The sequence below is a fragment of the Cervus elaphus genome, chromosome 5, assembly GCF_910594005.1.
Source record: "Cervus elaphus chromosome 5, mCerEla1.1, whole genome shotgun sequence".
Classification (NCBI taxonomy): Eukaryota; Metazoa; Chordata; class Mammalia; order Artiodactyla; family Cervidae; genus Cervus; species Cervus elaphus.
Window position 1 is genome coordinate 53,140,124 of NC_057819.1, and position 58,215 is coordinate 53,198,338.

Here is a 58,215-nt window from a genome sequence, read left to right on the forward strand (position 1 = left end):
GAGACTCGTGTTCAATCCCTGAGTCAGGAAGAGTCCCTGGAGGAGGGCATGGCAACCCACTCCAGTGTTCTTGCCTGGAGAATCCCATGGGCAGAGGAGCCTGGAGGGCTGTAGTCCATAGGGTTGCAAAGAGTGGGACATGACTGAAGTGACTTAGCACACGCGGATGCACATGAATCAAACTGAACATCGTAACAAATTGTTGATTAACAGTCACACCAAACAACTCTTCCCATTAAGCAGCTTCTAAATCAACAGTGCCTTGGCTGTTTAGTCTGAGAATCCAAGAAAGCAGAGATTCCTCAGTACTACTCAGAAATACAACCAAACTTCATTATATTATAGCCTTTGTTTTCCATGTGGGCCTATCTAGTAAGACCTAGTTGAAATTTAGAAGTTAGTTCAGAGACCTAAGTAGGTCCTACCTTTTTGAAGCCAGAATTCTAATCTTAGGATTTAACCATCAGTTAGCCAGCCACATGGAAAAAGAAAGCCAAACAGAATAGGAGAGAGAGAAAGCCAGTCTTCCTTGAGGCACAGGACTGGTTTAATGTATCTGCTGCTGCTGCTGCTAAGTTGCTTCAGTTGTGTCCGACTCTGTACGACCCCATAGACGGCAGCCCACCAGGCTCCGTGGTCCCTGCGATTCTCCAGGCAAGAACACTGGAGTGGGTTGCCATTTCCTTCTCCCAATGCATGAAAGTGAAAAGTGAAAGTGAAGTCACTCAGTCGTGTCCGACTCTTAGTGACCCCATGGACTGCAGCCTACCAGGCTCCTCTGTCCATGGGATTTTCCAGGCAAGAGTACTGGAGTTGGTTGCCACTGCCTTCTCCAAAGTATCGGCTAGTTATAAGCAAATGAATTTGCGGAAGACAGGGAAATCATATGCACAAGGTGTTATAATGGACAGTGATTCTACTTCCATAAATCAGTTCAATCAACTTCCTGAGTTCTGACCAAACAGGTGAGCATTCTCCTCTCCCGGAGAAAAACCTGGATAGACATGGGCTTAACAGGCAGCATGGAGACAATAAAAAGAGTTCCTCTCTGTCCCTCCCCCACTCCGTGTAGCACCTTGAAAAGGTAAAAGAATTACATAATTGTACTACAGAATTATCTCACTCTCATTATATGACTGTATTATGTAATAATAGACCCCTGAAATAGAGGTTTGATTCTAGATCTTAATTTGCCAGATTGGCTGTGTAACTTTACCTTTTGAATATTTTTTATGTACAATAAAAAAATATTCATTGAGATGATCTTTAAGTTCCTTTCAAGATCTGAGTCGATGTTTTATTATTATAGTATATGTCCAGATTTCAGTACCAAGTTGGTTGCTTCTATGGGTCAGGGATGATGACTTACGCACCCTTCACATGTCTACTGTTTTACAATTAGCACCTTTTTAAAAAACGTGGTTGAGGTGTGGAAAAGTGTGTACTGCTGCTTCAATCTGTGTTAACAATGAGATGGAAGGAGGGAATATTATATATACCTCCTCTCTCTCTCTCTATATATATATATATACACACACACATATATATACACACATTTTCATAGAATACCCCTGAAGGTATAAAAAACTAATACTGGTTGCTTTTGAGCAAGGGGCTAAGGGACCAGGAGTTGTGCATCTGTGGGTAAAAGTCATTTTTCAATATAAGTTGTCCTTTGTACTTATATTTTACTCTCCCCTTGGTCTTTCTTCTCCAACCATACTGTCCTTTTGCTATTCCTCCAACTTATGAAGTATGTTCCTGATTCAAGCCCTTCGCATTTGCTATTCTAGTGTCTAGAATACTCTTCCTCCAGATTCTCTCCCTCTCTTACTTCATTCAGATCACTACTTAAGGGGCACCTTAACACGGAGACTGCCCTCACTATATTGTATGTAAAAACACTCCTTCCTTTCCCTAATACCCCTTTTTTAGTACCACCTGACGTACTAAATATTTGCATTTATTTGGTGTATGACTCCCTTTTGGAACACTGCCTGGTGCATAACAGCCAATCAACAGATACTTGACTTAATACATTGTCTGAGGTTGGATTTTTTAAAAATAATTATGTACATAAATTACTTTTTCAAGAAAAAACAAACACCAGTTAAGGGATAAATGTCCTATGAATTAACGATTAGATGTTTTATCATGAAAGGACAAGGTCTAAACTTCTTTACTCAGCGTACAGGGCTCTCCTTATCTTCCTGCTAGTGGCCATGGGCAAGTCATTCAACATACATTCCGTTTCCTCATCCAGAAAGTGCTAATTACTTCACAGAGTTAAGACTAAATGTAGGTGAAAGTGCTTTCGTAACCTTGACTCTATGAAAGTTAAACAAAACACATCGCTTCTCCAGTGCTTGGAATGTAGGAGTAGTACACGGTTTGAACTTGCGCAACTGACCTGAAGCTGTAGGAGAGCGAAGTCTTCACAGCCGCTCTGACAAAGACCTATCTTTGATGGGAGACACGTCGCGAGGTAGCCGTTGTCAGGGCAACTGTCGGGCGTCTCCAGCATCCGAGCACGCGCGACGGGGCCCCTCAGCTCTTCATTCTTTCAGAGATCGCGATTGGTGGGCCTCGGGCCAATCGGAGAAGCCGGTGGGGGCGGGGCGGGGACGGCAGTGTCCGCGGGAAGGCGTTCCCACCTCCTAGCTCCTTGACTTCCGGGTCGCGGTGCTCGCAGGGAGCGCACGGCTCGTAGCGTCGTTTCCGTTGCCGGCAGTTTGCAGTTGGGGAAACCGAGGCAGCTCCCGCTCCTCCTAGTTCTTCCGCTCCCGTGAGGTGGCTGCTGTTTGTTTTCCTCTCGCCGGGTGCTGCTTGCGTGCGGCTTCGCTGGAGGCGCGCGAGCCCCGCGGCGTCCTGTGGAAAGTCCACTGGGCGTCCGGGCCGGCGGGGCTTTGTGCGAGCCGTTCCCTCCCACTCGCGGGCAGGGCGCGAGCTGGGCTCGGCCAGACTCCGGGAGGGGGGCTCGATGGCGCAGCGACCCCCCGAGGTTTGGGGAGCTCAGGCGCCGCGAGGCTGGCGTTCCCTCTGCCTGGCAGTTCGGCTTCTTTTGTCCTGATGAGCGCGGACCAAATGGATTCTTTTTAAAGTCTCAGTTCAGCCCGTCTCTGCACAGATTCTGCGCTGACTTGAGGGGATTTCGAATTTGACAATCCCTAGGGAGACGATGTATCGGTGGGAATATTTAAGGCAGGAAGGAGATGAGCTTTTTCCTTCGTTTTTAAGTAATTCCTCCTGACTTGAATTTCCCCGACCCCGCTTCATTTAAGAACCGAAGATTTTTTCCTTAGGGCATAAAAATTAAGTTTTATAGAGGGTGTAGTTTATCACTCAGTATTTCTGCCCTTCACCTGTTGAATGGAAAATCGGCAGTTAGCCAGGGTGTGATCTACTTCGTGTTCAACTTCTGTACTTAAATTTGTAAGCAATATGTAGTGTTTTGTTTGCTGGGATCGCCTGACTGGGACACATGTAACTGGGATTATCCACGGGGTTAAGAAGAATTGTTCCTTATACAGACATTTCTGATATATGCTATATTTGATTTAATCGTTGCCTTAGCTGGGGTTCTTTCGTTCTTGGGCTGTTGATCCCTATTCTCAAACAATAAGAAATTAGTGAACCGAGACCTTGAATCTAAGTAAGTAGTTTGATTTTTACAGTTAATTGTTTAAAAGAGGTAAATAGACCGTTTGACCAGCATCATTTAATGTAAATGGCATATATGACATCTGTCTTTGTTTTCCTAGCTGCCTAACACTACTACAAAACAGACATGATGGATTAACAATATAATTTGGGATTCAATGAGTTGAATAAACTAATTTTTCCCTTTTTAAAAACCTAATTTAGGGTCATTAAACCTGTCATATATTTCCTTCTGCAGGGAAAAAAAATGTTTATTGCTTTGTGGGAGTTCTTCTATGGGCACTTTTTTCGATTTTGGATGAAATGGCTCTTACGACAGATGACTGGAAAATGTGAATTGCAGCGAATTTTTGATACCTATGTAGGTGCACAAAGGACGCACAGGATAGGTAATGTTTTTCAAAAAAGAATGATTAAAAACAAATAAGATTCTATTTTTCTCAGTACTGATAGTGACAAATGCTCTTGTGTATCATGATCAAATCACTTAATCTGTTTCATTATCTTTGAATCCATCTAACTCTAAAACTGATTTTATGGAAAAAGAAACAATTATTTAATTCATCAGTTGTATCTTAGATTATGGTTGCAACCTACTTTCTAGGAAAAAATACCTCTCTACTTCTATTACCCCTTTGAAATTTTCACTTAAGTAAAGGAGATCCATTTTGACATTCAGCATCCTTCAGTCTTAATCTCTCAATGTAGTTCATGAAAGAACAATCATAGGTATCTGGTAATCCCTAAGAAAGATCATTAGACTGGAAATCTGCTCTGTCATATACTGTGTAGCCAATAGCCACATGTGGCTATTGAACACTTGTAATGTGATTAGTTTGAATTGAGATGTGCAGCGGTATAAAATATATGCTGGATTTCAAAGACTATGTGAAAAAAGAATGTAAAGGTGTCTCACTAATAATTGTTTATATTCATTGTATGTTGAAGTGATGATATTTTGGATCCTTGGGTTAAAATATATTGTTACTTTTATCAGTTTCTGTTACTCTTGTATGGCTACTAGAAAATGTTAAGATGTAAATGTTAAATGTGAACATACATGGTTCACATTTGGGCTTGCATTATATTTCTGTTGAACAGTGCTGCTCTAGAACTTTCTAAAATTGATCAGCTTTCCATGCTGTATTGAAAATATCACCTTAAATTAGAACACAGATGAATGAGAAGTGCGATTGAGGTCATTTCTCTTTGACCAGAGTAAGGCAGACCAGGGGTAGACTGCACTTCATGTTCGCTGTTAAATGGGAAAATCACGACTTAACCAAAACCTCTTTTGTGTTGAACAAGTGCGCTTCAACTAAGAAATCCACCGCTGTTAGATTTGAGGAGTGGGTATTGGTAGCCAAGACAACAGGCAGAGAATGGCAGTCAGGGAGGGAACCTCAGGGCATCTGGATGACTGCAGGGTAATTACTTCCCAAGATTTTTAACAACTTTCTGGCTGACTTACATTCTTGGTTGATCTTAAGAGTTGCCTTTTTGACTGCTCTGAGGAGAGCAAAGTATTTCTTGATAAGAAAAAAAAATGTAAAAATTATTATATCATCTAGAGCTATTAAAATAATTTATTTTCTCAGTATTTATAGTATTTGTTTATAGAGTAATTCACAAACTATTTAAGTAATATTCTTTTTCTTCTTTTCAGAAAATTCCTTGACATACTCCAAGAATAAGGTAGGCTCATATCAAGGTAATAATGCTAGAAAATTAACTTGGAGATACTTTTTCTTTAAAAGAATGTCTCATTTTAGAGTTAATTATTTTTAGTGTGCTACTAGAAGAGTCTTTGCTGCAGAGTGTTGGGTGAAGTTTTCCCACTTAAGAAGTAGTATTCTTTTTTCTCTTTGTGTGTGGGGGCAGGGGAGGAGCGTGCAATACTTGTCACAAAGAAGTATTTGAATAATTTGTTCCGTTCTGAGGTTTTGCTTGTTTATTTTACCTCAAAACTTGATAACTTGTGGGAAAGGAAAGTGTTTAGGGGGAAAGCTTTCTCATAGATTGTGTCCTTAGGATAGGTTTGGATAGTTATTTGGGTTTTCTATAGAAAACCTTTTGATCTAAAATAAGTCACTTTTTATTACTCATGCTATTAGTTAGTTATTGCCGTATTGTTGTTGTTGTTTAGTCACTAAGTTGTGTCCAACTCTTTGTGACCTCATGGACTGTAGGCTCCTCAGTCCTCCACTGTCTCCACAGTTTGCTCAAATTCATGTCCATCGAGTCAGTGATGCTATCCAACCATCTCATCCTCTGCCACCCACTTCTCATTTTGTCTTCACTCTTTCGCAGCATCAGAGTCTTTTTCAGTGAGTCGCCTCTTTGCATCAGGTGGCAAAGTATTGGAGCTTCAGCTTCAGCATCACTCCTTCCAATGAATATTCAGGGCTAATTTCCTTCAGGATTGACTGCCTTGATCTCCTTGCATCCCAAGGGACTCTTTTAAGAGTCTTCTGTGTAACAGACTTATAAAATCTCAGTGACATATACCAAAGTTAGTTATTTCTTGGCTCATATATCTGTGGGCCGACTGGACAGGCTCTTCCTCAAGCTGGTGCCAAGTTCAGGTCTGTTCCAGTTATCTCATTCTGGGATCCACATTGAAAAGAATCCAGATTGATTCATAGTGAATCCGTTGGAGCTCCAACCACACAAACATATTTTAAGTTTTCTTGTGTCATGTGTCATTAATATGCCTAGAGTAAGTTACATGGCCAAGCCCAAGTCAAGGGATGGAGAAATACAATATGGCTCACCATAAACCCATGTTAGACATGTGGGTATATAATTCACTTGCATGGGAATGAAAAATGGGGACCGATTATTCAGTCTAACACATGCTATACTTCCCTATAGTAGTTCACAGTTTTTTTCCTCTGTGTATAGATTAGTTGGTTTGGCAGAGGTAGAGTATGGGCCATCTAGACTCTTGTTTGAATAACATAGTGGATCACAACAAACTGTGGAAAATTCTTAAAGAGATGGGAATACAAGACTGCCTGACCTGCCTCCTGAGAAATCTATATGCAGGTCAAGAAGCAACAGTTAGAACTGGACATGGAACAATAGACTGGTTCCACATCAGGAAAGGATGTATACGTCAAGACTGTATATTGTCACCCTGTTTATTTAACTTATATGCAGTATATCATGTGAAATGCCAGGCTGGATGAAGCACAAGCTGGAATCAATATTGCCTAAAGAAATAGCAATAACCTCAGACATGTAGATGACTTCACCCTTATGGCTGAAAGCGAAGAAGAACTAAAGAGCCTCTTGATGAAAGCAAAAGAGGAAAATGAAAAAATTGGCTTAAAACTCAACATTCAGAAAACTAAGATCATGGCATCCGGTCCCATCACTTCATGGCAAATAGATGGGGAAGCAATGGGAACAGTGAGAGACTATTTTTTTGGACTCCAAAATCACTGCAGATGGTGACTGCAGCCATGAAATTAAAAGACACTTGCTCCTTGGAAGAAAAGCTATGACCAACCTAGACAGCATATAAAAGCAGAGACATTACTTTGCCAACAAAGGTCCATCTAGTCAAAGCTATGGTTTTTTCAGTGGTCATGTATGGATGTGAGAGTTGGACTATAAAGAAAGCTGAGCACTGAAGAATTGATGCTTTTGAGCTGTGTTGTAGAAAAGACTCTTGAGAGTCCCTTGGACTGCAAGGAGATCCAACCAGTCCATCCTAAAGGAAGTCAGTCCTAAATATTCATTGGATGGACTGATGTTGAAGCTGAAGCGCCAATACTTTGGCCACTTGATATGAAGAACTGACTCATTTGAAAAGATCCTGATGCTGGGAAAGTTTGAAGGTGGGAGGAGAAGGGGATGACAGAGGATGAGATGCTTGGATGGCATCACCAACACGATGGACATGAGTTTGAGTTCAGGAGTTGGTGATGGACAGGGAAGCCTGGCATGTTGCAGTCCATGGGGTTACAGAGTCGAACACAACTGAGCGACTTCACTGTCACTATGCATCTATAACTTTTTTAGATATTCATATATGTTTGTATTTGGTCGTGATGTACAATATGGATCTAGAGTTTAGGGTCAAAAAATGTTGACTTGTTACTACTGTCTAATGATACTGATATGAGTTCCTGATTCATGCCAGAAAGAAAATGGACACTGTTGAATGTTGCAAGCTTATCAGTTAAGTTCTGGAGAGTGACCTATAAAATAGGTGCTTTACTGATTTAGTGTTTTATTTATAAATGGTCAGTATAACTCATGAATGAATATTGTGGTGGGGAGCAGTTCAGAGTCCTACCTTTTTGTTCAGAATCTTATAGAATCTTATTTTGTTCAGAATCTCTTTCTCTCCTTTTTTAATGAGACTATAGGGATCTAGAGTGATTCTAAAAATTTGTTTACACGTGTCCACTCATATAGTTCCTTTAATAACCTGGAACACAATTTCATGAAGTAACAACATCATAAATTGTAGATGAACATCTGGAGAGATTCTGGAACTAGGAACTCTCTTTCACAGATCTGTCTGTATAACTTATTACTAAAATTGATTTTAACATTTTCAGTCATGGAATTTGCTAATGGGATTTCGTGTGTTGTAAAATTATGCCCGAATTAAGTGAGACTGTATATGTTACTTTTTAAGAGCTCTAGTGCCTTAGTCAAATCCTTGAGCAAAGATTTGAGTGGTTGCTATATGTTCAACATTCCATCAGGGCCTTTGGGATATGAAACAGGAAGTAAAGAACAAAATCTAATGTAATTATAAACAGGCATCTGGAGATGTAAGAGGTAAGGTGGGCTAAGCTGAAGTGTCTGGAAGCTTTAAGGTAGTAGTTACAAGTTTAAAGAAAATAAAATGTTCATTATCTTTTATCTCCTTTATTGGCTACTAAAGTTCACTAGAGAACTAAACATTAAAATTATATTCTTATTATTTTATTATTTAAAAATTGCTAATTGTGTTTTCAAGAGCATACTAAAAAGAAATGGTCAACAAATGGGTGGTTAAATACTTACTGAATTAAATCAGAGGAGCTTTGTTTTCTTGAAGTTTTAAATCTAGCGTAAACTTGTCAATAAGCTAATGGGTGAAGTCTCATCAGTTTAGACATATAATTTATGGTGTGTGTTTCATCTCATTTGTATATTTCATTTATCAGTACTTTGTAGAGTAAAACTGATTTCTAATTTTGTGATATTTCCATTAACTTGCTGTACTTCTTTATTTCTGTGAAAAAAGTGTAAGTTCTGATTCTGTCACTTTCTTTGACTTTGTGCAAGAGTACTCATTGTAAAAGAAAGGTATTAATATCCACATGGTTGTTTTAAGACTAGAGATGTTAATATGGAATTAGTAATATATAAAAATAATAATGTTTTCAAAGTCAGTGAATGTAACTTGCCACATTAACAAAGTAAATCAGAAAAATATGGTCATTTCAGTAGATATTAAAAAAACTGTTTTGACAGAACTTAATACCCATTCATGGTCAAAAACACTCAACTAACTGAGAATAAAAGGAACTTCATTGTCATATTAAAGGCTGGCATGATATACAACACTGAAATATTGAATGCTCTGCACGTTCAGTTGGAAAAAATGATGTTTACTCTCCTTTTATCCAGTATTGTGCTGGAAGACCTAAGCAGTGTAGTAAGGCAAAGAAAATAAATCTAAGACATAATGAGTGAAAAGAAATAAACTGTCTTTATTAACAGATGGCATAGTTTGTGAGTATAGAAAATCCTAAGAAATCTAAAAATTACTAGTGCTATTAGTAAATGAATTTAGCAATGTCATAGGACATAGTATGTTTCTGTATGTTAAGATAAACTTCAGAAAAACAAAAAGAATAATTCCACTTAAAGTAGCATCCAGCAATATAAAATACCCAGGGATAAATTTAATGAAAGCTGTGTAAGACTTCCACTTTACAACTCCTTTTCCTGAGAAAACTTAAAATGGAAAGATATACTGTATTCATCAATTAGAAGAGTCAATGTTGTTATGATGCCAATGCCCAAACTGACCTGTGGATTCAATGCAATTCCAGTCAAAATCCCAGCAAGTTATTTTTGAAGGGAGTGGCAAGCTTATTTAAAGTTGATACAGAATTTTAAGGGACCTAGTATAGCCCAAATAGTCTTCTCAAAGAACAGAGTTAAAGGACATATACTATCTGACTTCCAAGACTTTCTAGGCAGAGAGATAAATATAACAGGTGAGAGAAGAGAAATAGACCACATGTAATTTTTAAAAAGAATACTAAAGCAATTCAGTGAGATCAGGAAAGTATTGGAAAACCAATAAAGTACAGGAACAGCTGGAACCAAATTGGGAGGGTAGCGGGTGGGGAGGCTCCTATCACACTCTTCTTGTGAAATTAATTTGATATGGACTTTAGACCTATATTTAAAATGTTAAGACTTCTCAAAGAAACCATAGGAGAATATACATCTTCTACCGTGGGTTAAGCAGAAGTTTCTTTTAGAGAAGACATAGCATTACCATTTAAGAAGAAAATAGAAAACTTAGACTTCATCAGAAGAAAAACTACTTATCAAAAACGCCTTTAAGAAATGAATTGGCAAGCCACAGAGAAAACATTTATAGAACATATGCCTGATTAAGGACTTATATCCAGTAAAGAACTTTTTAGAACTCAGTAATAAAAAGACAGCACAATTGCCCTGTTGAAAATACTCCTTTTTTCCCCCAGCTATAAGAGATTTTTCTCATACAGCTTTCTTTCACACAAATAGGTTTTACAGAGAGCTCCACTTGTTGTTCAGAGTGAAGTGGACAGATGTGTAGAAGATATAATGAAGGAAAAGAATATTAACCCTGAGAAGGATGACAGGTGTGTTTTTACAGTATTCTCATTTATCGTGTGCTTACATCCTGTGAGGTTAAAGATCACACAAAGTTGTGAAACATTAGAGGTGAAAGGTTTGTGAAAATCATCCAATTCAATCCTTACACTTCACTCGATGAGGAAGTGAGGTCCAGAGAGGTGAGTAGTAGGAGATCTAAAACCTGTATCTTTGAGTCCCAGGACTTCCCTGGTAGCTCAGACGGTAAAGTGTCTGCTTTTAATGTGGGCGTCCCGGGTTCGATCCCTGGGTCGGGAAGATCCCCTGGAGAAGAAAATGGTAACCCCAGTATACTCTTGCCTGGAAAATCCCATAGATGGAGGAGTCTGGTAGGCTAGAATCCATGGGATCGCAAAAAGTTGGACACGACTGAGCGACTTCACTCACTCACTGGGTCCCAATCCAGTACTATTGCCAATTTATCATCTGCCTTCTCTAAAATAGCTTACCATTACTTTCCCAAAGTTAAATGCAACTTCAGCACCTGTGTCCTTCTTTGTCTTTGAAAATTCAGTTCCTCCATCCTCCTCCAGGAAGGTCCTCTGTTACACATTTAACCCATTATCCTGTAGTTGCTAATTTACTCTTGCTCCTCCCTGAATGAGTTCTGAGTTCCATAAGAGAAAGACTTGACTTATTCCAGTTTTGTGTTCTCAGCACAAGTTTATTGAGATAGTAAATACTTAGCAATTTTTCTTTCATTTGGTATTTTCTATGTGGATATTGAGGAAGGAGTCATTATTTAGGCTGAAACAGGGAAAGGTACAGGAGAGAACTGAGATGATAATTCCACAGAAAAGGGAACGTTTGAGCTGTCCCTCATTGAGTGGGTCGGAGAGAACATTTCATGCAGAGAAAGAGGCTACAAGGCACAGGGTCTTTGAGTATCTGGAAATGGTAGGGCGCCCTTTGTAGCCAGAGCGCTGCATAGGCACGGAGCAGAGGTGGAAGAAGTGAGTGGGGGGGCGAGATCAGAGACACTGCGAGAAGGCTCACAGGTCACACTGAGAAACTTGGATTTGTCCTCTGTTTTCTTTCTTTTTTTAAAGCAAACAAGCTGCATGATCAGATATGTATTTTAGGAAGATGGAGGGTAAATTTGAGGATATAGGAGGCTGGTAGAAGGGATAAAGACAAAACAGGAAACTGAGTTGTTTGGACAAGAGACAATGAAGCCATAAATATACCAGGTTAAACAGATATGTGATGGGGCCTTTAAAGGACAGTTCAGAGCCACAAAGGATAAGGGCTCAGGGACTTTTTGATGTGTTTTTGATGGAGAGGAATGTCAGAACTCAGAGCATTCTAGCTTGGGGAACTAGCTTAGTGATTCTGTGAGTAGACTGAGAGACTGAGTTGAGAAAGAGCGTGCTTCTTCAGGGAAGATAAGCTGTTGTGTTTGGGAGAACTGGGAGAACGTGTCATGGCGATGTGCGTTGTTGCATCCTTGGAAAACCAGGTCTGCATTGAATATTGGGCAGTAAGAATTGGGAAATGTGTGAGATTGCTCAGAGAAAATGTGAGAGAAGTGAACAAATGAAGGATTTGCGCATTTTACAGTTTGCAGAGTTTGTTTTTCCTACACATCTTGCTCTCTTTCTAGGCCTTGTTCTGTCTTATCCTGTGTGATACTTTGTATAATGTTTTGTGTTTTCAGAGGCTTTTGATGCTTATTGTATTCAACTGAAAACTAGAAATTGCTTTCTAAATAGACATATGAACCACATGCTATGAAAGGTGTTGCTTTATTGTGGTAGGAAGGTATGTTTTTTAAAAATAACAATTTTTATCGTTTTCAGTTTTAAAATCAGCATGAAGGCATGCTTACTACAGATATCTGGTTATAAACAGCTCTATTTGGATGTAGAAAGTGTGAGAAAAAAGCCGTATGATTCTGATAACCTGCAACATGAAAAGCTGCTTATCAAGGTAAGTTTTTGGCATTCTGTATTTGGAGTGACACTGGAAAATAAATCAGGTTTAAGATAGTAAGGCCTTGTGCAATGTCTAGAGGCTTACACAGCTATCTGATTTCTTTGCCTTTTAGAAAATGTAATCATGCTGGTGAAAGATTTTTCATTAACTGTTTTTATAATTTTATATATTTTAATGTTTGTTTAATTCTGAAATAAATCATAAAAAGGGAGATCTTTTCAGCTGAGAAGTATGGGTCCGCAAGCTTCAGACTTTCCCCACGTCTCATAGAATCCCTCATGCAAATTAGGCATCTGTTCAGCTTCCTCTCAAACTGAACATGGAGGCCCCTTTGCAGATCATTATGTCTGAAATGATCTTTGGGGATTTATGAAACGTGCTGAATATTGCCACAATAGATTTAAAAATCAAGGGAGTAAAGAAATTTACTTAGAAACTTCCTGTTTCTTATTTCTGGAGTAGAAAGGTCGGTGCAGTAAGGTCGGTGCAATGCTGAAATGAGAGATTAGACCTGGAGCAAGCTTTCCAAATCATCTACTTTAGTACCTTTGTTTGAGGGATGAGTTTAGTTCTGGGGCCTAGAGAAGATGAAGTCATTTGCTTCAGGAAGATCTTAGAATGATCAGTTCTGAAATAGAAATGAGTCACCTGCCCGTCCACTTCACCTATTCTAATTGTATTTTTTAATGTTTAAAGTTAGGGAAGACAGCACAGAGCACCTGGTGTTTAGTTTAGTTATAAACTAAAAGTGCTGTGGAAAGAAACATCATTCCAGTAAGAGAGTATCTAAGTAACAGTGAGAGACAAGTTTAAAAACAACAAAACTTTTTCCTTGTTTTCAGAAAGAGTATAAATATACACGGCACCGAACTTTAAAAACAAAACTTGATTTTGGCAAAGAGGATAATAAAACTACTCAGAGGACTTTTGCTGTGGGTTGAGTGCCTGGCACTCACTGAGACTGGACTCCTCTTTATAACCTTCTCATCATCACTGTTGCCTTAACGTCAGACCCTCTCTACACCATCTCTTCTCTTTAGAGGAATAAGACCCAAGTCCTAGCATTTTAGTCAGGGGAATTTTCATCTTGGTGATTCATCATGGAACTTACTGAAAGGTGAAGAGCTGGTGGCTGGCAGTGAATCACCCAGCCTCACACAAACTCAGCAGGGTCAGGGGCTGAGGAGATTCATGTCTCTCTAAGTGCAGTCTAAGGGCCACCTTCACTAAAGTTAACCAGTGTTTTAACGTTTAGAATCCAGAGTTCCACGTTGGCCTGTGAAATCAGAATCTCCAGGAGTGAAACCCAGAAATTTGATATTTACACATAGTAGATTTTGAGTATTAGTGGTCTTAACTTGTCTCTCACCACATCATTGTGGGCCTCATTCCTGGCATAATCAAATGCTTGCTGAGCTCATGGAGAGACGCTAAGGTGAGCAGATGCATGTGTTAGTGATGAGAGGAGGGACCAGAGAAAACCCAGTCTCATGACTGTATTAGCTTCAGGACCAGAGTCCTGACCCTGCCTCACAGTAAGGTCACAAAGTCTTCACATTTCATTCTAGGTAACAGGATACTCCTTTCATTAGGAGTCCTTTACTCAACAATGCCTGAAATGATAGTGAAATGGAAAAAAAAAAAAGCAAGTATTTCTGTTCTGCAAGTTTTCACAAACTTTCTTATCAACTTTTGTAAGTCTGTTTTGTTTGATGACTTGTGGTGTTGAATTTGGAAAATGACTGATTTTTTTTTAAAACTTTAGTTTTCATTGATTAGTCTGTTGCTATCCAATAGTTGATAGCTGTTCTTAAATCCTCAGTCTTGGGGAATATATTTACTTACAGACAGGTCATACTTTTTTCTTTTACAGCTATGAAAATTTGTAAAAATAATGATCATATAGGTTTTAATATTACCAGTATTGTTTCTCCATGATCCCCTCCTTATCTCAGACTTGTAGTCCCTCTGACTAGGGACTAATCACCCGCCATTAGAATAAAGCCTACTTAAGAATATAGTGTTTGAGGCGAGGGGCAAGTGTCTAGCACTGTGTTCTTCTCAAGAAAGCAGTTACCAATTCTAGTGTATATATATTACTTAGTAAGTAAAGACATGTCATTGTTTTAGATTTCTGTGTATTTGTTACCTTTTCAAAATCTGTTGTTCTTTATTTATATCAATCTTTTACACTGGAATAAGTGTGCTACATATTTTAGGATAACTGAAACGTTCTCTATAGTCTTTGTTGAGCCTGTGATTTGTCTGCAAAAGTAGTTTAACTGAAAGCATTCAGCTTACCAGTATATCAGCTGTGAGAAGGAAAATGTCTTGGTAATTAAGAGCATCACTATTGTTTGTAATATGGAAGCATGTTTATACAGCTCTGGAATCTTCTCATGCCCACGAAAAAGTTGAAGGCTAGAATCTCCAAGCAGTGGGCTGACATTGGTTTCCAGGGTGATGATCCCAAAACAGACTTCAGAGGCATGGGCATACTTGGATTAATCAATCTTGTGTAAGTGAAAATAAACTTTCTTTTCTTCTCTAAATGAAATTCCATGTAATCTCCAATCTTGTTAAGTTTTAGTAAGAATTAATCTGGTTGTTTCATACTATCTCTGAATTTTAGTAGCTGCTGCACTCTTAGTAGTTACTAATATGCTGGCAAAAATTTGAAGATGTTGGCCATATGCTTTGTGTGTGTGTGTGTATATGATTTCTTTACTTACCAACTTTTCCTCTGTCTCTTCCTACGTTTCTGATACCTTTTAAGGAATTGTATATACTCTTTTCTTACTCTTTATATCCTTTTGCCTCATCTCTCTTGGCTCTCTGATTCCATTTTAGGAAATACAAGCACACAAGATGAAAATGTGCTTCACACTTATTCTTCACCATCTGTGACAACTGATCTAAATCCTTGACTTTTCAGAGTCTATATGAATTCTCTCTTGTTTTTCTTTTTTTAATATTTATGCTTGGGCGTATATGTGAAATCTCAAAATATGTAACTAAAATTAGAATTGATAACCAACTCTATTTTAGAAATTAACCTGGAAGATTAATATGGATATGAATGTGCACATGGAGATATTCTAGTATTTGGGCCTGTCCTTGAGTAGTGATTTATAGGCTTATAAAATGCCTAGGGTGGGAACCCTAATCATAACAAAGTTCATATAATTGTTACTGTGAAAGAATTAATTCCCAAACTGAGCTAATTTATGTTAATATTGAGAAAAAGTATCTAGATCAATATGGATAAGGCTATTTGGGAGGAAAATAGAAGATACAGTAGGGCTTTGATATTTACAGGTTTTTTTCCGGTAACAAAAGTATTTAATTTTCTGTAATACCTAAATTTATGAGTAGGAAGGTTCCCTATGTGTCTACTTTTCAAAAATAAAGCACAGTAGTCTGAAAAATAATGATAATAATAATTACAAAAAAATGAGATTGCTAGTTTTCCACTTTGATAAACAGAAACTTGAATTTAAGTAGAATAAATGCAGTTTGCTTTCACTTGGGAAAATTCTAAAGTATTTTAAAATTTATTATGGTTCAGAACATGTAGATCTTTTGTTTTTAGCCTTTAAAGTCCTTTTTTTCTTGGTACTTGTAAACTACACAGATAATTGTAGCTGTTAGATACACTTTCTTCTGATGTTTCCTTTCTTTTGCTGAGTAACCTTGCTTTTGGCTCATTTCGTCAGAAATCAAGATTTTCAGCACTTGTCAGAAGATAATTTAGCTTAAAACTTAAATAATTTAATAGGATTTGATTCAGTTCTGTGGTAAGGGGTTCTGATAGACCTTTAAATAATTTGCAGATATTTTTACTCTATTTAGAGCTAGTAGCTACTAATTTGAAAAATGACTGCAATCCAGATATACTGTTTGGTGGCCATTGATGTACTAGAAATGGTTGAAAATAGAAAATTAGCTCTGACTTCTCTATAAGATTTGGTCTATAAGAACTCAAAAGAGGTTGCATTAGTACACACCAATAGGATGTATGAGCCTTTATATATTTCTCTTCTGTACCTGCTAATACTTCTGTTTTATGGCCAGTATTTTAGTTATACCACTCATTAAGGAGGGTTTTGTTTTTATTTGGTTTTTAAGCAAAAGGAAGGCTATTGACTTTCTTCTGATTGCATTGACAATGGCATTAAGCAGTACAGATTTAAGTCACAACAGAAGGAATGAACTCAGGTGAAAGGAAGTGTCCCAAGAGGTAGACAGTGACTATTTTATAAGAAATGTGGAACAAACAGACAGAACTCTAGATTTTCCTTAAGATGGATTAAAAAAAAAAATCTCTTGTTGGATCATTTTTTTGTCAAAATACTTCAAAATCTAGCAAAGGACCCATATCCTATACTAGATAGGCCTGATGGCTCAGAATTAAGTTTTGATTGAGAAACATCTCAGAGTCACTAAAGGATTTGAGATGGAGATTGGGGTACTTTTGGCAATAAGACTGTCATTTTGACTGTAGCTTTTAAAATTGCTTCTGAGTATCTTCAGTTTGAATGGCATGTTAATTTTGTTATTTTTCTTAAACTTTTTCAGATATTTCAGTGAAAATTACACCAGTGAAGCTCATCAGATTCTTTCCCGTTCAAATCATCCAAAATTAGGGTAAGCTGGATATATTAAAGAAACTGTAAACTCTTGAATTTAAGTTAATTAGAAGATCTGAATTTGAAAGTATTTCAGGGATTTTTCTAATTAGATTATTTTAGTTAATAAGAACTTTATAAATAATACTGCATGACATTATTTTAATATATGTGATCATAAACTGATTTTGTATGTATTTCAGTTATTTTTATCACAAGATACAGTTTATCTATAAAATGGAAATAAGGACCTTTTAAAAATTTTCTGAGGAAGATTTGAAAATGGGAATGGGAAATGGCTTTGAAATAGGAATAGGAAATGAGATATAACTTTTAAATTTGTGAAGCAAAATGTAAATAGATATTAGCTTTGTTGTTCAGTTGCTAAGTTGTGTCAGATTCTTTGCAATTATTAGCTTTATCATTACTTATTTTTAATGTTTCAATGATACCTATCTTTGAAAAAGCATTATATTGATAACAGTATTATATCATAAAAATAAATACCCTGATAATGGAGAAACTACCAGATTACCCAGTGTATTTTAGAAATCAGTGAGGTTGTATGTAGTACTCTTCTGGATTTTTTAAAAAGGATTTTGGTTTTAGATAGTCATGTGACCAGAGCTTTATTTTCATGTTTTAGATTAGATCCAGAAAATCAGTAGGCTCTAAAGAACAAAAATTTTTAATCAATTCTGGTTTACTTTCTTAATACATAGAAATTATTTTAAAATCAATACTGGGTTAGAAATTAATCAGTAACATTTTACTAATTCCTTGCCTAGTTTAAAATTTACTTTATGAACTCTTTGACTAGCTGGGATAACTGGTAATGTTTCTGACATAGGTATTCTTATGCAATAGTTGGAATCAATCTTACAGAGATGGCTTATAGCTTACTGAAGAGTGAAGCTTTGAAGTTTCACCTCTACAACTTTGTTCCTGGTATACCAACAATGGAACACTTTCACCAGTTTTATTGTGAGTACTGAAGTGAGTTAAAAGTAGATATTTCTAGGAAAATTTTTAAATCCTTAGTAAAGTGTGTGTATATATATATACTTAATATATAATATATATATAATATTATATATGTAATATATAATATACTACCTCGATCAAATATATAATGTATGCTTGTCATTTTACTATTTAGTATCTTTGAAAAACAAGATGATGGAATATGGGTTTCCAAGAGTATTTTCTACTTCAGTTTATATATTTGCTGATGTAAAAAATTCAGTGAGGCAGTTTTTTGACATGTATGCAAATTTAGTATTTATGCAGTTTTTCTGTAGACATTCATTTTCCAGTCAACTACAGATGAATTTTTCTTCTTATGTAGTGGTTAATGAATGCTGTTGAATCAAGGACAGATAGATAATTTGGTTACTTGTGTAAGAAAGTTTAAAGGAATGTTTCACACACACACACCCCTTATTTCAAGATCAGGTTTTTTTATATTAGGTTGGGGCTATCTAGTAACTCTTCCTAAAACAGTCATGTTACAACTGTTCCTTTAACTTTTATTTTAATGATATTTGAATCTTGAAGGTTTAATGTGAATAAATGCATCTTCTGAAGATATTGCTCAGAAGCAAAGAATTCAGATTTAGCCTGGCTTCATACTCTCATTTTTCTTGATCTTTTTGTGTCTTTAGATAGGATATAGGAAAGTACTTAGATACTAAGTGTCCAGATCATATCATCTTTATCCATTCTCAAAGGAGTCATCCAGGTCTCCAGTTCCATAACCTCCCCTGCCTTTCAGTTCAGTTCAGTTCAGTTCAGTTCAGTTCAATCCAGTCTCTCAGTCGTGTCTGACTCTTTGTGACCCCATGAATCACAGCACACCAGGCCTCCCTGTCCATCACCAACTCCCGGAGTTTACTCAAACTCATGTCCATCGAGTCAGTGATGCCATCCAGCCTTCTCATCCTCTGTCATCCCCTTCTCCTCCTGCCCCCAATCCCTCCCAGCATCAGGGTCTTTTCCAATGAGTCAACTCTTCGCATGAGGTGGCCAAAGTATTGGAGTTTCAGCTTCAACATCAGTCCTTCCAGTGAACACCCAGGACCAATCTTCTTTAGGATGAACTAAGGTTGGATCTCCTTGCAGTCCAAGGGACTCTCAAGAGCCTTCTCCAATACCACAGTTCAAAAGCATCAATTCTTCAGTGCCCAGCTTTCTTCACAGCCCAACTCTCACATCCATACATGACCACTGGAAAAACCATAGCCTTGACCAGACGGACCTTTGTTGGCAAAGTAATGTCTCTGCTTTTTAATATGCTGTCTAGGTTGGTCATAACTTTCCTTCCAAGGAGTAAGCGTCTTTTAATTTCATGGCTGCAGTCACCATCTGCAGTGATTTTGGAGCCAAAAAAAAATAAAGTCTGACACTGTTTCCACTGTCTCCCCATCTATTTGCCATGAAGTGATGGGACCGGATGCCATGATCTTAGTTTTCCAAATGTTGAGCTTTAAGCCAACTTTTTCACTCTCCTCTTTCACTTTCATCAAGAGGCTTTTTAGTTCCTCTTCACTTTCTGCCATAAGGGTGGTGTTATCTGCATATCTGAGGTTATTGATATTTCTCCTGGCAATCTTGATTCCAGCTTGTGCTTCTTCCAGCCCAGCGTTTCTCATGATATACTCTGCATAGAAGTTAAATAAGCAGGGTGACAATATACAGCCTTGACGTACTCCTTTTCTTTTTTGGAACCAGTCTTTTGTTCCATGTCCAGTTCTAACTGTTGCTTCTTGACCTGCATATAAGTTTCTCAAGAGGTGGGTCAGGTGGTCTGGTATTCCCATCTCTTTCAGAATTTTCCACAGTTTATTGTGATCCACACACTCAAAGACTTTGGCATAGTCAATAAAGCAGAAATACATGTTTTTATAGAACCCTCTTGGTTTTTCAATGATCCAGTGGATGTTGGCAATTTGATCTCTGGTTCCTCTGCCTTTTCTAAAACCAGCTTGAACATCTGTAAGTTCACGGTTCACGTATTGCTGAAGCCTGGCTTGGAGAATTTTGAGCATTACTTTACTAGCGTGTGAGATGAGTGCAATTGTGTGGTAGTTTGAGCATTCTTTGGGATTGCCTTTTTTGGGGATTGGAATGAAAACTGACCTTTTCCAGTCCTGTGGCCACTGCTGAGTTTTCCAAATTTGCTGGCATATTGAGTGCAGCACTTTCACAGCATCATCTTTCAGGATTTGAAATAGCTCAACTGGAATTCCATCATCTCCACTAGCTTTGTTCATAGTGATGCTTTCTAAGGCCCACCTGACTTCACATTCCAGGATGTCTGGCTCTAGGTGAGTGATCACACCATTGTGATTATCTGGGTCGTGAAGATATTTTTTGCACAGTTCTTCTTTGTATTCTTGCCATCTCTTCTTAATATCTTCTGCTTCTCTTAGGTCCATACCATTTCTGTCCTTTATCGAACCCATCTTTGCATGGAATGTTCCCTTGGTATCTCTAATTCTCTAGTCTTTCCCATTCTGTTGTTTTCCTCTATTTCTTTGCATTGATCGCTGAGGAAGGTTTTCTTATTTCTCCTTGCTATTCTTTGGAACTCTGCATTCAAATGGGAATATCTTTCCTTTTCTCTTTACTAATCCTGAATTTCCAGGTTTGTCTCCTTCCTAAATTTCTCTTGAATTTGTCCACCTATTTCTGTCCCATTGTAACTGTAATGTTACTCTGTTACTAGGTTACTGTCATAGCTTTTTCCCTAGTCTTTCAGTCATGACCCTCTTCTAGATGTCCACATTGAAAGTATAGTTATTTAAAATGAAAATATAGTTGTTTTCTTTCATCTTGTTACTGAAAAACTGTTTTTCCCTCCTCTAGTCTTATTTGATTTCTTCTCCTAAATCTCTCATTGACTTTGTGCAAAGGGCTGAAACTCCTGGGGCTTGGCCAGCTGTCTCCAGATTATTTGTCTTCTCTATGAATATATGCTTGTATAATGCTGCTTGTTGAACACAAAAACAAATAGGAAAATAAACAACCAAAATACTATCCCCTGCTCAGCATTTTACCATATTTAAATAAATGTACTAGAGTGACAAGTGAGAATGCGGTACAAAATGAACTCTGTCCAACATTTTTCCCCCGCAGAGGGGTACCTGGAGCATCTTTGAATAGTGTTGCTTACAGTGCTTTCAATACCAGCATCTGCTTTGGCTCCTGACTAGGAACATCATCACAGTAATATGTGCGGTGGCAAAGTCATTATAGGACCTTCTCAGTTGCTTTGTTTCTATCACTCAGATCCATAAGACCTGTGGATCATCCAGGAAGCAGTGAAGCTAATGTTTTTCAAATTTCTTGAAACATTTAAAGCAAACACACACACATAAAGACACACATACACTTATCTTTTACACAAAAGTTACCCCCTCAGAATTGACTGTAATGTCTTAGTTAACATTCTGCTCTTATTCAGTTCAGTTCAGTTCAGTCCCTCAGTTGTGACCCCATGGACTGCAGCACACCATGCTTCCCTGTCCATCACCAGCTCCTGGAACTTACTCAAAACTCATGTCCATTGAGTCGGTGATGCCATCCAACCATCTAATCCTCTGTCGTCCCCTTCTCCTCCTGCTTTCAATCTTTCCCAGCATCAAGGCTATTGTTTTTCCAGTAGTCATGTATGGATGTGAGAGTTGGACTATAAAGAAAGCTGAGTGCTGAAGAATCGATGCTTTTGAACTGTGGTGTTGGAAAAGACTCTTGAGAGTCCCTTGGACTGCAGGAAGATCCAACCAGTCCATCCTAAAGGAGATCAGTCCTGGGTGTTCATTGGAAGGACTGATGTTGAAGTTGAAACTCCAATACTTTGGCCACCTGATGCGAAGAGCTGACTCATTAGAAAAGACCCTGATGCTGGGAAAGATTGAAGGCAGGAGGAGAAGGGGACGACAGAGGATAAGATGGTTGGATGGCATCACCGACTCAATGGACATGAGTTTGGGTGGACTCCAGGAGTTGCAATGGACAGGGAGGCCTGGCGTGCTGCGGTCCGTGGGGTTGCAAAGAGTCGGACAGGGGTGAGCGACTGAACTGAACTGTTGGGTTTCTCAAGGCAAGAATACTGAAGTGGTTTGCCATTGCCTTCTCCAGTGAACCATGTTTTATCAGAACTCTCCACCATGACGCGTCTGTCTTAGGTGAACCTACAGGACATGGGTCATAGTTTCATTGAGCTGGACAAGGCTGTGGTCCATGTGATCAGTGTGGTTAGTTTTCTGTGATTGTGGTTTTCACTCTTTCTGCCGTCTGATGGATAAGGATAAGAGGCTTATGGAAGCTTCCTGATGGGAGAGACTGACTGAGGGGGAAACTGGGTCTTGTTCTGGTGAGCGGGGCCATGCTCAGTAAATCTTTAGTCCAATTTTCTACTCTTATTAGAAGAAGCATATTCTAACTGGAAGATAATTTGAAAACTTATCTTTTGAACATAGTTACCTTTCTTTGTTGGGAGATTGAGCCCAATTCATTCGCACAAGTCAGTTCCAAGGTCATAGTTTCTATCTAAAAGAAAGAACTGTATAAAAAGATTAGCTTTCACATTGTCTATTTCCCTGTGATCTGTATCTGTCTCCACTCTCCTCCTTGTCTCTCATGCCATTTTGTTGTTATCATCTTCCATGGACAAGACTAGAAGCAGCAAGTGGTAATTAGCTTCTTAGTTCTGTTGTCACCCTTTGTATATCTAACATGTAAGCACATAGTCACCGTCATCCTGGGAAGTCACCAACCATTGGTGTGGAGGTTCCAAAAAATGAACTCTTAAATTTGTATAATAAAAAGGCTATGACTGTTAATAGCTTTATTGAGGTGTAATTTACATACCATAAAATTCACCTGTTTTAAGTGTGCAGTTCAGTGAGTTTCAATAAATTTACTTACTTGTACAACTGTCACCATAATCCAGTTTTAGAACATTTGTATCACCCCAGTAACATCCCTCATACCTGTTAATTCCTGTTCCTGTCGTCCTCCTGTTTTTAATCCCTGTGGGGAAACCTCAAGTGCCCCTGCAGCTTTGGTTAGGGACAGTAGAAGCATACATGGAATTGTAAGTTTAGAAATTTTGTATGGTATTTCTGTCAAGTCTGGTGTTTTAAACTCCTGGAGTCAAAGGACAATAGAGGTGCTTTATAGGAACAACCCTTTTCTATCACTTTCTAACAGGCTTTAGGAGTCTTATGCCGCTTATGGGCCTGTCAGCATCCTAGAATTTTGGTATCGTCTCTTGCAGTTTCCTCATGTCTCATCAAGTCAACTTACAGTCTCCGTTTTATTGAGTCATTCTTTTTCTGACACCAGTTTACATTATAACCACCTCACTCTGAAACAAGAAACTACTAGTGTTTTACCCTTGAGCAGTTGGTTCTAGACTGTATAGTCATTTGAATAGGCAATGAAAAGCAATTTAAAGTTATGGTAAATAGCTAAAACCTGATAGCCAGAAATACTAAAACAAGCTGTGTTCTGTAAAATTTAGTTGGATGTCTGACTTTTAATACTACCAAGAGCATTACACCTCCAAAGTTTCTGATTGTACATCCCTATTATGATATTGGGGATAGGGTGCGAGAGAACAGACTCAATTTATATATGGATGAGTAGTACGTACTGTTGTGATAATGTATACACAGAATAAATTTTAAATGAAAGAAAGATGTAAAATATTAGTTAAAGATAATTACCAGATCACCATCCTCAGCTTGTTTCTTGGGAACAGGAAGCAGATGGTGTCTGTCTGCTCAAAGAGGCCTTATTCTTTGATTCTGTCACATACCCCGGTTGACAAAGATCTGTTATCAAGGGATTAATCTGAAATCTTTCTTCAGTTGACCTTCTTATGAAATGATATTTCACTGTTGAAGTGTAGGGTGCTTGTCTGTTATTGTTTGCTTTATAACTAATATTTTAAAATGGAATTTACAGTCATTTCATACTATGCAATTTGTGATAGTGTAGTCACTCTCTGATGTAAAGTCACTGGCTATATTCCCCCATTTATCTGAAATAGGTCACTTCTGTCACTTCTTGAACAGCCTTTCAGAAGAGGGAATGAGATGCTGGTGGAAACCAAGTCTGATCTATAAAATAACAGAGACCACTTGCAGACTGTGGTTTGGGCGAGTCATTTAACTTCTCTGCACCTCTGTTTCCTCTGCAGAAGAAAGGGGCTAGCACAGCACTGGATCGTAGGACTGCTATGGGAGTCAATGAGCACATGGCCAGGGCTATAGTAGCGTTTGTTCAATAATTAAATAAATGCATCTGGTTGAATCCAAATAGGTTTAGGAGCAGTTTTAAATTCACATTTTGCTGTTGTAAATATGTCTATTTACATGTTCATCTTCATTAAATACATTTAACATTTTGAGTGTTAATTTGGCTGTTGTAATGAGGATATTGAAAAACAAAAATATTAAGCCTATTTAGTGCTCATGTATTCTTTTCAAAAAGAGAAGGTGCTTGACAGTTCGTTGAAAAAAGCAGAAGTAACTCATTTATAAATCAAGTAGAAAACACAGATTTTTTTGTACTTTATCCATGCCTGACATTTTCTTGTACTTTCATTTTTCTGTTTCAGGGATCTCTGGAGATTACTTCTCCCCCTATTCTCAGGGTATCTTTTGATAGTATCTAAATTTGAAGACTTTTGTTGATTTTTTTGAGACAAAGAATAAATGTACTCTATCTTATTAAAGTTGGTATTTATTTTGAACATACAAAAATACTTTTTAGTAAGTTCTTCAGGTTTCTCTTAAAGATGGTTTCTGCTCATTGAATCCTAATAAGGAATTTAAAAAATGGTTATACACTTTTAAAATGAGATGGTTGGGTGTGATTTCATTATTGAGCACTATATTTATGTGTTTTTTGTGTTTTTTTTCAACTGCAGGTTATCTTGTCTATGAGTTTGACAAGTTTTGGTTCGAGGAAAAGCCAGAAAGCATTATGTATTTCAACGTGTACAGAGAGAAGTTTCATGAAAAGATTAAAGGACTCTTACTGGATTGTAATGTGTCACTTACTTTAAAAATATGAGTCATCCGTAGTATCTTCTATTTCTACCACATTTTGCACACACAGCAGAATTTATATGTTGTAACAGAAATTATCTGATCAATTACACACCATATATATAATTTCCTACAAAAATATTTCAGAAATTCTATTTAAGAAAGCTAGTGGACAATCAGTGTATGTTTACACTTGTTAATACACTGTCCTCCAAAGGTACCTTATCTTCCAAAGATCCCCTCTGTAGAGTCACATGAACTGCTACAGTTTGGAGCTTGGGACTTAACCCATTCAGTGTAAAAGTACAAATCAGGTATTTTTGTTAAATTGATTGATTAAAATGTGTAAAAGTCAGTTTTCATTTTTATGTGTTGTAACTATCAAGTTGGTATCTTTTCAAAGCTCTGTTAAGAGTTTTTGGTTTTTAGTCTGGAAATGATTTTTCTTTGCCGTATTTTATTTGTAGGTTAATTAACAGAGTAGTTCGTCATGGTTCTCTTTGTTTGCATCTCAATCACCCATCATAATGTTGCCTCATAGGAGCAACAGGAGCATACAGAGAGATGCTCTTTGTCAGAGAAGACAGAATTATGGCCTTCTTTTTGGTTTGTCTGATTATTTCATGTAATAGGTAATGAGAGAATGACAGTATCAGTGATTAGCTCTTTTGTTTTTAAATAACACACTTTGAAACATCACAGTGTAATTCTAAAGCTTTAAAGACATTTTCTCATCTTCAGTATTTGCTTTTTTATCAGCTACAAAGAAGAAATTTTACTGCTTGGTGTGAGGGCTTTTATGAGGCCTCTCTGTCGGTGTACGTTTATGAAAAGAGATGCTCTGCTAAGAAAATCTTGATTATACTCAAAGAACAGGTGCTATTTCAATAAAGCTGTCTTCGAATTTTAACAAGAGAAAAGCAAAGCTTTTTAAAGATCTCAGTTAAGCAGTGTTGGTTGAGTTTACTTACTGTTAAGTCTTGCCACTCTTTGCTTTGACGCCACCATGTTTCTAGATAATGATGTATGACCTTGTGGGTGTTCTGTAATGGTCTGTGGGATTCTAAAGTAGCCTGAGGATGATGGCTGTGCATTCTGTATAGCTTTATTCTCTGAAAATCTCAGGAGAGCAGCGACTGCTGTCAAGGATTATAAAGTGATGAGATTCTAACAGGAACAGTTTCTTCCTTGTGTGTTTGACATTTGTACTCATAGCAAAACTAAAAGAGTTTAAAGATAGGTCCATCTGATTACCAAATCCTCCTTAAATCCTACAGAAAGCAGCCTATTAAATACATAATATAATCTAAAATGTGATGATAGTTAATACATCTTTAAAGTGGTACTTATCAAGCATTTAAGGACTGGCTTTTATATGATATATCAAGACCTAAAACTTTCAAGTATTTGTTTATGTCACTGACAGACTTCTCTCTTTAAACTTGCCAAAGAGGAGAGTGATATAAAATATTCAATTGGGAAATAACAGATGTGGTGTTGTATAGCACATACATTAAAAGTGCATGCCAAAAAAAAAAAAAAACATATGCATTGAAATTCTTCTTTTCTCAACAAGATAAAATGTTATAATTGGGTTCAATTTTACTATGATAGTGGTTTAGATTTTCTGTATTATAGGAATTTTAAAACAGGTTTCTTGTGGGAGACTTCTCAATCCTAGGAATACCTTGACTTCATCTCTTTAAATGTTTTCTATACTTTATCATCCAGCCAGAGTTCTATGAGATAAGAATCAGGTATTAGCCATTAAAGTTCATTTTATCAGGGTGTTTATCATTACATGGGAAGTGATTGTTAGTCTTTTAGTTTTCGCGTAGAAAATGCTTACCTTTATATTTAATCTTTTAATAGATGAGGTCTTGAACTGATATAAACCTTTGTCAGTGTGCTTTTAAAGAATGATTCAAGTATAGAACGGGAAACTTTTCAAGTAATTAAGTTTCTCCTAGGGGGAAGAAAAACCTTTTTAATAATTCTTTAATAATAATGTTTTTTAAATGTCATTTGAAATTTTGTTCAATAATATATTATTTAAGTCCACCTTTGTTTGTATAATATATTGCTCTGTTTTTGTTTAAGATTATCTGTAACCATTTCAGACAATTCTATAGTAAGTTGGTTGAAAGCCACAAATAGATTCTAAGATTTGATAGTTTGAAAGCCAAGCTAAATGTCACCAGTTGTAAATTAGAATGTAACATGAGCCTTCTGATTTTCATGTGATAGTGACATACATGAAAAGAGAAATAAGATAATTGTGTCTGCCATCCTACTTTTCCTTGCTTTCAACATATGTATGTTAGAATTTTAGGTAGCCTAAAAATCCATATTTAGAATCTTACCTGTTTCTATAGTAATAAAATACCAACGTAGTGATAGAATTGAGTAGAAGGGAAATTGTTTGCTTTAGCGTCAAAAAAGTTAATCAGTGTTGAAATGAATTTTTGTGTGTGCCAGACTGAAGAGTGAATCAGTGATAAAAGTAGTCTAAAAATATAATTACAAGTTGCAGTTTAAATACATTCTGAAAGACAATCTTTAAAGAATTGAGAGAAATCAGGGGATATCAGTGAACTTAGACCAACCCCTCTTTATATATATAAATATGGTGATATAGTTAGATACAAAAATCAGTGTCTCACTGGCACCATTTATAATTGAGAAAGCAGAATCTTTTTCTTAAAAATGCCTGTCCTGATTTTTTTTTTTCTAAAATGAGCTACTTGGATTTGTATGTATTTTTCTATGTGAAAATATATGTACTCTTCATTTTTATTCCGGTGTCCATAGTTGTTTATGTGCTATTTCTCCCCTTTGCATTCAGTGAAATAGAACTTGGTCAAAGATTTGCTAAAAGGAGAAACATTAGAGGAATGTGAAGGAGGAGTGTTCATTGCCAGAGCAGGAAAGATTACATGTTATCTTGGCACAAAGAGAAGACATTTGGCTTGAAGGGCAATAATGTTTATTATCCTTTTGAATTGGGGACCAGCAGCTATTTTCTCAGGATAAATGGTCCACCCAACTTCTGGGGAGGCTTAATTTCAATTTCATATTTATGAACCTCTCTGATTTTTTTAAATGAGGATTCCTGGAGTTGATAAAAATCTGAGAAAAATCATGAGTGAGCCTTTTTTTTCCTAGCTTCAGCTCTGGATAAGAAAAATGTTTAAATGTAGTGCAGGTAAGACCCAACTACAACATTACTCTTATAGGGCAAGGCTATGTTTCTGTTAAAGTATTCAAAAAATATTTAAGCAGTAGCTTTCCCTGGGGGAAAGAGTGCTGGTTGGCAACATAAAGAAATAGATTTCTGTCTACTTTGGATAAAGCAGTTAACTTCCTATGTAAAAGCAATAGTTGAAATGTAATGCTGTTTTGTTTGGAATGTTGTGAGCAAATAAAAACATGTTGAAATTGTCATAAGCCTTTCTATTAATACTTCTGCTCCTTCCCATCTTCCTCATCCCTTATTTATGTCATTTATGTTCATGAAATAATACTTTTTTTATTTAATCCTTTAAGCATGTTCCTGTAGAGTAAAATCAGAATATACAGAAAATTTTTTTATTTTTATGACTTTAACTCATCCACTGATTACCAATTTAAAAGGTTATTGGATAAGAACAATTGGTTATAGCGCAGATAAGAAACTACCATCACCACCCTCCATTCTTAGAAAGGCTAGGAATAAATCATACTATCCTGCAATATGTTTTTCTTAATTTCACAGTTGATCACGGATCTATTTGTATGTTAATGCATAGCTTCCATACTTTTTTTTAAAACTGCAAAGCTTTCCTCTGTGTGTGTGTGTGTGTGTGTGTGTAGCTTATCTTGAACTAAATATGGAACTGGTTTGATACACCAAATGCAGTCCTTATTAAAGTTAGTACTAATTATAGCTTTAAATGTATATGTTAGGGGAAAAGTGCTTTAAAGACAAAGCAATCATCTCAAGGAGTTTGATGAAGAAGTACCAAATAAACCTGAAGAAAATAGAGAAGGAAATATCAAAGACAAGAGCTTAGATGCATAGAAAAGAAAACATGTATATAATAGGATCAACAAATAAAGTGTTTGAGAAGACTAACAATACTGATAAACTTTAGTGAGACACATTAACAATAAAAAAGCAAGTAATAAATACTGTCAATGAAATATGAAAATCACTAGAGAGCCTATAGATATTAAAAAGTATATTGAGTAATGTCAAAATTAGGAAAATTAGATGAGATAATTTCTAGAAAAATACATTTTATCAAAGCTATCCAAGAAGACAGAGAAGCAAAAAAGTCTTGGAGCTATTAAATGGATTCAGCAATTAAAAACCTTTCCACTAAAAAACCTGCAGTTTCATATGGGTTTCACCAGTGAATTAGCATATTTAAAAAGAAAATAATTTTTCACAAACTTCCAAATAACTTAATGTTTGCACTCTGCAATTCATAAGACTGTTATGATCTATTTTTTAAATTGGGTTATAGTTGCTTTACAATGTTTGTTAGCTTCTGTACAATGACGTGAATCAGCTATATGTATATACCTTCCCTCTTGGACTGCTGGTGGGAATATAAATTGGTACAGCCACTGTAGAGAAAAGTACAGAGGTTCCTTAAACAAAAAGAGAACTACCATATGACCCAGCAAACCTACCACTGGGCCTATGATGAACTTTAATAGATACAGAAAGAGCATTCAATAAAAATTCAACATCCATTCATGTTAAAAACTTGGCAAATGAGAACTAGAAAGGGATTACCTTAATTTTACAAAATATATCTTTATAAAATGAACTATAGCAAATATACTTAATTATAAAATATTGGGATCAGAATTAAGAAAGGATGTCTTTTGTCATCTCTTGTATCTATCAGTCATTGCCACAACACAGTGTACAACAGCGAACCACAAAAATATCTCAGTGACCTACAAAACAATTTCACCCCTCACACATGGGTAGGCTAGCCAGACAGTTTGGGTAATCTCAGCTGGATTCAGCTAGCTTTAAATTGAGGCCATGATTTCAGTTCCAGTCATCTCCATGTGACCAGTTCATCTGAGGTCAGTGGGTTACCTGAGCCATGTTCTTCAGGGTGTGGCAAAAACACAAGAATAAACTCAGTTGCTCAAACACATTCAAGCCCTTGCGCACATCATGCCTACTAACATGATCTTGGTCATGGCAAATCACATGGCTAAGCCCAGCATCAATAAAGTGAGGAAATGTACTCTGTTAAGAAGGGATGAGGAGTGAATCCTTCAAATTGTTACTGAAAATAAATTCAAAATTGTACTAGAGATTTATTTAACTGGAATAAAACAAGTGGCTGGAAAGAAAAGTTATTGCTAACGAATGATAGGCATGTGTACACAGAACATCTAAAAGAACTGGTGATCAGGTATCCGGGACAAGGATGAGGAATTTGATATCAATAGTGATCATGAAGGTGAGAGATTCTGGCTAAGCCAATTTTAGAGGGGTTCTTGCTAAAACTGGGCTCTCGAGGACACCCAAGGACAGGACCAAGAGGAAAAGGCAGCTCAGAGGAGCCTGACTAAAGTTTGGTCAAGGGTAGCAACTTGTCACTACTGCCCATTGCCTGACCAGGATCCCAGCAAATGAAGTTTTATATTTCCCTTCTTGAAAGAAATATGCTACTCTGAGATGGTGGTTTGTCTTAGTTTGGACTCTCCCAGAGTCAGGCCTCAAGACAACGATTTGGAATTTTTTCGGGAAGTGATCCCTGGAGACACCAGTAAGGGGATGGGGGATGGAGAGCTGGACTTGAAGTCTTCCCATAAACAGTTTTAGAGATAAGCAAAATACCACTGAGTGTAACTGGATTCTGATCACTAGGGGGCATTCCCCCCGACCGTGAGGGACCTAAGATATTCACACGCCGGCTCCCATTGGTTATTGGTGCAGGGCTGCTCATGGGTGTGTGTTATTTTTCCCGTCCTAGTGGGCTGTGCCCAGGTGGGCTAAGATGTCTCTGGTGGCCAGAAAAAGGCCCTAAAAAGTCCAGGTGCTGACATGACGAAAGGCAGTCAGGAAAGCATCACTAAAGGTCAGAGCAGAGTGATCCATGCAGGATACGAGGGCGTCTGCGACAAGATGCTGTACAGTTAACAGCTAAGGGAAATAAACGGGAGACAACCCTCAGAGTCAAGGGGGGAGAAACGTAATAGTAAATGTAATGTGGAGCTCATGGTCCCTGGCAGCCTAGGGACTACCTGGCCATTTTATGGCCACTCCTTGTTTTTGTCTTAATTCTTTTAATCTCCTGTTTATTTTTTCCCTATTCCTTCTGCACTCATCTGGTAGATGAATAGGTTACTACAGATGCAAATGACGAATTTGGCTTTGCTGGAAAGATGCCCTGTAGATTAATTTTCATCTCAATCTGTTCCTCTATCTAACCAAAGCCACCTTCTTCTCTAAAATTCTGTGATTCTAAGATAGATGCTATGATTCTAATAAGAGCAGTGCCCCAATGAACACAGTGTCTTAGATTAGAAGTTGTTATAGATGCCATAAAATGTGGACTCTAAAAATCAAAAGCCTGTACTAATAATATTAAAAGTAAGTTGATGCCCATTGATTCTAAAAGACCTTCCCTTGTTATTTGGGAAGTTTTGTAACCCAGGTGAACCTCAACTCTTACATTAGATATAGATCCAAAAAAAGCAAACTTTAAGAGATATTAGCAATATTTTATTTAACATATCAACTGACAATGGGGTTAATAAATAAAAAAGGAAACTTTGTTTTTAAGTATTGATAAAGTGTATTTCACTCAGTTTTCCTTTTCCATCAATTAATAATTGAATTAATAATGAAAACATGTCAAAGATCTTCATATTCAATCATAAAATCCCTCCCCCCACTAAGTAGTCAGTTAAATACAGTAGCTTATCTGGATATTACATTTGCCAGGGTATATATTGAATGTTTTGCTTTCCCTTCCTTAAAATACTGAGAATAAAAGTCATAGGAAATAGTAGTTTTCCTTTGGAAAAAAAATAGTCCAAAACTCTCTACCAGAATTTCCTTATCTGGGTGAAATAAAGTGAATAGGTTTGCTTGCTTTTTAAAATTATCTGGTTAGCAAAGATCCCCACTAGTCTGTTCCATCTTCTTCCCAAGGAGGATTAGGTCGCACAGTCCATGGTCTGCCTCGACTTCATCAGTTCTCGTTTCAGCTGTTCGAAGCACAAGAACATGATGACGTTCCAGGATCCCAGTCGCAAGAAGGAAGGTACAAATCTAGAAAAGTGATGTCACCATTCTATTAGTTTGCTTAAAATTCTTATAGCTATTATAGTGTGTGCCTTCATCGACTCCGTGGACATGAGTTTGAGCAAACTCCAGGAGATGGTGAAGGACAGGGAAGCCTGGCATGCTGCAGCCCATGGGGTCACAAAGAGCTGGACATGGCTGAGCAACTGAACAACAACAAATTCTAGTCCAGGCTGTGTATGCTTCTCATTGTTTCACCCATCTCCAGTGCGGGTGCTTGAGAGTACCCACTCTTCATGTTTCCTTCCTCTGCCCCAAGTTTCATCCAGGTGCCCTACCCTGCTTCTGAACAACAAAATCCAGAGGTTCACATCTATACAACAGTCCCACTAAACCAAACCAAAGCTTGCCTCCTTCATCTCCATCATCTTTTCTTTTTTGAGGGGAGAGGAAATCTTGTTTTCCTTTGCTTTCTGAATGGAGAGTAGGAAACTTTAATAGTTTAAAAGAGGAAGTAAGTGGAGAAAGCAAAGTGATGAGTAATTAGACCATTTTCCAGGGTCGAGAAGTCAGTGCTGTCTAGATCTTGGTAATTCTGGTCCTAAGAGGGATGGTCAGAAACTGAATTGCATTTTGTTGTTTATGTTGCTCTTGCTATTTTGAAGAATTCTGCCATGCTGTACACACCAGATGATTTATTTTGCAAACCCTGTCTACAGCAATGAAATATTCCCAGAGAAAATGATGGTAAATCTGTTAAATCTGCCTTGGATAGGTATGTTAGAGATCTTGCCTATATAGATCACCCCCCAATATTTTGGGGGATCTCAACATATATCTTCTGACTCCTGAATGTGTGTGTGTATGTGTTCTATGGTAAAATATACATAACATCAATTTATAATTTTAGCCAGCCATTTATATATATACATATATGTGTGTGTGTATATATATATATGTCTCTCTTATATATATATTCAATAGTATAATTCAGTAGCATTAAATATGTTCTCATTGTGAGCAATCATTACCACTCCCCATCTCCATCCCAAACTGAATCTCTGTACCCATTAAAAAATAACTCCCCTCTCCCCTCTCCCCTCACCCAATAGATTGAGACCAAGGGACAGGCTGTCGGTTTCGAATGAGCCGCTGATCGAGCTTGAGAAGATTTTACTATCACAGCTTTAAGTTTTCTGACACAGTGGAATTGGTGTATTGGAGAGATTTATGGCAAAGAAAAGTAGACACTCAGCACACTGCCCATTCTAAGGCTGGTCAGCTGTCAACTGTTCAGATGAGACGGCTCCCCGTAGCACACAGAATCCCTGAACACAACATTATAGATACAGAAGAGCACATCCTACCCTTTGAAAAAAGCTGACGGCCCTTCCCTGGTGAGCATCATCATCGCGCAGTTGGGCACACTTGTGTACTGTCCTGGTGAAGAGTTAACAAATCGGGTTTTCACCACGTCCACCGGAGAGGACAGGACCGTTGTGCAGAATCCGGCAATGACAGCGGACACGAAGTGGCAGGGCACATCGTCTGAAACGTGTCGTGAGACAGGTCAACACTAGACTCTTGGGAGGGGCATCTAGTTTTTAGTTATCTATCAGATCGTCGAAAACCTGTTGATAACAGGAGGTCAACATGGTTGTCTTATGAATAAATAACATACAGTAAGGAATGTCATAATTTTAGAAAAAGTTGGCAAATGGTACATGGCATACTGGATTATAAGTGCTTTAGGAAAATAACCAGTTACTTACCTCTGTCCTTAGGGCATGACATAATATTCAATACATAGGCATTTATACTTTCTTAAAAAAAAATTAAAGTCATTGTCCAAGGAGAATTTCAATGCTTCTAGAACCTATTAGAATAAAATTTTTAGGAACCTATCCAATGGTTCTACTTTTTGGATGAAACCACCAAGAAGCTCCTTATCTAACTAGCTCATCTGGAAATAGTGCAGGATGACTCACTTCCTGAATTCTGCTTTATAAAGAATAAGATAGATGCCAACAAAAGTCTCATATATTAGTATTGAGTGAGAACGATGCTGATATAAAAATACAGGTGCATTTTAGTTTTGTTGCAAAAGAAAAAAACTGTTGCAACAGAACTTCTAAAGCTTAGGGTTATATCTATTATTCACAAGTATTACTTTTTTAAAAGATAAAATTATTACAATTAAGAGATTCAGTATAATACAAGATGAAATTATAAATGTGCAGACCTGCCACGTGAAAAAGAAAGTTACCTGCTAATAGTCTGCTTTTCACAAGGGCCTCCTTCATTAGGTCATATGTTACTAGCTCTGTACAGTTGATGATGACATTTCTTGTCAGATTGGGAGTAGTCCCTGGAGGGAAAGAAAGTGTTGAATAGCTCCATTGTATGTTAAGGTGCTAATTGGATATGTGTGTTTTAACAATTATAGAATCCATGTTGAAGTGAGTTACCTTTCCAAAGCCCCGTCAAGCCTTCTGTTGTTGCTATAATTCTGTAAGCATTGTAAGTCCCAGTGTATCGAGGTTTGGGACCGTGGAGATGGCTCTGTGCTTGCAGTCTGACCTTGACCACCTCTGTGGGTTGCCCAATGAACACGGCCACGCCTCCAGTTGTTAGGCCCGCCGAGATCTTGCTTCCTAAACTAGCTGTCATTATCCAGAGAGAAAAAAATGATGTGTCAAGAAAAAAGAAAAAAGTCAAGACCCAGAATGCATGTGTATGTCTTTTTAATTTTTAGTGGTTAATACTACTGTGTCATTATATCTTTAGTACTTCCCTAACGCTTGTGCACGTGTTAATCATGTGCTGTGCTTAGTCGCTGAGTCGTATCCGACTCCTTGCCACCCCGTGGACTATACTAAGAATGTATAAGTCATAGGAGGGCTAGAAGACTTCAAAGTTGACTGAGATTTTTTTTTAATAAAGACTTTCAAGGAGAAAGAAAACCCAATGCTTGTTTAAACAATGGCTTAGTTCTTTCCTATATTTGACTTAGTTCTTTCTTTACATTTGCTTTATTTTTCAGTATTTCCCAATTGGGTGGAAGCACCAGTCACCAGTGAACCTTAGTCTTCTAACCATCAATGAGACTGTTCATTATTGGACTTAGGGATCTTAGGAAAAGCCCTGAAGGACAAACTGCCCGAGTTTGGGACGTCAAGTGGTGTCAGACTTCAACAGGCTACTAAAGGGACAAAAATAAGAAGAGAGAAATGATCACATGATTTTTAATTGCAGATTTTGAAAAATTAACATGGGTTACTCAAGACATATATCATTTAATAAAATGACAAATAGTCTTGGAGCCTCACTGTTGTTATTTAGTCGCTAAGACATGTCCTACTCTTTTGTGACCCATGAATCCTCAAACCTATTCCCATAATTATAGATCAGTCACATTTACTCATCAAGGACTTTCTCAGTCTCTAATTCTGTTTCCTAAGCTGTATAAAATGGAGGTAATAATATCTACCTCACAGAGTCATTGTGTGAGTTAATAACAATAGCACTTAACATGTCTTGCATAGGGGAAATTCAGCAATTCTTTTCATTGCTCTATGGTTGTTTTCTTTTCTCAATATGCTTAGCCAGGAGCTGAGCACTGAATAATACCCATCTTTTAAGTGGCAAGATGATACTTAGATAATTCCCTTCACTTTTGGCCCCTATTTACAGTCTTATTTTGTTGTATCCATCCTGTGTTCCAATCCCCTTTTCATTTCCCAAGCTCCTTGGGAGCAGGGCCATACTCTTTGCCTTTGCGTCTCACGGCCCATCTCTGCAATCTAGCTGCCACCTCTACTGCTCTGCTCAAGATGGTTTTGCTGAGGAAACCCATGAGTTTCTGCTGTTAGGTACATTGATCTCTCCTTTCCTCACCAGATCTCTCTGTTTTGTTTGGCCCTAATGATAATTCCTCCCACAACTGGGAAATCTATCCCAGGTGTTTCTCCTAAGTTCTCGTGCAGACCAGACATTACCTATCCTTGACACATCCTAACTGAATTTCTTACCTCCCCACTTCAGATGGTTTCTATATTCCCGCCTTCAGTGAATGGGATATTCAACCGGAAACTTGTAAGTCATCTTAACATTCCTACCTTTTCTTTATGCCTCACTTCCAGCTCTCCACCAAGTTTAATCAATTACATTTCCAAAATCTTTACTGCCATTGCTTTAGCATATCCTGATCATTTCTTCCTTTCTAAATTACCCCTTTCTTACCCTTTTTCTATATAGCTTTTACAGTGCTGCCGAAGTGATCTTCTGAAAATATAAATTATGTTATTCCCTTGTTTATCATTTTTCAATGACTTCCCATCATTTTAAGGATAAAACCTGAACTCATTAGCATGGCCTGCAAGCTCTCCTGTGATCTGACCCATTCCTGCCTTTCTGGCGTCACTTTTCCCCACTCACCAGCATGCTCCCTGTTCCGTGTGTTCAAATATTGATGTTGGCTTGCCAGTGTGTTATGAAGACCACTACCCTGTATGTACCTGTTTTCTGGGCCACAGCTGAGCCTAGCACATGTCTCTCTGACTTCTTCCCCTCCCAGAAACACTGCCTGCTTACCTTCTTTCCCTGTGGTGAAGAAATCCTGGACAGTATCATAGAGGCCGATCCTAAGGGAGGCGAAGCTTATTTGTCTCTGGAGACCAGCAGGCAGCCCGCTGTAGAGTTTCACTGGCCCTTCTGTTTTTGCCAGAGTGATGATTGTTCCCAGGACACCTTTATACCTAATGGCACTGGAGGTCAGGCATTCGCCCTGGATCTGGAAGTGAGATGGAAGTGAATATTGAGAAAGGGAGTGCTACCTAGTGAGGAAAAAACAAAGATTGGCATCAAGCTGTCCTCAATGGAGAAAACTTGAGCCAAGATATTTTTTCCATTGTGTTTCTATTTTCAGTCCTTTTCGCCTTCTCAGCAACATCTCCCCTTATCTATCTATCTATCTAAATCCCTGAGTCAGGAAGATCCCCTAGAAAAGGAAATGGCAACCCACTCCTGTATTCTTGCCTGGAGAATCCCATGGACAGAGGAGCCTGTAGGCCTGCAGTCCATAGCGTTGCAGAGTCGGACTGACTGAAGCGACTTAGCACACATCCATCTATCTAGAGCTAGATATCTATCTATCGAAAGGGGGAGGGGAGAGAATCTGGCTACTAGGCATACTTTGAACATCCTCCCCATCCCACACCTCACTGTCCCACCCCCAGGAACTCTCCAGAACCCCTAGGCAGTAGGATAGGAAGATTGTGCCTGTCTAATCATGTACAGGAGAGGTTGGCAACAGTCACAGTCAACCCATCCTCCATGACCCTCCCACTTCTTTAGTTCTTTTCTGCAATGTTCCAGTTTCCCACCCTAAATCCAGTGACAGGCAAACTTTTTTTAACGTGGCCACCTGCTCTGCCTAACGTGAGAAAGGATGGTAAAACCGCAGCCAGAGTCAAAGGGGCGCACACAGTCGAGGTCCCCTCTCTGCCCGAGGCACCTCCCCTTGCCCACCGCGCTCCCCACCTGTAGGCGGACTTTGGCGGTGTCCAGCGGGAAGGTGATTATGTCAGCCACGCAGGCCGCCACCCCAGCAGAGAAGATCTTGACCGCCATGGTAGGGGGCACGTCTGACGCTGTGTGTCCCACCATCCTGACTCAACGGGGACTCCGGCGCAAGGGGAGCGGGGCTTCAGTCCCAAAGGTGGAAGTTCTGCCTGGCTCCTCACTCCTGCGCGGCCGGGCAGCAGACCAGTCCTCTCCGACTTCTGGTCAGTGGGGGCGGCAGGCAGGGGGCTGCAGTGGGCGAGGTGGCAGGTGGCGGGGTCGATGCAGCGGCGCCTGCCTGCGCTCCCTCGAGTCCCGGCCGGCCACGCCGTGCCCTCTGCCTCCGCTGATGACTTATATCGCCAGCGATCGCGATCGGGGCTGAGCCGATCCAGGTCTCTGGGGAATGGCAGGGCGTGTCCTGGGGCGCCAGGTCCCTCCCACCTCCCCATCCTGGCTCGGCACCTGGGGAGCCGCGGTCTACGCTCTACGCTCGATGCGCTGGGAAGGGCGCACAGCAGCGCGCACCCCGAGCCTGGCAAGCTAGGCATCTCTCCAGGCTTCTAGAGTCTTCAGCTGCGCACCCGTGGAGGGCGGGGAGGGGGAGTCCCTGAAACAAGCGCGAGCTCAGTGATCCTGGCACAAGTTCCTGCCCAGCCGGGGAGCTCCAAGGCAAGAGTGGGACTCTCTTATTCCTCTGACTCCCCAGGAGCCTTGCAGACACCTTCTCTGCTTGGCTTCCTTTTGCTCTCTTTCTGATTTCTCATCCTTTCACCTTTCCAGCCACATGCAGCCAAATGGGATTCCAAAAACTTCCAAGCAGAATCCGAGAACATTCTGAACTTTTAAAGTTTTCCATTTGAACACTTTTTGTAGGAGAGTGTCAAATGAAATAATAAACATTCTAGAAAGCAAACCCAGAGTAAATTGCTAGAGCGATAAAGTGCTCCTTTTAATTACATTCTGGGTGCGGGGGCGGTGTGGTGGAAAGGACAAAGACAAGGGCAGGTCACCAGGCTCCAGGTGCAGCTCTTACCTTTGAAAGTCATCTGTGACCCTTGACCCTTGACCCCTTTTCCTAGTCCCATTATACTCACTCCCATGTAAAGTGTAGATATTTGAGAGTCAGCAATATGAATGCGATAAAAGAAGGTCCACTCTTTACGTGGGAATGAGTATCCATTATACTCAGGAAAAGGAGTCAAGGGTCAAGCTATAGGGATCCCCAAAATTATGGTCTAGGAAAAATGACCTTATTAAAGGTCAAATTAGGAAAGAAACAGTGTCCTCAGTCATAGAACTATGGCATTTGAGAACATCATTAATGAAGGGTTGGGTCTGTCAAGTAGTCATACTGTAATGTTTAGAAAAAATGTCAAAAGAGAATAAAAACGAAGAAAAGACTATTGAATTTGGCTCTAACATAATTGGTCATCTTAGGGAGTGCAGCTGTGGTGGAGTTATTAGGTTGTGAGGATGATGTAAGCAGATTGGGAGTGTTCGTTATAATGCATAAAAGGTGAACCGCTATCAACTGGATAAGCCCCAACCCACAACCCAACCTACCAGCCCCATGCATTGTCTTTCACAGTGGTTCCATCTGACATGGTTTTAAAGCATAATCGCAAATTCCTCTCATCAAAAGACAAAGGTGCATGTCTCTTCCCCTTGCATCTAGGAAGGCTGGAACATGCCTTACTAATAGAATAAGACAGCACTGATGTTTTCTGAGGCTGGACTATAAAGTCCTTTCCTAAGAAAACATTAGGAACGCTTGGTCATTATGTAAGAAATCCAAGCTCCCTGAGGCTGTCATGCTGGAGAGGCCCTAGGTAGGCAATTCCAGCCTTTCCCATCAAGGCAGGAGGCATGAGAGTGCGCTACCTTGGACTCTTCAGATAAACCCGCCTGCCAGCTGAAAACACCGAGTGATCTCCATCGATGGAGGAGGACAGAAGGGCCATCCAGCGCTTGTTCAGGCCTCAGTCGTGTCTGACTCTTTGCAACCCCACGGATGGCAGCACGCCTGGCTTCCATGTCCTCCACTATCTCCCAGAGTCCGCGCAAACTCATGTCCGTTGAGTTGATAATGTTATCTAATCATCTCATCCTCTGCGGCCCCCTTCTCCTTTTGCCTTCAGTCTTTCCTAGCATCAGAGGCTCTTCGAATCAGGTGGCCAAAATATTGGTGCTTCAGCATCAGTCCTCCCAATGAATATTCACGGTTGATTTCCTTTAGGATTGACTAGCTTGATCTTGCAGTCCAAGGGACTCTCAAGAGTCTTCTTCAGCACCACAATTCGAAAGCATCAATTCTGCAGAGCTCAGTCTTCTTTATAGTCCAGCTCTCACATCTATACATGACTACTGGAAAAACCATAGCTTTGACTATATGGACCTTTGTCCGCAAAGTGATGTTTCTGCTTTATGATACACTGTCGAGGTTTGTCATAGCTTTCCTTCCCTTGTAGCTCAGCTAGTAAAGAATCTGCCTGCAATGAAGGAGACCTGGGTTCGAATCCTGGGTTGGGAAGATCCCCTGGAGAAGGGAACGGCTACCTACTGCAGTATTCTGGCCTGGAGAATTTGTAAAGAGTCAGACTCGGCTGAGCGACTTTCACTTTCACTTTTCCTTCCAAGGAGCAAGTGTCTTTTAATTTCATGGTTACAGTCACTGTCCACAGTGATTTTTTTAGCCCAAGAAAATAAAATATGTCACTGTTTCCACTTTTTCCCCGTCTGTTTGCCATGAAGTGATGGGACCATACCATACCATATCAGTTGACTTCTGCCCAAATTCCTGACCCATGAAATTGTGAGACATAACGCAGTGGTTGTGGTTTTAAACTGGAACCACCTTTTCTTTTCTGAGAAGTTAGGACTAGCATCCACTCTCTTTACACTTTCCTCCAACACTACCTTCATGATGAGTTGGATGCAGTGCATGGTGTAGAATTTTGGAATTATGATTATAAAGGGAAGTCACAGTACATTTCTGAAGGAGAAGCAGGATAAACAGAAAGTCATTTTGTTTCCTTTAGGCTCATGTTTTTAAAAGGCAGAGTATGACAGGCTAGAGGAGAGGGTAAAATGAAAGCTATTAAAAAAGAAGGGAATGTGAGAAAGGGTCTGTTAGAAAGGAAGAAAGGTTGTGGTTCCAACCAGCTAAGGACATACAGGAAGAGGAGATTTTTGACCAGAGAACAGAGATTGCTCTGAGTCTATGCGAAGAAGGAGAGCTCAAGCTTTGGAATGTTAACTTCTGGCTGGGGAGGTGTGATCAGTTAAGAGATTTCTCCAGGAGGCAGATTTGGTTTATTCAGTGACGAGCGAGCATCTGAGGTGTGCTGGCCAGAAAGCCAATACTAAGAGTCCAGAAGAAGCAGAAGTCACAGCCTCCATGGACTTCCCTGCAGTTCCAATGCAGGGGATATGGGTTCGGTCCCTGATCAGGGAACTAAGATCCTACATGGCACGTGGTATGGTTTAAAAAAAAAAAAAAAAGCCTCCTGTGGGGCACCCATGAGAGGTCACAAGAGTTCCAGATTCGGAAATGGTTCTGGATTCCAAGGACCAGACTCCTTCACCCCTTCGGGAGGCTCTGGGAAGTGGGAGAAAGGTTGCCTCAGGTTGGAGAGAACAGTAGGGGAGAGGGCGGTGTCCCCAAAGGCTCAGCCGTCTGCTCTTCTGGCACAAAGAAGCAGAGAGGTAAAGAACAGGTCAGTGGGGGCAAGGGCAGCGGAGCTTTCGTGACGTAGCTGTGGGATGGTGGCAAGTTCCCACTGTACCAAATTCCTATTTCCCTCCTAAAATTTAGAACCACACTGAGGGGGAAGGGGCTGGGATGAACTGGGAGCTTGGGATTGACATATACACACTATTGATACTATGGAGAAAGTAGATGATTAATGAGAACCTACTGTATAGCGCAGGGAACTCTACTCGGCGCTCTGTGGGGACCTGAATAGGAAGGAAATCCAAAAAGAGGGGGTATATATAAACATATAGCTCGTTCACTTTGCCGTATAGCAGAAACTAGCACACTGCAAAGCAACTATACTCCAACAAAAATTAATAAAAAGTAAAATAAAATTTAGAACAACAAACTGTGGTCGACCAGGAACCTCTGAACAAACTGCCTTTTGGTACTAATATCAAATAAATAAGGATAACAATGCTGCACATTTGAAAAATGTTCTGCACTTTCCCATTATTCTCTCATTAACCACCAGTAGAAAATACCATGTTGTAGTTATAGATAATAACTATAGAGATAAATGTGCAAATGACAGGAGAGACAATTTACAAAAGAAGAAATACAACCTTTATAAAAGAGTGATATATTTACCATCACTAATAAAAAATGTACTTCACCTAATAAATTAATACAATGTCTCTACAAAAAGCATAATTATTTTAACATTTACATGTACATTTTAAATTTACTATCATAAATGTAAATTGTGAGGGGTGTAAATTATGAATATTTAAAATGTGGTAATTATCTTGTCAGCATTAAATTAATGATGGCAGTATAAATTTACATGATTCTTTTAGAAAACAGTTTGGTGGCATGTCCTGAGCCAAGAATTGTCCATATCCTTTCCTCTAACGATTTTACTTCTGGATATCTACCTTAAAATCATTAGCCAATATATGAGAAAGTCAGTATGTAGGAAGATTATTACAGTTTAATATTTGTAGCAGCAAATTAGAGGCAGTGCCAGCCTCAGCTGAGACCTAGTTCTGCATGTCTGGGTGTGTCTGAAGGGCTATGCATGTTACTGCCCACAGGGGTCTGCTCGTGTGCGTGGATGTGTGAGGAGGGAGTCTGCCCTTAGGAACAGGGGGACAGTAGGCAGGGAACAGGATAGGGTTTTCTTGGTCCAGTCCAGCCCAGAGAGAAGGAGTCTATCGAGGTCCACATCAAGGAGAAAGTATTCCATTTGCATCCCGATTAACACGGTATAGCGTAGGGATTAAGAGAACGACAAGCAGCCCATGTTCAATTCTAAGATGCTTTCAACTGGGTGAGTGTGGACAGATTACCTAACTTCTCTGAGTCTCGAATGCCTCACTTTTGTGATAGATATGAATCACTAGGTTTTTCTTGTTAATAGATCACTGCTTATGCTTAGCACTGAATGAACATAATCCTTATAAGCCTACGAAAGATCATCCACTTCGTGCACTTAATGTATAGTTACAGAAGCTGTTCTAAGCACTTTACCAAAGATAATACATCTAATCCTCACGGCTCTCTCAGATGGAGCAGTGGTAAAGAGTCCTCCTGCCAATGCAGGAGACGCAAGAGACACAGGCTCAGTCCCTGAGTGGAGCAGATTCCCTGGAGTAGGGAAGCGCAACCCACGTCAGGATTCTTGCCTGGGAAATCCCCTGGACAGAGGAGCCTGGTGGGCTACAGTCCACGGGGTCACAAAGGGCGGGACACGACTGAGGACAGCACACACTTCCCATTGCTGCCCCCTGAGGTGTGGACGAATGCACTACTGTGATCCCCGTCACAGGAGGAGGAAACTCGGAGGTTCAGGGGAGTTAGGTAACTTCTAGGTCACATAACCACTTCATGGGACACGGGATCTATCTGACCCCCAAGGCTCTCAATCTCTAAATGATGCCGCAAATGCCTTCCCAATGTATTTATTTATTGTTTTAACATTTTTATTGAAATATAGTTGATGTACAATGCTGTGTTAGATTCAGGTGAGCAGTATATATATTCTAAGTGTATACATATATAATATAGACTCTTTTTTAGTTTCTTTTGCATTATAGGTTATTATAAGATATTGAGGATATTTCCCTGTGCTGTACAGTAGGTCCTTGTTGGTTATCTATATTATACATAGTAGTGTGTATATTTTAATCCCAAATGCCTAATATATAATTTCCCAATGTATTTGTGACATGATACTTTACTAAGTTTTGAAGGTGTGTTATGGCCAGATATATCATATTTTTTTCTATAAGTCACATCAAAACTTAACTCCCAAATCACATGAAACTAACATTCCTTTACTCAGTTTATATACATTGTTGAAAGATTTACAAAGACAAAAATAAACAACACTTTTGCTTTAAAAATCACTTGATTTCATGTCATTTTCAGTTGAACCTGGTGGAAGAGTTGGGGAAGGTAATATATGAGATTTGGAAAAATTAGATTTATAGGGATTGAGGCCTAGTAAAGGGAGCAGGGATTTCCCTGGTGGCTCAGACGATAAAGAATCTGCTTACAATGCAGGAGACCTGGGTTCAATTCTTGGGTCTGGAAGACCCCCCGGAGAAGGAAATGGCTACCCATTCCAGTATTCTTGCCTGGGAAATCCTATGGACAGAGGAGCCAAGCTATAGTCCATGGAGCTGCAAAGAACTGGAGGGAGGAGAGAACAAAGAGGTGACTTAAAGAACAGGACCTTCTTGTCCTCAGATACTCGAAGGCAGTGGACAGTTAGATTTGTTCTGTATATGATTAAGGAAAAGAATTAATGCTGAGGAGTGGAAAGTACAGGTGGTCATCGGTTCAGTTCAGTTCAGTTCAGTTGCTCAGTCGTGTCCGACTCTTTGTGACCCCATGAATCGCAGCACGCCGGGCCTCCCTGTCCACCACCAACTCCCGGAGTTTACTCAAACTCATGTCCACTGAGTTGGTGATGCCATCCAGCCATCTCATCCTCTGTCGTCCCCTTCTCCTCCTGCCCCCAATCCCTCCCAGCATCAGGGTCTTTTCCAATGAGTCAACTCTTCACATGAGGTGGCCAAAGTATTGGAGTTTCAGCTTCAACATCAGTCCTTCCAGTGAACACCCAGGACTGATCTCCTTCAAGATGGACTGGTTGGATCCCCTTGCAGTCCAAGGGACTCTCAAGAGTCTTCTCCAACACCACAGTTCAAAAGCATCAATTTTTCAGCACTCAGCTTTCTTCACAGTCCAACTCTCACATCCATACATGACCACTGGAAAAACCATAGCCTTGACCAGACGGACCTTTGTTGGCAAAGTAACGTCTCTGCTTTTTAATATGCTATATAGGTTGGTCATATTTGGGGTTAAATGTAAAAAATGTTCTACTTGGGGTGATCAGAAATGGACTGTGATATTATTTTGAGTAATAAGTTCTCTCTCACTACAGGTGTTAAATTTCAGGTAATTGGGTATAAGATTAATTTAGAGCATCACATTTATTCTCAGAAGGACCTGGATTTGAATCTACCATTTGCGATCTGTGTGACCTCAGGCATCTTTTTTCTTAATTTACTTATTCTTTATTTTTTGGCCCCACTGGGTCTTCATTACCACGCACAGGCTTTCTCTAGCTGGGGTGCTCAGGCGTCTCAACCCGGAGGCTTCTCTCTTTGCAGAGCACAGGCTCTAGGCCTGCGGGCTTCATTGGTTGTGGTGTGCAGGTTCAGTTGCTCCATGGCACGTGGGATCTTCCCAGACTGGAGATCAAACCTGTGACCCCTGCATTGGCATGTGTGTTCTCAACCACTGGACCACCAGGGAAGTCCCATATGCATCATATTTAATCTCTTTACACTTCTGTTTTCCTGTCTATAAAATGGGAATCATAATCATAATTACAGTGATATTGTGAGGTCACAAGTAAATAACGCCACAAGTAATGATCTTAGCTCAGGAAGCTACAATGTGCTTAGTTGTAAGCACCTGTAGTAAGCTACAGGTGCTACAATGTGGCACCTCAAAAGGGCATAAGAAGTGACCATAACAATTCCATTTTTTATGAATGCAGTTTGATGCCCACTGTGCAGGTGGTCAGGAACCAAAGCATTGAACTAAAGGTTTTAGTGAAAGATGTGAAAGGTGGCTTCACACTCTGAGTTCCTGAGTCCATGACTCTGTGACCCACCCTGGGATGCAGTTATTACAGAGGAGAAGCAGGGCTGGATCCCAGATCTCTATTATGAGATCAGCCAAGAGTGGCATGAGGGTGAAATGGGGACATTTCAGCTGAGAAAAAACCTCGATGTTCCTGGGACATGGGGTGGAAGTGCTGGGTCAGTGCTCTGATGAGGACATGGTGTCCTGGTCAGAGGTCACAACCCAGTTCCAGGAGCCTCTCCTTCCCTCATCCCTCCTTTTCCTAATCTCCTGGACAAGTGGAAATTTCAGAATGGTGTGTCCTGCCTGGCAGAGACGACTTGGCCAAAGGTTAGGGATTGCAGCCTCATGTGACTGTGACACAGACGCTGGGGACAGGAAAGAAAATCAACAGGTTATGTTGAAAGCATTCTTTTTTAAAAAAAAAATTATTTGTTGTTGAAATCAAGTTGAATTACAATGTTGTGTCAATTACTGCTATACAGAAAAGTAACTCAGTTATATGTATACATACATATATATATATATATATACACACACACACATACATACCTTCTTTTTCATATTCTTTTCCATTATGGTTTATCACAGGATATTGAATATAGTTCCTTGTGCTATAAAGTAGGATCTCGTTGTTCGTTAGTTGCTCAGTGGTGTCTGACTCTTTGGATCCCATGGATGGTAGCCCACCAGGTTCCTATGTCTATGGAATTTTCCAGGCAAGAATATTGGAGTGGACTGCTGTTTCCCCACCCAGAGGTGGAACCCAGGTCTCCTGCATTGCAGGCAGATTCTTTATTGTCTGAGACACCAGGAAGCCCAGTCCATTCTATATATACCAGTTTGCATCTGCGAGCCTCAAGCTCGGAGAAGGCAATGGCACCCCACTCCAGTACTCTCGCCTGGAAAATCCCATGGATGGAGGACCCTGGTAGGGTGCAGTCCATGGGGTCGCGAAGAGTCGGACACAACTGAGCGACTTCACTTTCACTTTTCACTTTCATGCATTGGAGAAGGAAATGGCAACCCACTCCAGTGTTCTTGCCTGGAGAATCCCAGGGACGGGGGAGCCTGGTGGGCTGCCGTCTATGGGGTCGCACAGAGTCAGACACGACTGAAGCGACTTAGCAGCAGCAGCAGCAGCAGCCTCACGCCCCCACTCCCATCCTCTCCCACCATCCTCTCCTTGGCAACCACAAGTCCATTTCCTGCCTGTGAGTCTGTTTCTATTTTGTAGATGTGTTCGTTTGTGTCATATTTTAGATTCCACGTGTAAGTGATAGCATATGATATTTATCTTTCTCTGTCTGACTTACTTCACTTACTAGGATGATCTCTAGTTGCATCCATGTTGGGAACATTCTTTATAATGTCTGAATCTGTTGCTTCAAACATGGTTTGCCTGCTTCCAACGACAAGGAAATCAGATCCAGGCCCGGAGGCCCCTCAGCCTTGTGCTGCCTGAGAAAGAACCGCTGTAGGCCTGTGTGCCGAGCCCCTGACCCGAGTGTCTGGGAGAGGAAACCCTGACACCGGGGAAGCAATGGATTTTATCTCCTCCACAGCATGATGCAACAGGGTGAAATAAAACACTGCCTGTATGTATCCTCACCTTGCTGTGTCAGTGTGGAGTGTAAAATGCTAAGCGGGCAGGGAATGGGAACTCCCTGGCGAAATTTGTCATCGTGCCTCTGAAGCTGCCGTGTCTGAAGGGAGAGCTCAGGGTCCGCACAGACTTTGCCATGCGCACGTACATTTGTGTGCCTAAAATTCCGTAAGAGTGCTCTCTTTTACATTTAATTTGTGTGTTTACGGCGATTATTTGGAGACACATGTGACTGATTTTAAGATGCCAGAATCTCACAGACAAGAGAATAAAGCTTCATTTGCACCATTTTCCAAGGATCTCTAGAATGACCTTTTGTTTTGTTTTTAAATTTATTTTTAATTGGAAGATAATTGCTTTACAATATTGTGTTGATTTCTGCCAAACATCAACGTGGATCAGCTATAGAGATACATATGTCCCCTCCTTCTTGAACCTGCTTTCCATGTCCCACCCCACCCCAGCCCTCCAGGCTGTTGCAGAGATCTGGTTTGAGTTTCCTGGGTCACATAGCAAATTCTTACTGGCTATCTATTTCACATGTGATAGTGTATATGTTTCCATGTTACTCTCTCCATATGTCCCACCCTCTCATCCCCACTCCACTCATGTCCATAAATCTGTTCTCTTTGTCTGTATCTCCATTGCTGTCCTGCAAATAATTTCATCAGTTCTGTCTTTCTAGATTCCATATATATGTGTTAGTATAAAACATTTGTTTTTCTCTTTCTGACTTACTTAACTCTGTACTATAGGCTCTAGGTTATCCACCTCATTAGAAATGACTCAAACACGTTCCTTTTTATGGCTGAGTAATATCCCATTGTATATATGTACCACAGCTTCTTTATCCATTCACCTGTCAATGGACATCTAGACTGCTTCTAAGTCTTAGCTATCGTAAATGGTGCTGCAGTGAATATTGGGGTACATGTGTCTTTTTAATTTTGATTTCCTCGGGGTAATGCCCAGTAGTGGGATTGCTGGGTCATGTGGTGGCTTTATTCCTAGTTGTTTTTTTTTTTAAGGAGATTCTTTAGAATAACCTTTGATGGCTCTCCAGCGGGGTTTTCTTTGCCCTGCTAGGTTTAATAAGGAAATAGCTTGCGTGGAGGTTTACTTGGAAACTGTCCCTTAATGCTCTACTCCAGGTTTCTGGGCCATTGCCATTTTAAGATGTACCCAGTTTTTTTAGCTTCTTTGCTAAACTCTCTGGTTCAATATTTCTTTTCTTTAAATTCAAGTATAATTAATTTACACTGTTCAGGTATACAGCAAAGTGATTCACCTATATATATATAAAGCATTTTCAGATTTTTTTCCATTATACATTATTATTACAGGATTGAATACAGCTCTCTGTGCTATATATTAGGTCCTTGTTTGTTAGCATCCCTCTTCCCACTTTTCCCATTGGGTAACCATAAGCTTGTTTTCTACATCTCAGAGTCTACTTCTGTTTTGTAAATAATTTCATTTTTATCAGTTAGAAGTTTTTAATATTTTAAAATTTATTTTTTGGCATGCACATGGCAAGCAGGATCCTAGTTCCTGGACCAGGGACTGAACCCATGCCCCCGCCTCCCAGCCCCACCCCACAGTGGAAGTACAGGTCTCAACCACTGGGCCATCAGCAAAGTCCCTTTATCATTTTTTATTAATAGATTCAACATATAAGTGATATCATATGATATTTGTCTTTCTCTGATTTACGTCACCCACATACTGCTTGGGAATCAGAAGAAACCTCAAAGGAAAAGGAGTACCCAGCATAGAATTTACTTCTCATTGCTCATATCCGCTCCAGGGTCTGGGCTCCTCAAGGCCTTGCTGCCGTGTCATTCCTGCACTCCACTTTTTGTCTCTCCAGCTTGAGAGAGACTGCTAAGAACTCTGCTCAGCACTTTTGCCTCTTTGCCACCACTGTTTTCTGCTTGGCCTCTCAGTCTCTTTATCCTGCACTGATAAATAATGACAAATTCTAAGAAGAAAGGCTAAACATCTCTGTGCACATTGGGATCACCTCCATGCATATTCCTACTTTCCAGGACCTTAGTCCCTGAAGTCCTAGCTGCCTTGATCGTTTTCATATGCCTTCATAGTTTCTTTGTTTTGTTTTCATTTTTGGTATTTTATCCAGCTTTTCTAACTGTTCTTGAATAGAGTCGATCTGACACAGATAATCTATTGTACCCAGAAGTAGAATCATATACTTAACAATATATCTTTTTAAAGATTAAGAAGTGTGAGCAGATGCTTGATCTTTATGGTATTAGAAGCTATTGTTTAACTAGAAAAATTAAAATAGATTCATACTTTTAAACATAAACTAGTTTATCTGGATTGTAAAAATTGATTTGTACTAGAAATATTTATGAATAGCAAATGATCTGAAACAAGTAAAGCATCTTTTGCATACATTTTCTGAATTTTTGGTTTTCGTATATGAGGCACTCTAAATCAAAATCTCTGTGAAACTAATTAGGCTGTACCATATACTCTAGCCACAAGCTTATATTTCAATGTCATTGGTACAATCGAGCCACTTTTACTGCCAGTTAAGAACAAAATGTCTTCTTCTTATTGTAAATAGTGAGAAGCAGCAGAGAAGTTTAAATTTCCACTTTTAAATGAACTCTGATGTTTCTTGAGGGAGAAGTGTCCTGTGGTCACAGGGAGGATAGAAGGGCCCACCTGTCTAGTGTGTGCTAAGGAAAAATACTCGGGGCGCAAGCAGCCGGGCTGGAAGGCTGCCTGGGGAGGTCCTCCCATTAGGGCGGTAGAGAAGAGCACTGTTAAATACCAGCAATTCTCAAATGGAAACCTTGATTCAGTATTTATGCCTAACACGTGCTTTGACATATCGCAAAGTATCCAATGGTAAAGAATCTGCCTGAAATGCAGGAGACCTGAGTTCAATCCCTGGGCGGGAAGATCCCCTGGAGAAGGGAATGGCTACCCACTCCAGTATTCTTGCCTGGGAAATCCAATGGACAGAGGAGCCTGGCGGGCTACAGTCAATGGGACGTGAATTGGAGACTGAGAACACAATTTATCACCCCCCATTTCTCACAGGAGAGGCGTTGTGCATATGTTGTGACACCTCAGCTTATACATTATAGCTCTGTAAACAGTCTTCCAAACAGCAACTCACAGGCACCTTGGTGCTCTAGGGTGCCCACATCTCAGCAGGATGGGAAAAAGATTCGGCGGAGAATAATGGGGTCAGGTCTGGAGTGTGATGGAGATGGGGAAGGTAATGCAATTCCACACACCAGTCTCCATGGTCCTCCTGGAGCGGTGTGTAGGAAGCTCTAGGACTCACATGGTGGACAAAGCATGGGGCCCAAGACAGGACACCAAATCTCGTGTCTGAGGACAGGACTGAACCCAAATGGCTCTGATTCGTGACATTTTTCAGGTGGTATTGTATTAAATAATACATATTTTTAAATACAGGCAGGGGGAAGGGACAGATGTCTGGGGCCAAGTCTGCCCACAAGCTTAGCTTCATGGAGTGGTTTTACTGAATTTCTTAATTCACTCCTCTTAGGAACCAGCGGGGTCTCTAAACTCTCCAGGTTTGCTTTTTTTCCCACAGAGTTTCCACGGCAGCTGCAATCAGAGGGGAGGAGAGAGGGAAGATAGAAAAGGGAGTCTGTAGGAAAGGGCAGAGGTTTGTGTGTGGGGAAGACGCTGCTTCCCATAAGAGGTGGTTCCACTGACCCACCCTCAGCTTTATCGACTCCTTCTTCTTTTTTTCCCCCAAGCTCTCAGGTTAGAGACTTTAAACTGGGAGTGGAGGATCTCTTCCGGTTTCCAAAGACTCCGTCTGTAAGATGAGGGAGGGAGAGCAGTAGAGAATGTAGGAGGGAAGGTGAGCACCTGCTGGTCCCGACTCAGCGCCACGCCTTCCCTGACCATCACAGCTAGAGGTGCCAATCAGAAATAGGACGTGGGCATTTCCAAGGGGGCTAGACTCGCCGATTTTGAAACCTGGCCCAGCTATTTCACACAGTGAACTTACACGTCCTTCTCTCCTGTTCCTTGGTCCCCCACGCCAGCCCGCCCTTGCCAAACTGAGAAAGAGCATTACCCAGCTTTGTCTGCAGGTGGCGCTGTCTGAGCTTTCTTGGTAGAAGGGCCTCTTGGCGTTCAACCCTCTGTCAAGGTTAAGGTTTTATTGTTTTAGAAGTAGCAGCCTTTAATTTTTGAATGGCTGTCTCATTGCACGTGGATCGTTTTGACCTTTGTTTCTTCAATCAGACCTTTCATGTTTTTAACGGAGCTTTTGCAAGCGTCTCTTTTTCAGAGAAAATACAAAGTGCAGTAGATGGAAGTGCCTTTGGAGAGGGGGAGGACCTTTTGGAGGATGACGGGATCTGGCCTAGACTGTGCTTTGGAACGTGATTTTTGTACATGCTTTTCATGAGCTTCTGACGGTCAGGGGAGGCCACCAGAAGTCAGCTGTGATTCAGGCCAGCCCGATGGGAGGTGGCAGAGGCGTGCTAGCCAAGGGCGCTGAGCCCCTGGAGACTGCCTGGCCCTGGCATGGCTGTATAAGGGAATGTTGCCAGTTTAAGGCCACGAACCCGAGAGGAAACTACATCCTAAGCAGAAAGAAAATCCTCTGGAGATATTTCATGTTAGGTAAAGTTTGCCTCATGGAGGACATCATCTCTCCTGCACGTAATCTTTTCTTCTTTGATCCTTTGGCTTCCCGTGTCTGTAATAGAGCACATTGTCTCGGCAGAGTGTGACCTGAGCAGATGCTTCTATCAGGCTCTTCTTGATACGCTTTGAATTATTACACTTGAATTCACAGCTCTGCCCTCCTTTGCTGCCCTAACTGTATTGAACAGTTAAGGTCAATGTATCCTTTCAGTTTTTACTAGAGATGTAAAACTTTAACCGGAATATGTTGAATGTGGGCCTCAAAGTTAGTCACAGGGATTGGTCTTTAGCCCAACATTACCCTCTAGTGGGATACAGTAGAATAGTTATTAATTAAGTAATGTGGGATGCAACTGAGCAGAGATTTTGCATCAGGTTTGCAAAATTTGCAGGTGGCAAATACAAGTGGCTATTAAGACTAAAGAAGAAGAAGAAAGAAATTAAAAAATACACTTCTAAAAAAATAAAAATAAAAAAATAAAAAATACACTTCTTATTTCAAAAGCCATTGGTCCTCAGAGAGGGTGAAGCAATTCATTATGCCTAATAACCTCCTCACTGTCTTTCATTGTATTCTCTCGTCGTTGCCATAGTGAGTGGCATTTACAACTAGATAAATAAAAAACAGAAGTCAGATATAAAACGGGGAACAGAACTGGTGCTTAAGAAAAGGACACACTACTATAGAACGCATGACAGCAAAATGTAGAAGAGAAATCCAAAAGAAATTGAGAGAACCAGTAAATACTTCAAAAAATATTCAACTTCCCTACTATGATAGAAATTCAAATTGAGATGAAATATCATCTTTTATCTATCAGATTAGTAAAAATTGGAAGATGGTTAACCTCAAATGTCAGTGAATGCATGAGAAGGGAGCCCTGGTTGTTGTGAATTATTTCGGAAGGAACTTGGCAGGGTTTGTTACAGTGTTAATGGGTATATGCTTCAATCCCATGTTTTTACTCCTTCAATTCTGTCCCAAATAAATATTCCTACATATGATCCAAATCTCTTTGCGATGATATTCATTGACACAATGTTTATAATAAAAAGAATTTATCATAGTGGAAAGTCCATCAGCTGGGAGGCAGGAGGAGTGTGTGGTTAAATAAAATATAGAACACTCTCTTTCTATGGAAACTGTCCTGCCATTAAAATAAGTGAATTAAATTTAAACTGATATGGAACAATCTCTCTGACACTTAGGAGAAAAAATGAAATCAGGGAGTACTTTTAGTTTGACCTATTTTTTTAAATGTGTGTATGTAATAAACAACCAACAAAGACCTACTGTATAGCCCAGGGATCTCTGCTTAGTATTCTGTCACAACTTACATAGGAAAAGAATTTTAAAAAGAAAAAAAAGAGTGTCTGTATGTACATAGATGTGTGTAAAACTCTGTAGGACAAATGAGCTTCAAACTCACAATAATATTACCACGAGGGAAATAGAAGTTTGTTAATAAAGGAAGGGGTTTCCCTGGTGGCTCAGTGGTAAAGACCCCACCCACCAATGCAGGAGACCTGGGTTCCATCCCTGGGTCGAGAAGATCCCCTGGAGAAGGAAACGGCAACCCACTCCAGTATTTTTGCCTGGAGAATCCCAAGGACAGAGGAGCCTGGGAGGTTACAGTTCATGGGGTTGCAAGAGTCAAACACTACTTATCGACTAAACAACAATAGCAAATTAAGAACTAGGGCTTTCCCAGTTTTTAAAAAGATATTTAGGTATTTCTTTGGCTGCATTGGGTCTTAGTTGTGGCATGAAGGATCTTTCATTTGGCGTGCAGGCTTCGCTCCAGTTGTGGTGTACAAGTTTAGTTGCCCTGAAGCACCATGGGATCTTAGTTCCCTGACCAATCAGGGATCAAATCTATGTCCCCTGCAGTGGAGGGTGGAGTCTTAACCACCGACCACCAGGGAAGTCCCTAAAAATCATTCTTGCTCTGCCCATTTGGAAAGAAAATGCAATTCCAAAGGAGATTCTGAAACCTCCGTGTCAACTTGTGTGTATTTTTAAAGCAACTCCATCTTCTACTTCATTTTCAAAGGCATCTCATATGTTGTTTAAAGAAGTCAGTATACCTGACTGTTACTTCACTTAAGCAGGTATCACAAATTTCCTTATTGCATGCTGCATCTTCTTTATGTTATCACCTCTTAAAGAAATAACCCAGGCAACACCCCCAAAATATTTTATGCTTTTTTTCTCATAGACTCTTTCAAAGGTCTTCTCAGCTTAAATGAACATCTCTTTGATTGATTTCTCCAAGAAGGAGCCAGTGAGTTCAAATGTCTCTCTTATTTTTCCCTTGTTCTGACATACAGGTCTTTCTCATAGTGAGAAGAGATATTGTGTTGTATTACACTGGAAATAGCTGACATTTCAATACAAATTATAGAGGAAGAATGTCCCAATATGTGATGCTAAACCCTCTTTTTGTCTTTTGATGAAATTTCATAAGCATATATTGTTTCATACAAGATGTGAAAAACTGCAAATGTCTACACTATCCTCTATTTCTCATTCTTAAGTCTAAATTTGGGGCAAGAGTTGTTGGAGGGACTGAAATATTGCACATGGTTCACAGATTTTGACAGTATGACAAAGGAAGCTGTAAATCATATACAAAAGCCAGCAAATGGGAAAAGTAAATAAACTGTAATCCCTCATATATTTTAGGTTCCTTGCCCCTTGGAATATCAACAAATGCTGAGAAATGAGTCTATAGAGAAACAAGCAGTAACTTAATTAAAAACATTTTTATATGCTTTTTTAAAATCAGACATCCCTAGTGGTGAAGAATCCGTCTGCCAAAGCAAGAGACATGAGTTTGATCCCTGGGTCGGGAAGATCCCCTGGAGAAGGAAATGGCCACCCACTCCAGTATTCTTGCCTGAGAGGAAATCCCATGAACAGAGGAGCCTGGTGAGCTACAGTCCACGGGATTGCAAAGAGTCAGATGCAATATGAGCACATATTATGGTGTAGGAAGTTGAAGAGATTTGAAGTTGAAGAAAACATGATTACACTGAAGGTTTAGAAAGACTGTGTAAGCGTCAGCTTAGAAGAGTAACTGGAGGCTGTGAAGGGCAGACAGAGTGGCTACAATCCAGCAATCTGTACTGTAATCAAATCTTTATCCCACTCAGACTAACCGATAGCCAAAGAGGTCTATTCTGAATGGCTGCCTTCCAACTGGTAAAAGAATATATGCAAGCATGCTCAGTAGTGCCCAACTCTTTGTGACCCCATGGACTGTAGCCCTGCCAGGCTCCTCTGTCCATGGAATTTTCCAGGCAAGAACACTGGAGTGGGTTGCCATTTCCTTCTCCAGGGAATCTTCCCAACCCAGGGATTAAATCCGTGTCTCTTGTGCCTCCTGCATTGCAGGTGGATTCTCTACTGCTAAGTCATTGGGGAAATAGACCCCAATTAAGGAGGGTCACCTTGGAGCTGCCAGAGTCAGGGACTATACACCCACAGATAATCTTCCACCAGGGCTTCCCAGGTGGTGCTAGCGGTAAAGAATCCACCTGCCAATCAATGCAAGACATGCTCAGTCATGTCCAACTCTTTGCAAACCCATGGACTGTAGCCCACCAGGTTCCTCTGCCCATGGAATTCTCCAGCCAAGGATACTGGAGTGGGTAGCCATTCCCTTCTCCAAGGGATCTTACCAACACACAGATGGAACCTGGGTCTCCCGCACTGCAGTGAGGAGGATAGATCAAATATTAATATAAGAGTCTAATAAAACCCTCTTGGACATTCAGACGAATACAAAGCTGAACTAAGACAGTATAATTGAGAATAGATACAGGAACAGAGATTAAAAGGTGCCCAGAAAGAAACAATGGACTGGCTTCAGTAACTGGAGGTGGGTCATAGGCAGGTAGGAGGAATCAAAGATGACTCATGTTTCTGGCTTCAGGTACTGGATGGATATTGGTATTACCAATTAAACTAAGAAATAACAAAGGGGGAAAGGTTTGGGGAGAAAGTAGTCTAGTTTTTGAAGTATGACAGAATCTGATATACGGTAGGTGGTATTCAGTCATAAAACAAGTGAATTCACTAAACAATAGATTATTGCCAAGCCGGTCCTGGTATTAGTCTAGGCAATACTTTGCCCTTGAGGAGTTCTAAGAACAGCTACAGGATTTTTGTTTACATATCTTGGTCTCCCTGTGAAGGTGAGGAGGGGAAGTATTTGTGAATCCAGGAAGCCCAGAGTCCACAACTTGGCCCTCAGCTGTCTGCTCCCAGAGACACTGGGCAGACCCAGACGTGTCCAGGCAGCCAGTCCTAAGCTCACAGGGAGTGCTTCCCAGGCCCCACCTCCTCTCCTCACTTTGTGTCTCCTTATAAATTCCTTTGTCTGGCTGTGTAAGCTTTTTTTTTTTTTTTTTTTTAAAGAATTGGACTGTCAAGACTATGTTAAACAAAAGATACAGGGCCTGAAATATTAGGTAAAAGAGTCATTTTAAAGCAGAAAACACTATGAAATGCTTTGTACTCAACACATCAATTGCTATTCTTTCCAGGTTAGAAGTTGATGCTGTAACAAAAGAGCCATCTTACAGGACGGGTCATGAAGAACACGCAGAGGAGGTATAGAATGAGGCAGGGGCCAGGACTCCCCAGGAGTTGCACTGTTAGATTCTTGAACTGAGTGAGCTCTGAGTTGAAGTCCCCTTGACAAAGCTTCTGTCGGAGACCAGGCCAAAGCCACTCTACCAGGACTGAGAAGGTGCTCCATGTCCGGGGACAGGGAAGGGAGAAGTCTAGCCACCCTCGCTACTGACTAGGACAGGAACATACTGGGAGCTGCCCTCTGCGTGGCCGCCAGAGTTCCCGGTCTGCATCCTTTGGGGGGAGGAGGGTGCTGTTGGCAGTGAACCATCTCGTTGTCCGCGGCTCCCATGGTGGCCTGTGCACACAGCTTACCCACCTCCTACCCGGACTTGAAGTAACACAGGATGGGAGGATGTGGCTAGCTCTGTGGTTTCTCTGGGGACACTCATTCCCCCAGTATCCGGCTCCAAATGGTCTCTCTCCCTTTCCCCCAACAGTAAATTTCTCTTTTGACTTTTCATATATGAAAGCCCTGGGCTTCCCAGGTGGCACTAGTGGTAAAGAACCCACACGTCAATGCAGGAGAAGCAAGAGAGATGAGGTTCGATTCCTGGGTTGGGAAGATCCCCTGGAGGAGGAAATGGCAACCCACTCCAGTATTCTTGCCTAGAGAATCCCATGGACAGAGGAGCCTGGTGGGCTATAGTCCATAGGGTCGCAAAGACTTGGACACAACTGTAGTGACTTAGCACACACACATGAATCTGAAAGCTTCACTAAGGCCCGTGCCCAGTGCTCTGGAGCTGGAAGCCCACTGGGATGCCAGATTAAGTCTATTACCATAGAGACATTGAGCCCATCATTGGGGATGGTGTGGAAGTTATTAGCATCACAGGGGAAGTGACCATTAAAGAAGATGGTCACTCATAAGACACTGAAATCAAAGAGAATAATCCATAGAAATACTAAAAAGACATAACCCAACCATTAGAAACTGGAGAGGAAGTTTAATGCTGTTTGAAACACCCTGTTTGCTTTCTGGAGGCCAGAGAAGGAAGACGCTAACAAGAGGGGCTCATAGGTTGAACTGGCAATAACCAACTCAAAGGCTCAGGGCTCCTCCACATGCAGCCTTTAGAAGCAAACAGACTAGAAACTGCCATTGCATAATATATTGACACTGGAATAAAACCATTGTGAGGTGCTTGAACAAATAAGGACAGTATTATAACAGAGTATCAAGAGAAACATGTTTTCAGGGTGATGCACTGTTCATTTATAATTCTGTTCTCAATGATAATGGAAAATTCTGGCTCCTTTCACTTATCTCAGTTCAGTTCACTTGCTCAGTCGTGTCCAAATCTTTACAACCCCATGGACTGCAGCACACTGGGCCTCCCTGTCCATCACCAACTCCCAGAGTTTACTCAAACTGATGTCCATTGAATCAGTGAGGCCATCCAGCCATCTCATCCTCTGTTGTCCCCTTCTC

General features: G+C 40.0%; 2 protein-coding genes across 4 annotated transcripts; one reads left to right on the forward strand and one right to left on the reverse strand.

Annotated features, from left to right (window-relative positions):
* The first annotated feature begins 2,644 nt into the window (after nt 1-2,644).
* Nucleotides 2,645-28,613, forward strand: ELMOD2 (ELMO domain containing 2). 2 transcript variants are annotated; one of them, XM_043902478.1, is made up of 9 exons: nt 2,645-2,790; nt 3,899-4,049; nt 5,327-5,355; nt 10,435-10,532; nt 12,345-12,474; nt 14,865-14,998; nt 17,059-17,127; nt 17,959-18,092; nt 25,051-28,613. In XM_043902478.1, the coding sequence occupies exons 2-9, from the start codon at nt 3,908-3,910 to the stop codon at nt 25,194-25,196; spliced, it is 882 nt and encodes a 293-aa protein (XP_043758413.1). In that variant the 5' UTR covers nt 2,645-2,790; nt 3,899-3,907; the 3' UTR covers nt 25,197-28,613. The 2 variants fall into 2 exon arrangements, with proteins under 2 accessions (XP_043758413.1, XP_043758414.1); XM_043902479.1 differs by lacking the exon at nt 2,645-2,790 and adding an exon at nt 2,822-3,432.
* Nucleotides 28,614-32,004: 3,391 nt separating this feature from the next.
* UCP1 (uncoupling protein 1) lies at nt 32,005-38,102 on the reverse strand. Of its 2 annotated transcripts, none has more exons than XM_043900841.1 (6): nt 37,965-38,102; nt 37,029-37,227; nt 34,904-35,098; nt 34,702-34,803; nt 33,803-33,983; nt 32,005-32,462 (listed from the first exon to the last, which is right to left on the reverse strand). In XM_043900841.1, exons 1-6 carry the CDS (start codon nt 38,100-38,102, stop codon nt 32,348-32,350), a joined length of 930 nt encoding a protein of 309 aa, XP_043756776.1. In that variant the 3' UTR covers nt 32,005-32,347. The 2 variants fall into 2 exon arrangements, with proteins under 2 accessions (XP_043756776.1, XP_043756778.1); XM_043900843.1 differs by having other exon boundaries at nt 32,149-32,462; nt 37,977-38,102.
* Between the last annotated feature and the right edge of the window lie 20,113 nt (nt 38,103-58,215).

What these genes read in the sequence shown, in the direction of transcription:
- ELMOD2 (XM_043902478.1), top strand. Translation starts at nt 3,908, where the DNA reads ATGTTTATTGCTTTGTGGGAGTTCTTCTATGGGCACTTTTTTCGATTT. An exon ending in TGACATACTCCAAGAATAAG is followed by an intron (nt 5,356 to 10,434) that starts GTAGGCTCATAT and finishes TCACACAAATAG; the next exon opens with GTTTTACAGAGAGCTCCACT. An exon ending in CTTGGATTAATCAATCTTGT is followed by an intron (nt 14,999 to 17,058) that starts GTAAGTGAAAAT and finishes AAACTTTTTCAG; the next exon opens with ATATTTCAGTGAAAATTACA.
- UCP1 (XM_043900841.1), bottom strand. Translation starts at nt 38,102, where the DNA reads ATGGTGGGACACACAGCGTCAGACGTGCCCCCTACCATGGCGGTCAAG. An exon ending in CTTCACCACAGGGAAAGAAG is followed by an intron (nt 35,099 to 37,028) that starts GTAAGCAGGCAG and finishes GGATAATGACAG; the next exon opens with CTAGTTTAGGAAGCAAGATC. An exon ending in CTTGACGGGGCTTTGGAAAG is followed by an intron (nt 34,804 to 34,903) that starts GTAACTCACTTC and finishes CTTTCCCTCCAG; the next exon opens with GGACTACTCCCAATCTGACA.